The sequence below is a fragment of the Halichoeres trimaculatus genome, unplaced genomic scaffold (genome assembly GCF_033239565.1).
Source record: "Halichoeres trimaculatus isolate MK-OKI-2021-1 unplaced genomic scaffold, fHalTri1.1 fHalTri1_scaffold_16, whole genome shotgun sequence".
NCBI lineage: Eukaryota > Metazoa > Chordata > Actinopteri > Labriformes > Labridae > Halichoeres > Halichoeres trimaculatus.
Window position 1 is genome coordinate 2,697,573 of NW_027437194.1, and position 72,089 is coordinate 2,769,661.

The window sequence follows — 72,089 nt, forward strand, 5'->3', positions numbered from 1 at the left end:
ATAATAATAGAAATAATAATAATATTTACTTTTATTATTATTAACAACTAATAGTATTTAATATTTAGTATTATAATAATAATACTAATAAAATAATAATAATAATAAGACGAAGAAGAATTGCTATTATTATTATTATTATATTTTCTGTAAATGACCCTAAAAAACAAAAGGTAAACACTTTTTTTCAGGGGTACAACCTTTTTAATTACAAAACAAACAAAAAAAAACGTTTTATGTTTTATAAACACAAATACTTTCACGTAAGAAAAATGAACCAAACTGAATCAAAACATTGGAGAGCAGGGCTTTGATTTGTGTTATACTGCTGGTTGAGTCCATTTCTTTTTAATGATAATAAGGTGATTTTATCCAGACTAAGTGCTTAGATCGTAAACATTTAAAACCATTTTTAATTTCCAGTGTGATAACAGCTTAGGTACTGGGTAAACACCTGTTAATTAATCATGAGTTAACATACCGTATCCAGAGATGATGTGGTGAAAAAGGCATTAAGGAGCTGGTATTCTGATGGGTAGGAGTGTATGTGTGTGAGTGTGTGTAGCACACAGCTTTTATGCCCATCTTGTTGCACTTTTTATTTTTTATATAACACTGGGAATGTCAAAAAGGAAGTCCATCCATGTTGCCTCACAACAGAAGCCACTGGTCAATACTCCTAAATGTCTCATAATGTCGCTTATAATAAACTTATAATAAATAACCCAAGGGAAAATTTCTCCTTTTAATTCCACTTATTAAAAATAATTAACAAGCAAATAAGATTTTTTAAATCAAAGTGAACAAAATTTAGACTGAGGCCTTTAAGGTTTCAGTGGAATTATGTTTGTAACTGTTAAAGTAAAAAGAATAAAGTCTCATAAAGTCGCTGTTTTGGAAATGAAGTGAATCCCTCATTCCTTTAGACAAACTGAAGTTTGTTAGACATTTTGAGTTTAAAACAAAGTGAGCCCTCTTCAGATAATCTGTTTATTATATTACAGCATGTTAACCCAGATTATTCAGATATTTACCTTTCCTGTTGCTAAGCATTAACCACAGACCCATGAAGTGTGTGGATGTGTGTTTTCTCAGTCCGTTCCCTCGGTGCCGACCGAGGCCACAGCTGAAACGTAGTACGGTCCCTCTCTCAGATACGTTTTCAGGCGGATGTAGTGCTGGCTGCCCAGGATCTCTGCGGCGGTGGACGAGGACACGAGCGAGCCCACCAGTTCGAACTTTGCGTCTTTGGCCTCCTTCGTCTGACCCGTGGAACGGTCCAGAATGAACTCCATGAAGCTGGGAGTGCTGATCATTAACCTCTGACCCCAGGGCTGAGTGGCGATGGCCTGGGAAGTAGACGCAGAGATCAGCTGGTGAAAATATTAAAGAGGGGTATCCCCATGGTAGCTTCACATAATTTACAGCTTGAAATCAGCCAAATTTTTCACTCATTGGTGTTTTAAAAAAAAACTTTACTCCAGCCTCTGTCTGACATGTTTGGGTTTTTTTTAGCTGCTGTCTCTTTAAGGTGCCGCTCCATAAACCCCCTTCTCTCTGATTGGTCTGAAGATTTTGTGCTATTTTTGGAATGGAGCATTTTGGGTAGTTTAATATTTTTAACCTTATATTTAACCAGGAATAAGACTCAATGAGATTAAAAATCTCTTTTCCAAAAACACATTATACACAATACAACATGTAAATATGACATATACCTCCAGGATTAAAAAACATCTTACGTCAGACAAACATCTTTAGACAGATGAATCTGCCTCCTAATCATTCAGGATCTGTTTTAAAGCATCCAGAGAGCGCAGTTCATGAAGTTTCAGGTCTTTTTGTGATCGTTCTGACTAGAGGAAGCAGCAAACTTAAATGATTTTTTGCCAAGTTCAGTCCTGACCCTAGGAACAGGCGGTAAAATAAGATCCTGAGATCGAAGATCATGAGTTCCTGCGGTTCTCTGTACAGGTGATATAGGTGGAAGCAGAACTAGGATACACTTATAAATAACAGGGTTTATGCTCAAATCCTGAGGTTGATTCCAATACCTTTTCAAGACTTTTTCAAAAACCTTTCAAAAAGTTTTAAGACTTTATCGCAACTTTCAGTTGTTGTTGGCATCCACTTTTTATCAGTTGTAGTTTACATTTTTACAGACATGAAGTAAGCTGAAGAGCTCGATACTTCAGGAAAAAATTACTCCCGAAAAACAGGAAAAAAGTTACAGAAGCGTATTGCATTCACTTGATGAAAAAAAAAACTTAGGTTTTTCAAAGTAATTAATTCTTCGGTTTGTTTAATGTGGTTATTAATTTTGTTTTTCTGATGAATATTTTCTTATTGGTTTGTTTTTTGTTATAATTTTTTCTGTTTTTATGAGTCATTTTTTTTCCTGTAGTATCGAGATACTTCGAAATCTCGTGAGAACCTCCAACCTGCAGACGACTCCGGTAGATGTGTGGTGGCTCCTGTGTCCCGCACGGATCAGAGATCCTGTTCTGCACATATATGCCTTATCCTTAACTTTCTACCAGCTTTCCAGTGTAGAAGCAATGCATTTTTTAATGCCACATCTTCATCTATTCAAGTATAACATTGAACAATAGGCTTATATAAAATATAAGGATAAAGTCGAAAACATTACAAGGGTTCCATACCCTGTGTGTGGCTAACACCTTACCTTTATTGACCCGGTACGGACCGGTAGAAAATTAAGGATAAGGCATTTATGTGCCGAAAAGGATCTCTGATCCGTGCGGGACACAGGAGCCACCACACATCCACGGGAGTCGTCTGCAGGTCGGAGGTTCTCACGGGATTTCAAAGTATCTCGATACTTCAGGAAAAAAAAATTACTCCTAAAAACAGGAGGAAAAAAATTACCTCGAAAAACAGAGAAAAATATAACAAAAAACAAACCAATAAAAAAATATTAATCAGAAAAACAAAATTAATTACCACAAAAAACAAACCGAAGAATAAATTACTCTGAAAAACCTGAGTTTTTTTTTCTTCAAGTGAATGCAAAACGCTTCCGTAAAAAGTAACCCGAAAACAGAAAAAAATATAACAAAAAACAAACCTATAAAAAAAATAATCAGAAAAACAAAACTAATTACCATAAAAAATTACTCACAAAAACAGAAATAATTATAACAAAAAACAAACCAATAAAAAAATATTAATCAGAAAAACAAAATTAATTACCACAAAAAAATAAACCGAAGAATAAATTACTCTGAAAAACCTGAGGTTTTTTTTTTCTTCAAGTGAATGCAATACGCTTTTGTTCATATGTAACTGTTTTCATCAAAAATGTTAATTATTGCATGTGTTTAGAGCTGGTGTTTGTTCTACAGGTGATCAAACGTGTATCACCGGCCGTTAGTAACAGCTGAGCACTCACAGTGAATATCCTCAGAGCTCCACAGTGCAGCTCTGGAAACGGCTGAGTGCTGATGTTGCAGATCATGTCCATGGGCTGATCAGACAAAAGCTTGAACCAGGACTCTGTCAGGGCCAACAGGTCCTCTGTCTGCTGCTCTGGCTGCAATGAAACGATACAGAGTCATGAAGTGACGGTTTTTGGTGTGAGAGGGGACGCCTGAGGAGATAAAAACAGGTTTGTACCTGGAGAGTGAGGAGCTGTGCTATGGCGTCCAGGCTGCGCACTCTGAGCTCTGTGGCTCCTGAACTGGCCAGTTTGCTCATCCTCAACAAGACGGATCTGAACTTTTCTCCTAAAGAGACAGAAAATAAGTCACAACTCAAGAAATATGAGTTTTCTTTTAAAACAAGCCAGGGGTTACCTTGGTTTGGAGTCTAACCTGTCTTCTGGAGGACCTGCTTCCCCTCCACAGTCGTTCCGAGTAATCCCAAAGTGTCCAGGGCCACACCGATCATGGCAGGATCTGGATCCAGGGCCATCTCGAACACCTTGTTCTGAAAAGCCGGGTATGTCTCACAGACCTGCTGTGGGCTGTCCATGATGGCCAGATTCCCAAAGAACTTCACCAAACCTGCAGAGGAAGACTTAAAACCATTAAAAACCACACACTACATGACTTTTAGGTCTTAATGGATCTAAAATTGTGAGAAAGCAATGATTTCCCAGCATGCTTTGATGGTTTCAAACCAGTAAACTAAGATGAAGTTGAGCGAAGCAGCATGACTGGAGTTGTTGGTGTTGGTGTTTTTCTGGTTTTCTTGGACTCACCGGGGAGGTAGAGTGAGGAGAAGGGGTCGGTCTCTGCTCCTCTGATCATGTTGGAGATCTTGTCCATGATCCCCTGTTGAGCCAAATACTGGCGCCCGTGCTGACTGTGGGCGAGGGTGGTCACCATCTCGATGGCTGTGGCTCTGGAGAAAAAATACACCAGTCAGAAAAACAAACCAAGATGCTTTTTCTTGTCATGTCAGACTTTAGAAAGCGGTTCATTGTTTTACCTGATCAACACGTCGTCTCCGGTGAGCTCTCCAAGCAGCTGGGAGATTAAGCCACTGTTGGCGCAGTAACCGAGGGAAATAGGAGACACGGATGAGATTTCTACCACCAGCTGCAGAAAAAACAAGAAGCGTTGTTGTATTGTTTGAATTTCTGCTTTTATGGATCCAAGAAACAACATTTTACAAGTTGTGTAAAGAAGCTATTCAAGAAAAATGTCCCGAACACAATGGAGGAATTGTGCATTTGGCTGTGAAACGGTCCTTCCATTAAGTAATTTGGCTGTTTCCAAGGTAACAGATTAAAATTAGCTGGATGTGAGGGATGTTGAGCAGTTGCCAGTCTTATTACACAGTCAGTTTGATGACTGGGATGAAAAGAAATAAAAAAAGAAATAAAAAAAGAAAAGTTTGACAGTCATTCAGCTGCCGTCCAGCGTAAGATCTGATCTCATCAGCAGCAGAAAATTCAACAGGGTGATTTTCAAAAGCAGCTGAAATGCTTCAGGGGGAAATTTGACATTTTTGCAGATTTTTTTTCTTTACAAACTGACTTCTGACCACAGACTGTATTTAGAGTGGACAGCGTGGCTCTGTCATTCACCATTGTAGGGTTTTGAAGCCAAAATACCCGGTCACAGACGCCACCAATGGCAGCCAGAGTCTGCGCAGTAGAGGCTGCGAGGGAATCTGAGAGGAGCAGGGTGACAAAAATTGTTTTTTTTTCTTTGGAGAGTCTAATCTCTTCTTGTCTCTCCCTCCTGACATATTTTATAATCCCGAGATTGTCAGCTGTCAGGTCGCTGAACTTGACGTAAAGCTTTGTTTTTAACCTCTTATAACTAAAGAAAACAAAACTCTACAGGGAAAAAAGTCTTTCCACCAATCAACGGTCTGCGGTGTCGTAGCTCCACCTTCTGGGATCGGATCGGTTTAGTCTAGCACCCCGAGACAAACCAAACTGAACCGCCTGGTGGAAACAGGGCTTATGTGCTTTGTGGTCTGAGGGCGTATTAAGACCTGGACTGTTTTGTCCACTTTGAACGGACCAGGGTTCGTTTCCCACGCTGGTGCGGACTTTCCATGCAGGTGTGAATAGACACAAACGAACCCTGGTGCAGACCAAACAACCGGACCGAGACCCACTTTTTGAAGTGGTCTCGGTCCGCTTCCAAACGAACTCTGGTGCGGTTCGTGGTTCTCCGGTGCAGGTCTGAATACAAACCAAGGTCCATCCGAACTAACTACAGGATACATGCTCCTTTTGGGCCTATAAAGCCACCGTAACCTAACCGTCTTTGGTTCATACCTGATCCTCCGTCTTCTGTTTAGCCACGCTGTTGCTAGCATGTTGTGGGTCAGGACACGCAGAGCATAGCGCCTCCTTGCTGCGATCATTCGTCTTCCTGTTCCTAAATTGTAAACGGTGTTGTTAAGCTGCTTTGAAGGAGCTGCTCTTGAAACTGAAAATGATTTAGCAGCTCTAATAAGAGCACAAACACATGTTTACCTCCATTTCCAGGTCTGTACTCTGTGTGCCGCCCTTTGTCAGTGCTGTCCAATGAGAGCACTGATCCTCACACACCTGGATGTGTTTACAGAATATAGTCCATTTGCAAAAAGTACAATCTGAATATGAACCGCACCAAACGAAAAAAATAATAAAGTCTGCTTTTGGTCCGGACCAAACAAGTGGACCAAAGGACTTTTCTGCTCTGAGTACAGCCTGAGAAGACCTTGGGTTCCCCACAGGGAGCTAGAAAACATTACTGCGTAGTGACGTCTTGGTCGACTTAATTTTAGATAAGCAGATAAAATAGAAGGAAGAATGGACACTGAAAGTGGTCCGTTTATTGGTCTAGAAATTTGGCTCATTTCTTGTCTTTCTTCAGCTGTCCTATCTAAAAAGTACAAAAAAAAGCCTGACGATTAGAATGAAATAGATACAAAAAAAAAAGTTTTGTTCTTCAGTCGTGAACACAGATGGACGTCATCTTGCTTGGCTTGAAGTGAGGTCTCCACAAAAACTGCTCCCCCCGGTGGCTGGCTGCAGTATAGGTCAAAAAATCCATCTCCCCAGTCATTCCAGATGGGCTGTGGTCAAACTTTAAAAAATTATTACACCTGGTAGAAATGTTTCTCACATCCGATTGTTGTGGTGATTTGAAGATATCATTTGGCTGTCTTGTATTCAAGTCCTCTTTTTTCTGAAAAGTTTTGTTTTCATTAGTTTTACGAGGTTAAAAACGAGGCTTTACGTAAACTTTAACGATGCCTGACAGCTGCCGTTCTCATGTATTTTTTCGGGGATTGTAAAATATGTCGGGAGGTAGAGTCAAGAAGTGTTTAGACTCTCAAAAGAAAAAGAATCTCTCATAGTCTCTACTGTGCAGACTCGGCGGCGCCTATGACAGGGAAATTTTGGCTTCAAAACCGTAGAATGGTAAATGGCGGAGCCACACTGTCCACTCTATACGCAGACTATGGTCATGAAGCACAAAAGTAGAATAAGTCAAATTGATCTCTCATACCTCATATATTCTGTATCTGATGATGTCGTTCTTGGCCATCACATCCTTCATAACTTTCAGCAGGTCGCTCTGGAACAGTTTGTCCAACCCCGGCTTTGAGTGGCTCAGTTTGGACAACGACCGGATTGCCTAAGAGCAAAAAGAACAGTTACTTACTGCACCTGTTGATGAATTCTTAATGTATGCAAGATATACCACACTTCAGTCTTCACCTGCTTCGCCACGGCCATCTTCTCCTCTCCGATGCAGTTTATCACACCTCGAAGAATGTCGTGGTTGTTTAAGACTTCAGTAGCAGCTTCCGGATGCTCCACTATTCTGCCAATCTGACAGAAGAAGACATGGCGTGTTATTATCAGAGGGCGAAAGTACGATGGCGTATTAGGGCCACTGAAGAAAAACAAAACAAAACAAAAATTTCAAGAAAAAAAATCACAATTTTCGAGTTTCTAAAAGAGTTTTTCAAACTTACGACTATAGAAACTCAAAAATTTGCAAGTTCATTAAGTGGAAAATTCACGACTTGATAAACTAGTAAATTTACGAGTTAATAAAGTCAGGAGAAACTACTGGTTTTAGCCCAGAGTCGTTGCATTCTTACAGGCTCTGAAAAGACGTTGTCGTGTCATGGGGCTGTTAAGAAGAAAGCAGCACACTGGACTTGAGGAGGTGTTTGCTTTTATCCTACAAGAAGTTTAACGCAGCAGGCAGATACGAGAATATAGAATAGAACTTAATTAGTCATTACAACAAGTACAATGAAATTGCAAACTATTGCAAACATATAGATGGTTCTCCGAGCTATCCAGATGGGGTGTGTGGTTCAACAGGACACGAACGAAAGAGCGAGTCGTTGAACTTTCCTCCTCGGGAGCATTTTATTAAAGGAATGAAAAAAAGTAAACAGCCGATCTCGCGCTTCTGCAGCGGAGACCAGAGCAATCGATTACAGTTTACAGTCTACTCTGACTTCTCTGACATCTCCCATATCTGTCACAAAACAACCTTCAATTTTAAAATTTTTCAGCTTAGCTTTTTTCAGCTTATCTGCATCTCTCAAGCGCAGCATCCCCTGTGCCTGTGCATCAACTAACACCCGGGACTTGTCATAAACCAGTAAATTTATGACTTTACAAGGTCGTAAATTTGTGACTTCATTAACTCGCATATTTACCAGTTTATTAAGTGGTAAATTTTCCACTTAATGAATACACAAATTTTTGAGTTTCTAAAGTTGTAAATTTACGACTTTAGACACTCAATTATTTTGATTTTTTTTCTCGAGAATGTATTTATTTATTTTATTTTTTTAGTGGCCCTAATATGCTGTCGTATGAAAGAGAGTCATATGTTTGTGTGTGTGTTTACATGTGTACTGTGAGCAAACCTGTGTCAGGGCGAGTATCTTGACGGTTTCATTAGGGTGGTTCAAACCTCCCTGCAGCTCAGCTCTGTAGTTCTGGGACACAGTCAAAGGGCTGAGTGCCACAAGGATGCGTTCAAGGATGTCGACACACAGCTCAATCTGCTCCCTGTGACAGAAATGAACTGTTTCTGTTAGTTAGCCAAGTTAATGATTTAATAATGACAAGAAATGGAGTAATTTGTTAAAAAAAACAACTATCCAGAAACAGATACTTGATGAATTTGGACATTAATTTCGTTTAAATGCTGACTTTAGCCTCACACTTACTGGGTTATAAATCCATATAAAGTGAGTTCACAGTCAGTTTTTGTTTAGAAAACAAAGATTTCAGGTCTTTAAACTCTTAAAAAATATCTTAAATACTCTGAGTATTAAAGCCAATGTTGTAACTTTAATTTAAAGCCATTTTGACCATTAAAAAATGCGTCACAATCCTTCTCTGCACTGTACAATACAATGTAGCCTGTTAGCATCCAGCTAGCAGCCTGTTAGCAAACAGCTAAAGATGCACGAGCGCGCCGTTTCTCGAACCTTCCTTTCGAAAAACCCTAATTCTCGTTTTAAGGAACATTTAGTGACATAAACAGCAGCTTTGACTTCAGACTGACTCAGCAGTTTGCTCCACAGTGGGAACAAGCAACAAGCTGTGAGACAAACCCACCTGTCATTGGAGTTTAAGAGGGAGAAAATCACATTAAAGCGCTGCCCGCTCACAGAGTCTCTCAAAGCGCTGATAGGAATCGATATTAACGCTGTTTTTAAACACTTTAGCTCCTCTGTGGGATCTTCAACACCGGAGATTTCCTCCAGGAGACTCTCTATGGTCGCAGCCATGACTTGTGTTTAGGGAAACACAAGCAGCAACAAAAAGTCCGCCTCCTTCTTCTTCTACTCCTTTGGTTTGACGGTCGTCGTCGACATTGTGGCGCATCACCGCCATCTGCTGGGCAAAAAATGACATTTTCTTCAGTACAGTTATTCATGTAGGTAATTTTTCCTCATAATATTTTGTCTCAAGCCACAAAAATCAACTATGAGAGTAAAATCAGACATTTTTATACCAAGGAGATGATCCAGGAAAACCTCGGTGCATTTTCTAAAATGTTTTTCCCATAAGAGATTTCAATTTTGAATCATATAATGTTCTTCCCGTTGTCTTTTTGAACCTTTTTTCCATTTTATTTAGTGAAGAACCTGTTTTGACTGAAGTGTACCAAACAATAAATAAATAGATAATAAAATAAAACAAAATAAATTACATAAAAAAATTAAATAAAAAAGATTTTAAAAAAATTATAATTAAAATAAATAAATAAAATAAAATAAAATAAAATAAATAGAATAGAATAGAATAGAGTAAAATTAAAATAAAAAAATAATAATAAAAAAATAAATAAATAAATAAATAAATAAATAAATAAATAAATAAAAATTTCATCACAGTCCTTTTCCTGTATTTCTTTAAGGGTTGATTCAATAAGTAAATTTAGGTATTAATATTAACTTTACTTACATAGCATCTATAAAAACAAATGTTTAAAAATAGCTTTAAAGGATAAAAACAGGGTGGGAATAAAGAAATAAGCTGTCATGGCATGGGTTGTATATTTAAATTTAAAACAAAAGCAAAGGGGGGAAAAATAAAAACATTTAAAAAGAATAAAGAGAGGGTTTTGGAGGAAAGGGAAGAGGATGAAACATCATGAGTTAAAGGGATGTGGAATAAATTAAAATCAATAAAAAGAAACAACATAAATCAACGGAACAGATAATAAAGCGCACAAAGATTTTAAAAAAATGTAATAAATAACTAAAATTATTTAAAGATAAATACAAACAAATAGATTAACGTCAAATTAATGACACTAAAATCAAAATACAATTCAAAAAGGTGAAATTACAAAAAGATAGATAAATAATGAAAAAAAATAAAGTTTTAAGAAGCGATTAAAAAGACGTTACTGACTTTGCCTTGTCTGATAACAACATTAAGCCCCTGCATCAGGACAGGGTCTCCAAATCTGGGTTAACAAGCTTCTTGAATTTATCGTGCTTCACAAACCTCTCTGGCTGTTTTCCATCTTGTCTAACTTTGTCAGGCCACAGCTCAGATAATAAAACCTGTATACATTTTTCTTAGCCGGCATACTGTAAACGCCAACAGCTTACCAAGCAAACCTCTGTGTCACTTTGAGATTGAGTAAAGTCCATAAGCAGGTTTTATCTCATGTCTTTACTGCTTGACGTTATATGTTTAGGTTCAAAAGGTTATGTTAGATTGGGACTGACATGAGCCCAAACACTCAGGAGTACATTTTTTTTTATCAGTGTAGCTGCAAGGTAAAAAGTTCAACACTGGAGGTCGCCGGAAACAAAATTTTCAGATGGTGTTGAGTGGCTCTTACAGTAATAAGGGCCTTTTTCAATGATCTATACTTTAGGGGACCATAGTAGAGATTTATTTCAACATATACACATTAAAATATTTTTGTAATTTTACATTAGATGTACTACTAACTTGGGATACATGGTGGAAGTTTCTTGTCTGAAATCAGCTAAAAATAAAACAAAGTAAGCTGACTGAACAATCTGATAGAAGATTGAGAAGGACACTTCTTGCATTTAGTACTCGATGGTTAAAAGTTGGGTTAAAAGAAATCTCTCGCAGTCACTTTTTCAGTTGCAAACCAAGTCAATCAAATTGAATGATATATAAAAAAATGAAAAAATTATTATACAAGGTTGAAGAACAGGGGTGTGTCCAGGGGTGGCCAGTCCAGGTGCCACCCCAAAATCCCAAACTACAGTCATCGACTGGTGAAAGGTCAAAGTCCTAATTGTTTGGTTAATAGTTCCCAGTCAACCAATCCAAAACCTCACAAAAAATGGTCTCACCCCTGGTTTTGAAATGGCACAACCACAGACAAGGGAAGTGCCATTAGAGAACTTTTCTAACCTCGCACAAAAGACCCATTAGGATCATTTTGATGGCGAAAGACTAGAGGTAATATCAAAAATTTCTTTACATTGCACAATCATGTTGTATTTCTATTCAAGGCTGATTAATTTATTGTCAGTGGTACAAACAAATATTCCTTCCCTGCGTCATTAATGTTGTATGCCTGCTGCTGGTCTCTCGTCTCTTGATGGAGCATGTGACTTGTGCTCTGGGTGCAGGGTTACATCCTGCTTGAGTTTCATGAAAAAGGAAACCGTGTCTGTCAGCACTTACTGTTGTAGAACAGTCAACATCGGGACCACAAACAGCGAACAAATGTACCGAGACAATCAGGCGGTTCAGACAGGTGTCATGCAGGTAGGGTGTCCGTTTTTGCTAGTTTGCACCTTTTCATGAAAGTTTGAGTTGTTGCCATGTTTCTGCTTCGTCTTCCAGTGCTCTCTGTGCAAGCTGCGGACCCATCAGTGGTGTTTCCTCCTCTTCAATGTGCTCCTCTTCCATGCCTTGTTGTTCGGGGCCGACTTTGTGGAGGAGTACCTCCTGCAGCCCACACCTGGCGTCTACACCGACGGCATGGTTGTTGACGTGCGAGAGAGAGCACGGAAACTAGACCTGAGTAACGCCAGAGAGAACATCTCCCAGAACTACCCCATCGCTAATCCTGACGCCTGCAGGAACTCGGACCTCTTCCTGCTCACTTTAGTCTTCAGTTCAACGGCTAACAGCTCCCAGAGAGATGCAGTCCGGAGGACCTGGGCCAACCAAACGACCGTTCAAGGCTTTCCTGTACAGGTTCTTTTCTTCTTGGGGTCAACTCAGACTTTTACTGCACAGGACGCTCTTATGTCAGAGTCTGACCGCTACGGCGACATCGTGCAGGGTCATGCAGTTGCTGACTCCTCTGCGCGTGGTCCAACAGAAAGGACGGTTCTGGCTCTTCGTTGGGTGATCACCTTCTGTCCTGTGGCACGATTTGTCCTCCTCACCAAGGACTCTGCTTTCATCAACCTCCCTGCCATCGGAGGATACCTTCTTGGGCTACACCGGCACCCTGAAGATCTCTATCTGGGTCGGGTGATCCAAAGAGACTCTCCTGACAGGGATCCTAACAGTCCTGGATACCTCCCCCCTGCTCTCTACCCTGAGAAGTACCTGCCTGAATACTGCGACAGCACTGCGTACATCCTCTCCCAAGATGTGGTACGAAAAGTCTACGTGGCGTCTTCAGCAGTCCGAGCACCCGTCCCAGCCGATGTTTTTGTGGGTCTTTGTGCCCAGAAAGCTGGAGTGGCACCAACGCACAGCGCCAGATTCTCTGGAGAGAAGCATATTCGCTACAACGCCTGCTGCTATCAGTACCTGTTCAGCTCAGCAGGGATGGGAAGCAAAGAATTAGTGAGGGTGTGGGTTGACCTTGGACAGAAGGGGAGGAGATGCTCCCTGCTCAGGACCTACTATGGTCTGGTTACTTGCAAGGCCCTGACGTACCTGGATAAACTGACCTTTTTCAGCTCACAGGGCCAGGCTGAGAGGCTTGGTTGATTTTGAGTCAGTTTGATTAAGAGTCAAAGACAAACACTGACAGGAAGTGGAGATGCTGTTTTAAGAATAAATAAGTTTATCCTTCATCCTGCTCTTCAGTTCTTTGAGTGACCAATCAACTTTGGGTTGCCTATATTTGAAATTGAGGTTATTATAAAGCTTAACTGTTAATTATTTAATATTCTTATGAAGTATAATGTTTGTTGCCTTTTTATTTAACAGTAAATGTTGGAAATAAAGACATAAATCGATAGTTCATTCCGATTTGTTGTTGATTTTTTGTCCTCGCAGTCTGGTACCTTTGTAATGTTCTCCCTTTGTCTGTTTCCAAAGTCTTCAGCGTTTCCTGTATTCTTTCATAGTTCTTACTTCCTGTGTGTCTCATTTAGTTCAACTTTCTGCCGTCTTGTGTTCTCCCTCCTCTTTGATTGCACCTAATTAGTTTCACCTGTTGCGTAATGTTTCAAACAAAAAGCTTTTTATTACAGGAGGAGTCAGACAGAAGGTATCACAAAAAAGTCACAGCTATTTAGCTGGAAATAAAGAAAAGACCAGAAAAAAGTCACAGCTCAGCTGGCAAAAACTGGGAAAATGAAGTCAAAATCACAGTTTTTTTTTTTTTTAAGTGTAATTGAAATAAAGAATTTTTATTTTTCCTCCAGAGGGTATTGATGATTAAAGACACTGACACTAAATAAAATCCTGTGTTAACATTTAGTTGAACTAAATCTTCATCCCATCTGTCAATAAAGCCTGCCACCGCTCTACTTCACCTCCTACAACATCAACAGCCCACCAACTTTCCATGCACCTGTGGCTAACCTCAAGTTTTACAGCCCTGGGAAGATAACTACATCTACAAAAAGACTGATCTGGAAGAAAATACTGGTTTTAATTCTGTGAGGGTGGATTCATTTAACTGACAACGTGCTGGCTTAAATAACAAGTTTTATACATGGCAAGACATGAGTAAACGAAAAAAAAAAAGATAAGTTGGGTAATATTTTTATTATATGCTATCAAATTAAAGTATTATTTCAAAAATTCTGGAATTTTGTCAAATTTATTCAATTTTACTGTTTTTAATTAAGCATTTTTTTCATTTGATTTTTGTAATTTTTAATTTTTGCAATTTTTATACAGTTAATAAAAATATTTTATCAACTTTTGGAAATTTCATTTTTTTTCAGAATTTTTGCAAATTCTTCAAATTTAAAAAAAATTGAAATTTTTTGCAAATTTTTGATTTTTTTTTTTAATTTTTGCATTTTTTTCTATTTTTTTATTTTTTATGCATTTTTTAAATTAAAAAAATTGGAATATTTCTAAATGTATCAAAAATTTCAAAAACTAAGACAAAAAAATGTACAACTTTCTAAATTTCTTAAACTTGGAGTGTAGATAATTATTCACTTGATTTTAACTTTTCATAGAATTTTATACATTTTAATTATCTTTATTGTGAAGATAAAGTAGATTCTGTGGCTCCAGAATGACTCTAATCCAGGTGATCTGAGGCAGAATGGCTTCTTTAAAAGTAAAAGTTGCACACCCTGGTCTAGACTATTGTACTCAGGTTCTCAACAAGGTTGTCCCACAGATAAACTGACTCGAGATGATCTGGCGCAGGATAAGGGAAAGACACAGGCTGTAATACAGGAGGTAAAGGGACAAAGGTGAGGACAATGAGGAGCAGCGAGGACAACAACAACCACAGGGAAACACCAGGGCAGGAAATGAAGTGACCTGACCATAGAGCTAACGCTGCTACTTTTATCAACTTGTTTTTGAATCACAAATGTTATTAATGTGCTTTTTCTGTTACATCAAGACAAAAAAAAGGTCTGTTTTGAAAAAGCCCTGAAGATGTTTTGTTTTTGTTATGCATGCAGTCTATCAGGGTGAGTCAGGTACGTCTGTGAAGCACAGTAAGTACTCCGTGCCCACACAGTCCTGAGCTAAGCTCTAATCTGGTAAAATAATTGAGAGAAGCTGTGTGGGTGGCAATGTCTGAAAAAGCTTTTGAAACAAGGAGAAAAGGAAGAAAAAGGTGGCAGGTAGGAAATGAATTTTGACATCCAGGCCCTTTTGAAATGACACATTGAGTCCAACTTGTCCCTGAGGAATAAATACGTAACCATTATTAAAGTGTGTGTCATCAAAGAAAGGGACCTCAGACTGTTACATTTCTCTGTACAGCATCACTGAATTATATTTATTTAAACTCGTGGTTTCATCTCTTTTTATGCACAGAAGCGGCGTTCAAAGATAATTTTTAGTTTTAGACAGACAGTGCTAAACATAGCTATCAAATCCCAAACAGGCTATCCAACTGTTCCAATAGTTTAAAATTACGATACATCCCTCAGATTAGTCAGTGTAATTTGTTTATCTCACGAGGTAGTCTCAATTAAGTGTCTAACTGTATAATAGTAGAGTAAAACGTACTTTGTATGGTTCATTTGTCGGTCATGGACACCAAACTGGTTTTGTCTTCAGTGATATTTTTATTACTTTTGCTCCTGTGTTTGTCTGGAGATCCTACATGTAACCATGGCTGCATTGTTTACATGTGAACTCAGCTGTTAGCAGCCTGTAGCATGTCATTGCTAACTGGTGCTAGGCCGGATGTTTCCCCACAAGGTGAGGAGAAGGAGGTGGGGATGACGTGCTGGTTCTCAGGTGTGAGTTAAGAAGTGACGACATCAACCTGTCCTTCCATCCATTGTTATTGGGAATGTGAGATTGAGCTAGCCGTGCTAACCCAGCAACAGAGGGAATACCAGAAGGCAGACTAGCATCATGCTATTCACAGACATGGCTAACAGAGCTAACACCAGACACCAACGCCACATTGGAAGAGCTTCACCTGCTGTGAGCAGACAGGATCCAGGAGACAGAGACTGAACAGACTGCTGAAGAAGCTCAGTCCTGGACCCTGTGGACCCTGTAGACCCTGGACCCTTACTGTCGAAGACGAACATCTGGTATGAACCTCAGGTGTAGCAACACCCATCATATCTCCCTGAGTGTAGTTTTTGTGGAGCCAGCAGGAAAAAAAAAACACTGAACATGGCACGGTTGTTGTTTTGTTTTTTTCTCAAATTTTCTTACTTGAATTTAAATCCCTGTTTCCAATAAACAGGCAGATGCAAACCATGAAAAATACTTTTAGAAATTTTAATGCATGCCATAATTATAATTTGTCGTCCTTTAAATGTTTCCTAAATCACTGCTTCATTCTTTACATTCCACTCAGGGAAAGTTTGGCCCCTGTCCCAACACCACGAGTTGACCAAACAAAATGTTTGGGTGCTCTACAAATCTCCCTTTCTCTCTTGTTTTATTGCCAGTGTTTCACACTCCACTCCACCTTGGCCCGGTTCCACTGTGTTTGCAAAGATCTCTCCGGCTTCCTGTCCCATCACATCAGGCTGACGTTCCCAAAGAATAACATCTCAGCATGACTACAATCACTCTGGCTTCTGACCAATCACAGCAACAGTTTGACTGGCATACCATCAGTCTCAGCCCAGATCGCTCTGCAGGATTAATCTGGATTAATTACCGTCAACACCTTGCATCAGTAGACTCAGCGCCACATGATCCAAGCCTCTTACCTTCATTTTTTCAGTCTGTTCCTTAAAAACTGGCCCCATAATGCTTTAGTTTTTGACATTTAATGGACAGTACTTTCATATTTGTGCTTATTTCTTTGAGCAGGAAGCAACAAAACAACCATCCATCATTCGGATCAACTGTAACCCTAATACGTACATACATACATAGCCTGTTAAAGAAGAAGATTCACCCCCATTCAGTTAAAATCCATTATGGTTCAAAGATGCAACTGCAAAAAGACAAATTTGGAGGAAAATACAGATTTTAATTTTGTGTGGATGGATTCATTTAACTGCCAATGTGCTGGTTTAATAAACATGCTTTATATGTGGCAAGTCATGAGCAAACAACAAAAGATGATCAGTTGAGTTGAGATATAAAGTGTTATCAATGCATGTTATAAATTTTGAGTGTTGGTTCAAATAATTTTCACACAACAAAATTTATCTTTTTTTTTAATTTTTGAAATTTTTTTATATTTCAAAATGGTTTACAACTTTTGAAAATTTTCAGTCTTTTTTTTTTTTAAATGTATTTTTTTCATAAAAATGATTTTTTGAAATTTTGAATTTTTTTCAAAATTGACTGAATTTTTTAAATTAAAAAATGTTTTTTAACTTTTGATTAGAAAATATCACATCACAAAAAATGCAATATTAAGATTTATTTTTTAAAACTTTTGCATTTTTTTAATTCCAAAAAAATGACTTTTTTGAATTTTGAAATTTCAAAATTTTTCATAATTGATGGAGCTGTTTTAATTACAAATTATTTTGAAATTAACATGTAAAAAATATCACATCACAAAAAAATGCAATATTTCAAAGTTTCATTTTTTAAAAAACTTTTGCATTTTTTTTTTAAATCCAAAAAATATCTGTTTTTTTTTGTTGTTGTTGTTTTTTTTTTTTTAATTTTTCAAAAATTTTCACAATTGATGGAATTTTTTTGAATTACAAATTGTTTTGAATTTTTTGGGTAAAAAATACCATATCACAGAAAAATGCAACTTTTTGAATGACAATTTGTTTTAAAAAAAAAACAAAATAAAAATAAATTCAAAACAAATAGCACATTACAAAAAAAATGCAATGTTTTAAAATGTCAATTAAAAAATATATAAATTATTACCAACTTGAAATTTTACATTTTTTGAAACCTTGCATTTTTTCAAAATTTCTACATTTTTTATTTTTGGGAATAAAAAATAAATAAATCCTTCAAATCTAATTTTAAAAAATGAAACTTTTTATTATTCAACAATAAACAAAAACATAATATGTACAATTGCATAAATTTTTATAACTTTTTGTTGAGATCATTATTCACCAATTTTTTTTTATAGATTTCTATACACTTTACAGTCTTCATTGTGAAGATAAAGTCGATTTGTTGCTCCTGAATGACTTTAATCCAGGTGAGGAAAATGGCTTATTTGAAAGTAAAGGTTGCAGACCCCTGAACTAGCCCCACAGGAATGACAAAGACAGGTAGTTAGCTGCAGTTAGCGCTGACACCAGTGTGCAGCTGGTCTTGCTAGTTTTGAACTTTCAATTTTTATGTGATTGTTTTTTGCCAAGAGTCACTGAAGATAGTGATACAGATTTAATTTATGTTTCTTTCTTAATTATAAAATCAAGAAACAACATGCTAATTAGTTAGCTTTGAAGTTTCTACTGAAGGTGTGTCAGCTGTCACCCTTTGCTAAAGCCTGTGTCTCCTGCCTCACTCTGAAATGTCGGATATAAAAGCATATTTCTTAAGTGTTAAACTGTCTGGGTTTAGTCTCCAGCAGGATCCAGCTTGTGGTATCGTGTCCACACTTCCAGAGAGAACAAACTTCACCAAAGACCAAAAACCTCAGGCTGGTTTGTTTTCTTGCTACTGCAGAAACGAAAAAAGTAGCTAAAAGTGTCAGAGCGCGCTGTTATTCTTTATTCCAAATGATCAACAGAGGCTAACCTACTGGCTCAGAAACACGGCCGAGGGCTGGGAGGATTTTCCAGGAGAAAGTGGAAACAGGGTCTGAAGGGCGGGAAAGCCTTCAAACCAACCTGACCACATGTAGACTTTGAATGTAAGCACACACACTTTACAGTAACACAGGCTGGAGAAATGGTAAATGTGAGGTTGAGGGGTGGGTAAACTGCCTGTGGGTGGTGCAGCGATCTAATGAATGCTTCCCCTCAGAGAGAGGCGCATCCCTGCAGAGAAGGATTCATCGTTCGCCGGTTTATTTGGGCTGATGGAACAAGTCCACAGCCATGGCCCCGGATTGGAAGGGTCGTAGGGTCTCAGCTGATGAAAGAAATGACTGTGTGATTAGGATTCTGCATGTTTGTGCACATGTGTCATTCGTGAGAACATACAGGGAGTGTTTTTATGTGTGCACGCACAATCCTTTAAGATCCTGGTGAGTTCCTGAGTGGATCAGAGACTCAGTGTTCATGCGGTCCTTACAGCCCACGCTCATTTACGTAGAAGCGCTAACCTCAAGGATAAACCCTCTCTCTTTTTTTTTTTTTTTTTTTTTTTGACGACATCTGTGGTTTTTTTCTCTTTTCCCTTTTTATAAACTCCATAATCTTTCCTTTGAGGTTGTGGTAACGCTGCTAAACCAGTTTTTTTTCTCCCGTCGTGTACAGTGCAGTTTCAGTTTGACTTTTCTGTGTTTGACACAATGTGGAGGAATTTTTCCTTCTTGTACTACTTTTGGATAAATTTATGTAACACAAATATTTGGGAACAGTTTTCCATGTTACAGGAGGAGGGAGGGACACAAGGACAGCTTTAGATTTTATTATATTAAACATTTGTATCTTGTTTTAGGATGGTTATTTTTACTGCGATCACGCTGTGAACTCATTCAACTCCAGCTGTACGAGGGATTAATACTGGGGACACAGATAACTATTGCTAGGTAGAGCTGAACAACAAACAAAGTCTAATCCCCTGGTTAGAATCATACACCCAAAAACTACGGTTTGGTCCCTCAGGTCATTTTTTAAAAAATGTTTTAGACCAATTTTGGGGTGATAAAGCAGTCCCCCTGAAAAAACAATCAGGGGCAGGTGCCCAACCAGATTTTCTGATGCAAAAAATTCAACTTGTGACTTTCAGGAGTGGATGAGGGGTGTTAGTACAGAAGAGGATTAGGGCCACTAACAAAAAATGAAAAAAAAAATATATATATATAAAAAAATAAAGAAAAAAATAAATAAATAAATAATTTTTTTTCAAAATTATTATTACTATTTTTCAGAGAAAAAAAATAAATAAAAAAATAGGAATTCTGGCCTTTTTTCAGAATTCTGATTTTTTATTTTTTTTTTTGAGAAAAACAAATAGCAATTTTTTTAAAATGACTTTTGTTTCAGAAGTCCTAATCCTCTTCCGTAGTGTTGGAGGGTCTCTTTAAAATCTGGAGTAAAAATAAGGTTCAGCTCCTCAGCCACTCGTCTACATCCACGCATCAGTCCGACCAAGGTCATAGCTCAGAAGTTTGACTTTAGCCGCGTTTTCACCAAGCAGTCCGATTCAGTTCAGTACCCTTTGGCACGGTAAACTGTGCCCTCTCGTGGTAGGCGGCGTGTAAGCCGGATGCCGAAAGCCGCAGCTGTTAAACAATAACGTGAAGCCATAGCAACGCGACACAGTTTACCCCGCTAATAAATCCAACAAAGAAGAAAAACGCGACACAGTAAACAAAGACAAGGATGAAGACATGCAGCATTTCATCCTCTCTGTGATTGACATGTAGCTCTTTGATACAAAGAACAATCAAGCTTTGTTTCAGAGAAGTCTGTGTGCCGCCAGGAGAAATGCAGCCGCTGTGGCACAGGAAGTGACGAATCTTTCCACCAATCAACAGTCTACAGTGTTGTAGCTCCACTTTCTGAGAGCGGATCGGTTCAGTCTGGCACCCATACCAAAGGGTCCCAAAAAGTGGAACAGCTTGTCTTGGTTATTTGGGGATCTGTTCCGGGATAAGTCAGTGGAAACGCCACAAAATGTGCGCCGTACCGAGACGGACCGAACTGAACCATGCTGTAACAGGATGCTGGTTGACATGGCTCCGTTTCTGGGTTTGTTTTTTGTGTATTTTTTGTGTTTTGGGTTTTCTTGTGTCCCACTTGTGTTCATTTGTATTTTGAGTTACTTAGTTTTTGTTCTGTGATTCTTGTCTTGTGTTTCCCTGTGTTTAGTTTATGCCTTGCACACACATAGCCAAGCATTTTCAAAAACAAACAACCTCCCCCTCATTCGTTCTTGAAAATTCTTTTGTCCACATACAGTGGGCAAATGTGGGGAAAAGTATGGTTTGAAGCATTTCAATCCCATATTTATCAGTGTTTTCAGCAATCCAATCAGAATGAGCCCCTGTCATTCAGCTGTGATGCTTGAGAACCAAAAACTCTGTTTACGAGCATCCACACGAAACCATAGCTGTGTCCCAATTCAGGGGCTGCAGCCTACGGAGGCTGGATTTGAAGACCGATTACGTCACAGCGGTGCGCCAGAGGCTGTCCCAATACGGAGACTCCTCCAAATGCGGCCGACAAATCCGTCCTCCGTTTCGGGGGCCGCGAAGGACGGGTTCGGTGAATCCTTCATAGCCTCACATATCCCAAGATTCATTGCGTATGAATGCCGAACATGATAGACACGGCCGAACTACAAAGGAGTTCCTGTTTTATCCAGATATGAAGGATTTCTGGCAACAACTATGTGATTGTGTTTCTAAAACGTGAAAGAATATTTTGTTTTTCTGTGTGAAAATGTGTTGTTTGGGCACTTTTCAAGTAATATACTGTGGAAAAAGAGTTCTTTATGAATCTTCTCATTATTATAAAAAAATATGTCCATAAATGTAAATTCTCTAGGGAAAATACTTACTTGGAGTTTTTTTTATTTATTTATGTATTTTTTACAGGGAATTCAAAAAAGACATTAAATCATTTCAGCAGCTTTTATTTTATACTTATTTATTTATCATCCCCCCAGCACTTGATCAAATGTTGAAAATGTACGTTGTTGCCTTACTCTCATGTAAATGGTAGATCTATTCTATAGGGATAATGATTATACAAATGATGATAATAATAAAAATGATGATAATGATAATAATAATAACGCAAAGTAATAAAAAGATAGTAAAAATCATCCTGTTTAAATGTGAGGTTTTGGTTTACGTGTGTTTAAAAGTAATGTGAGCCTGACAGGTGAGGGCGGTGCTGTGTGACGTCGAGGGTGACAAACCGGAAATGCTTCGTAGACCAGACCGTCTCAATTCAGTTCGGCCTTTGCGGTCTACGCAGGCTATAAAAGCCGGGTCCTCCAAAGGCTACAGCCTCCGTAGGCTGCAGCCCCTGAATTGGGACACAGCTACTGAAACCAGACTTTTCCAAAATCTTCACTTTGGACGACAGGCTTTGTGTTTCCTGTTGATTGCCCCTCATGTGTTTCACCTGTGTCTCATTTCTCACCTGTGCTGATTGTCCCTGTGCCTCTATAGCTACTGGCTGTTTTCCAAACCGCCCACTACACTAGCAGTGCCTACTATTTTGGCTGAAACTCAGTCTGTAGCAGGTAGTGTGCGAAAACTTGTAAAATCTGGAGTAGTCTATAAATCCCCGGATGTCCTACTGATCCAGGAAAATTTCTCAGTATGCAACGGACCGGTCTACCTGGAATACTGTTTCCCACAGTCAAGTGATGCTAAAGAAATACAGGTAAATCTTGTCACTTGAGGAGGAGTCCTTCAAATTCATTAACGCTGATATAAGCCATGAATTCACTTTTTTTACACCCTACGTGGATTATATGAAAGTGTAACTTTTGGTGTAAGATAAGAAATCAAATATGATGATTCTGCTGTGTTTAACAAAACAACTAAAATTTATATTAAAGGCGAAATAAACTCCATCACCTGTAGCTCTGCTTTCTGAAACTGAAAACCAGAGAAGTTTGGAAAACAGCCTTTGTGCTTCATGACTTTTTTGTCAGTTCGAGTTTAGTTTAAATGATTTGAACACTGATTTTCCTAACACTAGTATCTTTCTTTACATTTAAATGTCACAGAATTTCTTTTGTTTGTGCCTCAAAATGTTAAATACTCTGAGGTAGAAATGCTAAATTACTCGTTTTCACTTGTGTGTGAACGTAAATACTTTGAGCCCCCTCAGCCAAAAACGACCAAACACACGATGTGTCACTAACTGCAGAATAAGAACTCATTTTTATGATTTCACACTCTTACCAAAATGTCAGGAATAAAATTACATAACCTTAATTTTCCCTCTATGCTTATTTTCTCCAACAACTCGGCCAGGTTTACAAGTGAAAGCGGTCGGATCCTATTTTAAACCGTTCCAGTGTTTAGATATTTGTGGTCCGCCCGTTCAAAACGATGGAGCCGATTTAGTGATTACATATGGTAAAACTAGTTTTCCCCAAATGAGCTGGGCCTGAGGCGCTGCCCGGTCTATTTTAAGGACTCCTCAGTCACTGTCAGGGAGCAGGGATCAGAGCTGGGTGGAGACTCGGTCTGAAATGGAGCAAATAAGGTCACGTATACGTTATGATCACAGGGTGGTAAATGTTGATGAGCCCTGGTGGATTGTGCGGTAACTACCCCTCCATTTTTTTCCTGTATGTTCAGATGCAGATGTTTAACATATAGAAGCAAGCCAAACCTGAACTCCACGGACTGAATGTGCTTCTATTCATTTTTCACATTCAATCTTCCATAAGGGTTGAAAATTTGTGATTGTACGTACAATCAGCATATCAAGCCAAAGCCAGTCTGTGTTTACAGTCTAGAGATCCGCTCACCACAGAAATTTTCATCCTATTTTTACACGACTACAGGAAGTGCATGCCCTCTTTAACCTCTATTCTTCTGTAACATCATTCTTGTAATTTGCCTCTGTTTGTGTGGACGCAGCCACCTCAATAAGTTCAATCATGACCAGACACAGAGCGGTTAAACCCTCACATAAAAGACGCCTCAAGAGAAGAGCAACAGTCTCACCCTGCTCTTATATCATTCCCAGCTCCAGAGGGGAATCTGTATTTTGTCTGTGTTAAACAAAGGGTGCAGTAATGAAAAGCTGAGGTAGAAAAGACCACAGATGAACAGCTCGTTAAAAATACTTTATTTTTCTTCCTGAGGGTTCGATGGAGAATTGTTAGCATTCTCTTTACGAAGCTAAACTGAAGCTATAGCTAGTCAGGAAGCTTAATCAAGCTTAGTATGAAAACTAATGCTTTGTTTTCACCATGAGTATTCACTGACTGTAAAGCTACGAGATGTAGCGCTCCCTCTGTTGACGTTTTGGCTAGCCAAGAGGATGCTACATCAGTACAATGACGTCACATGCCAGTATGTCGCAGTATGTCCCCAAAAATGTCCCCAATGTTTATTTCTGTTGTTGCGGTGCATGAAGTTACAAGGTATAGCATGTTGGTGCATCAACGTCAGAGTTAGCAGAATTGGCATGCTAGCTTTTATTCTGGGTTAGCTAGAGTAACCATGCAATTTTTCACTCTGGGTAAAGAAGTGTTGCTGTGTTAACTTTTATTCTCTGGTAGCAAGAGCTGCCATGCTAGCTTTTAGTTTTGGTTACCTAGGGTTACCATACAATCTATTACTCTTAGTTAGCAAAAAGTTTAATTCTAGGTTTTATTTTGGGTTTGCCAAATTTGGTTTGCAATTTATTATTCAAAGTCATCAAGAGTGTTTGTGCTAGCTTATTCTCTGGTAGAAAAAGTTCCCATGCTAGCTTTTATTCTGAGTTAGCAAAAGTTTTTGTGCTAGTTTTCACTTTTGGGTTTGCTGGTTTTCATGCTAGCTTAAAATTTGGGTTAGCAAGAGTACTGTGCTAGTTTTTGGGTTAAAAATTTTTTGGGTGCAATATATTATTTTTGGATTAGCAAGAGTTTTGTATTAGCTTGTTCTCCGGTAGTCAGCGTTTCCATGCTAGCTTCGAATTTGGGTCAGCAAGAGTTCTTCGTTAGCTTTTGTTTTAAGTTATCGAAAGTTGCTGTGCGATCTGTTATTCTTGGTTAGCAAAAGTTTTTGTGCTAGCTTACTCTCTGGTTGCAAGACTTTTCATGCTAGCTTTTATTCTGGGTTACGAAAAGTTTCTGTGCTTGCTTTGAATTTGGCTTTGAAAGAGTTGTCTTGCAATCTTTTTTTCTTGGTTAGCAAAATTTTTTGTAGTAGCTTGCTGTCTAGTTGCAAGAGTTTCCATGCTAGCTTTTTTTCCGAGTTAGCAAGGGTTTTGATGCTAGTTTTCATTTTTGGTTAGCAAATGTTATAGCCCTTGTGTATGGGTCAGCAATTTTCATGCTTAACTCAGCTAGCTGTGGTGTTTTATAGAACATTTGCAGCCTGTTAGAGAGAGCAAAGGTCAACATGTATGTGCACAATGCGGTTCAGTCACTTTTCTTTAAACTCAGGTTTAAACAGAGGCCTAATACATGTACCATGGACCTCATACAACCCCACTTAAAAAAAACCCAGAACTTTCCCTTTAAATTCTAAATGTAAGTCAAAAAGTGTTTCAGAGTCACTTTAGCTGATAAGATCAGTGGAATTGGATCTATAAGACTGTAAAACTGAACTGAAAAAGCCTGAGGATTGAAGATTTACCTCAAGTGTCTTTGGTTTCTTTCTAGAAACATCAGTCGTCTGGAGAAAAAAAAAAGTGCATCTCAAGTTAGGGTCAGTGAAGCAATCTACTCTATTTCTGCTGGCCCCAGATCAGTGGTCCCATTGTCCTCCCTCAGAATGTGATCTTAATCTGTCCTGAATAGAGTTTTGTTTCAGCGAGGACTTTCAACCAGCCAGACGTAAGACACAGAGCAGTAAGCTGCTTTCCACTGCGAGGGAAGCAGGCAGAGGTTTCAGGGCGCTGAGATGTCCAGGTCACTAGGTTTTACCCAAGTCTTTTATCTGTGTATCATATCATAAGGCATCCCATAATACTTTTTATTGCTCTCCCTGTCAGGACTTTATGTAGTGTTAGTAATTTTCTTTTACTGAAATTCCTTTTCAGCGTTTAGTGGATGCTAACAGTGTGAGGGAAACAGTCTATTGTCTCATATTGTAAAAGACAGAAAGCTGTGGCGTAATGATAGCTCTGACTTGGTGTGCTCAGCTATGCGAGCTCTATTTATGCACCAAATTATTCAGTCTGTTGGATAAGGTGCCAGCAAACTGGTTTTGGCATTACTGTATCTTGCTTACCCTCTTATTTTGTCTCCTTTTCCCTCTGCTTTCAATTCAGAAAGATTCATTTTCACTTTCATTTGTCTTTCCCACAGTCTTTTGCATGTCCACATCCATGCACCCAGGCATGCAAGTGAGACAGAGACTGAAAAATGATTGGATAGAGCTGTTTACAAGCGCTAATGTGATGCTGTAGAGTGTTTCCCGTGGCTCCAGAGGGTTTTTAGGGTGAGGTTTGACGCTGGAGACTGGTACACTTCTTGCCAGTCAGCTGCTATGTGAAGAATGTTGTGTTTGTATCTCTGTTGTCAGTTTGAAGGGTCTGAACTCTTCATCCCTGACAACCTGGCCATGGATGGGGGTAAAGTCAATTTCTTAAAGGGGCACACATCGATTAAACTCATTATTATCAGTGAAGTTGTTCTAATGAATATGATTGGGCCAGTGAGAAGTGTTGTCTGAGAGAAAATGACACCAAAGTTGCCACACATTATTATGTGTTCGTACGCACTGAAATCATCTGGCTTATGGAGTGCACTAAGGGAGAGGAGTCTTTTGTATTTTGTCAGTTTCTTTCTTATTGATTTGTCTGCTCTCTAGCACCACCTAGGCACACAAAAATGGCTCTCAATGGCAGTAGGAATGTTTTATAGAGATCAAACCAACATCAAATTTTTTGTCCCACTGAGACACACAAATTGAATCCAGGAAGTGTAACAGGGAGCCAGCAGTTTGCCTTTCAAAATAAAATTTCGGAAAATTTTGGGGGCCTTAAACCAAAGATATCTACTCCTACCCCATACATGATATCAGCTTGAAATTTGCTCAGATGACAGAGTGGACCCTTCTTTACAAAAGCTATTCAGGAATTTGTTGTTTCTCAAACGGTATTTGAATGGCAACCCCAAAGAAGCCCTCTCAGGTCCTCCTATTTGAATGAATGGGAGAGGATGATCCACCTCCACACAAGCTGCAGGAGTTAGGCCTCTCCACAAAAAGTAAAAGTTTTACAGCTTTAATAACTACATGAATGGATTTCTGACTAAATTAACGACTAAAATATCTTTTGTTTTTAGAGAAAGAGAGATTTGGTCAAAATTGTAGCATCTATGAGGAGACATTTCAAACATCTTCTAATTTAACATTTTAAAATCAAATGGCAGTAGGAATGTCATATAGAGATCAAACCAACATCAAAATGTTTGTCTCATTGAGACACAAAAATTGCATCAAGGAATTGTTACAGGAAGCCAGCAGTTTACCTTTCAAAATAAAATGTCGGAAATTTTGGGGCCTTAAACCAAAGATATCTACTCCTACGCCATACAAGATATCAGCTTGAAATTCACTCAGATGACAGAGTGGCCCATGCTTTACAAAAGCTATTCAGGAATTTGTTGTTTCTCAAATGGTTTTTGAATGACAAGCCCTCAAAGTTGGCGAACCCCAAAGAAGCCCTCTCAGGTCCCCCTATTAGAATGAATGGGAGAGGAGGATCCAGCTCGAAACAAGTTGCAGGAGTTAGGCCTCTCTACACAAAAAAGTGAAAGATTTACAGCTGTAAAATCTATATGAATGGATTTCTGACAAAATTTACTACATAAATATCTTGGTTTTGGAGAGATTTGGTCAAAATTGTGGCATCTATGAGGAGATATTTCAAACATCTTCTAAATTTACATTTTAAAATCAAATGTGGCTAGAGAACCATCAAAACTCAGACTTTGTTTATCGTAAACATCTACATTATTCTTAAGGAAGACCAGTTTTTATTGCGACAATGTGTAAACATTAGTGAAATGAGTAGCCAAACATTAATATCGTAAAATCTCTGCATAAATAAGACACGTGTAAAACAGGAATAACAGCTTCAGAGATATTTGTGAATGATATGAAAGCCAGGCTGTGATCTGTGTGGTGCCATGTTTTCCGGCTTCTTTTGATGCATGTTTGCAGTTTATGTTGTACATACAGTGCAGACGCACCAGACTCACCCGCAGGCATTCCTTCAAACCGTGCTGCAGCCTGAATTTAGTCTTTTAATGGCAGGAAGAGCTCCACCCTTTCAAGTACAAAGTCCCAGATTGTTATGAATATGTTGGATGGTGTATGTACTCGTTTTGGTGAAAGAGGTTCAGTTTTTGACACAGGTTTTGACATTTTGACACACTGGATCCTGTGACTGTGTGTTGCATGTACGCCCCTTAAATAGCATCTTTTCTCCCCTGAGGGTTGTGATCCTGCTGCGTCCAAATATTCCCACATGGTGACTTGTAAGCTGAACATTTAGAGAGGACAAAAAAGAAATTGGAGTAGCTCCAACCCTTGGAAAGCTAGTTTGGTATAATTTCCCAACGGCTGTTGAGCTTTAAATCTAAAAATCAGGCTTAAATTGGATTAAGCAAAGACTCTGGATTAGCCCAACCTCATATATCCATAATTTATGGCCACTGCATGACCCCAAATTATCATAAAGTATATTATTGTGAGCCCTGAAATAACCATACCTTAACTCCTGATGATGATGGTGGATAAGGATGTCGCCTAGTAGTTATATACACTGTGAGCTCATTGGTCGACAGTGGATGCATTTTATTTCTGGCACTGAAAAGTAAAATGATAAAGGGTTACGAGGAAAAATGACAACTTGATTAAGAAGAAAAATTCTGTGTAAATCTTATGTTTTGTAAATTATTTATTTGTTTATTATTTTTTTTATTTATTTTTTTCCTTATTTGTGTTATATTTGGGTTATTTTATGGGTTGTACAGGATAGGCAAAAATAAGCCCTGGCTTTAGCCTACTCCTTTTTTGGTTACAGGGTTTGGTAATTTTTTATTTTTTTAATCTTGGAAAAAAAAAAAAAGATTTGTGCAAGCAAGTATAAATATTTTTCATTTTGTGTTTATTTATTAATTTAATTTTATTGCGATGGCACATAATCAAACAAGAGATCCGAGAGACCAAAAATATATATACTCATACTTTCTGATCCAGATAAACAGTCTGTTTTTTTGTTTTATTTTTATTTATTGATTAATTTATCATTATATTGATTTATTATTTTGTTTATTTATAATCTAATTTATTTTTAAAATGTATTTATTTATTTTCACATTTTCATTTATTAATTTATCATTTTAATTTATTTCAAAAATGTATTTATTTATTTTCATATTTTTATTTATTTTTATTTTTAATTTTTTTTAATGATTTATTTATTTGTTTTTATATTTTCATTTTACATATTTATTTTTTTAATTTACTTTTAAAATTTATCTTTTTTATAATCTTATTTTTATATCTTTATATTTTAAATTTATTTTTAAACTTTAATTCACTTATCTTTATATTTAAATTATTTTTCATAAAACAACAGACAGTGACACAACACAAATAATACACAAGGACACACATAGGAGGGAAAAAAGGGGGGGCAGAAGCCATCATTATTACAGTTTGTAATCATAATTCAATTACATAGAATCTTATATGATTCATCATATCATTTAAAGTTATTCCTAATAAGATTCCTTGGGTCATCCTGTTTGTTATAGTAGCTGTGGGTTGAAGCTGCACTCTCCATTGAAATCAGATCCTAAAAATCTGCATGTGATTTTGAATCAGGTAAAGAGTCTGTTAACTCTTCTGAGTGCTCCTGCAGAACAGAGCTTGCATTTGGTCCCACCTTTTTTTTTTTCATCCTGCAGACTATCACTAATCATGTGAAGGAGGGAGCCTCATATACAGAAGGTGCTTTCGCTGTTTATGCGTCGAAGCGTAAACAGATGAGAGAGTCAACAGGCCCGGGCTTAGGGTAGAGGAAGGAGTTAAAAAAGCTCATCTTTCATCTCTGGTTAAATGAAGCCTTTTGATGGATGCTTTCTGTGAAACGAGGCTCAGTGATGCCTTAGTGAGCGCCCTTCATAAGGCCGAGCCCCGGCTCGACACAGGCCTGCTGTTCGAGCGGGAGGCAAACACGAGGAATTCTCAAAAGTCTATCTGTCTCTTTCTGACCTGTTTGGATTTCAGCAGGAAGTTCAGCTAGCGAATATAGGTGTGACTGTACTATGATATTAATGAGTTTTGTAGAAAGGCTCCATTCAAAATAGGGGCCTGAAAAAAAGAGAAGAGGAAAAAAACAGGGCCCCACAGGGGTTTCAGCTCAGCTCGCATCCTGCCTGCCTCAGAGAGAGGGCAGGAGTGAAATCAAATTTTATAAACTGCACACTTATCTTCTATTTCAGTCGCTGGACCCAGAAACAGCTCAGGACAAACGTCCCACTGCCAGATTTTTTTTTTCTTTTTTTTAACGGCTGAAATAACATTTTCGCCCATAACCGGAAGCGAAAACCAGGAATATGGAGGAAAAGCGCACGTAAACTGGGAGCAGAAGATTTAGGAAATAGACATAGACAAACAGAAGTACCCAGAGGCATTTTTACTGACTCCAGCTTTAGACAAGCCTGTCATTACGGTTTGGTTTACTGGGACAAGTGTGGTGGTTCAGGCCAGGAGGCTTCATGTGAGACAAGGCTGCAAAAGACTTGAGTCCGCGTTGGGAAATGACAGTGGCCTCCGCCTGCTCGCTGGCTCCAAAATACACAGCTGGGGATGGCTAAGCATTGGGTTCTGGGACGTATATATAAAGTTAATTATTGTATATGCTCAAAGGAAAATATAGCAGGCTGTTGCTAGCTACTAATTTTCTCTGTGTGTCTTGTCTATTAGACTTTCAGTAACAAGCTCTTTCTATGTTATAGAAGATTAGGAGATGTATTCATTCTGTAACGTCATGTTGTGGAAATATTACACCATATGTTTACGGCATTATGCATTGCTCAGAGTTGTACAAAACTGTTTTTTCTTGAAGTTATCTGGCGGTGAATGAATGGGCTGATTGATTCTGCAGCGTGCATTGTGCACATCCAACCACCAGAGGTAGCATTGTTCCTCTTTGGGGCCCATCATGCTCCATTATCACATGAACAAGGCTCTGCAACATGTGTCTCTTTGACTCCTTTACTTCCTTGTAGCTTTAAAAATATTATTGAAATAAAGAGTTGTTATTTTTCTTAAAGAGGGTATTAATGATTAAAGATACTAACACTAAATAAAATCCTGTGTTAACATTTAGTTGAACTAAATCTTCATCCCATCTGTCAATAAAGCCTGCCACCGCTCTACTTCACCTCCTACAACATCAACAGCCCACCAACTTTCCATGCACCTGTGGCTAACCTCAAGTTTTACAGCCCTGGGAAGATAACTACATCTACAAAAAGACTAATCTGGAAGAAAATACAGATTTTGATATGTGGCAAGACTTCAGCAAACAAAACTAAATGATAAGTTGGGCAGTATTATCAATATATGTTATCACATTCAAGTATCCCTTAAAAAAATTAAAGTTATGAAAATTTATTGTCATTATTATTTTTAATTTAAGCAAATTTTTTGGGAAATTTTCATCTTTAAAAAAATAATTTTTGCAATATTTTTTCATAATTTTGTGACTTAAAGACATTTTTGCAATTTTTTATTTTTTTATTAAAAATTATAAAAAATTAAAATTTTCTGAATTTTTGTAATTTTTTTCAAATTTCAAATTTTTTCTAACATTTTTGCAAATTAATTGAATTTTTTTAATTTTTGCAATTTTATTTAAAAAATTTTTTTTAATTTTTGCAAATTTTTGAAATGTCAAAAAAAAAATTCAACTTTTTCAAATTTTTGCAAATTGAATAAATTTTGAATGTTTTTTAATTTTATTGAATTTAATTTTTTTCATTTTTGCAACTTTTTTGAAATTACGAAAATTTGATTTTTTTGCAACTTTTACAAATTTCCAAATTTTCTGAAATTTTTGCATATTTCTTTTTTCTAATTTTAAATGTTTTGCAATTTTATTGAATTTATTTATTTTTTCAATTTTTGCAAGTTTTTAAAAATCCAACATCAATAATAAAAACAAATAAATTTATTAAGAATAAAAAAAAACTAAGACATATTTACTTTTTTATAAATTCAAAAAACTTTGAGTTTAGATAATAATTCATTACATTTTAACTTTGAATAGAATTTTATATACTGGTGGGCTGAGTCAAAATAGCTCCTACGAAAGTAAAGGTTGCAGACCCCTTATCAATAAAACACACAAAAAGCAAGTTTTTCTCTCTAAGATGTTTTTTTTATTGCAACATTTTCCAGACTTTGAAAATGAAAGTGTTCAGACGTGCACTGAGAAGGTTTCTGCAGAAATACTGCTGGGTTTGTTGGTCAACAAAAGACTCTCATCTTCCCCTCCTACACTTCCACCTCTGCACTGGGCTTTGTGTGCTTCATGATGCAGACTCTGCAGCAGCTTGCAGCATCCACCAAACTCTGTCTGCGTCCAAGAGAAATAAGAGACAGAAAGAAATGTTGTGTCAGAGGAAGAACAATGGAGTGGGAGTGAAACTGTGTTGATGAATTCAGTCTGAAGGAAATGAAAGGACGCTGGTTTAATTAGAAAGGAAGGGAGTGGGAGATTAGAGGGACGACAATAACCATAAATGCAGAAGATGGTGGTAGAGAAGTGACAACGAGCACATGAGAGGCAGCTCTGTGTCCTGTCCTCTCCTCTCCTCTTGGAGACCTTAGAGCAGCTAACCATGAATCCAGCTTTTGTGATGTAACAGTGTATTGACCCTTGGAGGGGCCCGCACTGAAAGAGGGTGTTTACTCGAACACGCAAGGAGCTCGGAGCGTTTCACAGCCTCCTGTTCTGTGAGAGGGAGCCGGCCTGCGTCCGCTGCCACTGGAAATGGCTCGAGAACGGCCCCGTCTCTCCGGCTCCCTCCCTCCCTCAGAGAAAACAGAGCCACATAGAGACCGTATTCAGCGGGACTCTGGGTCGCATGTGGCAGAGCTGAACATGGCTCAGCGTAGAGTGGTGGCCAACACAAAGCAAGTCATGGTCACTGAGGGGTTGTTTGTTTGTAGGAGAGGCGTGCAAGGCAGGTTCACCCTGTAACGACTGGTCGTGTATTATTTCATAAAGAGAGTCACAGTGGAGCTGACGTCATGTCTTAAAAATAGCTCAAAGGTTGGACCATCCAGCCAGAGTATGAAGAAAACATCCACATTCATATTTATATATCAGTTAACGCTGAAACAGACTCTGAGATTTGGTGCCAGTTTCTTTGAGCATCTGCCAACTGATGCTGGGCCTTGGTGCCAAGACCTCCTCATCCATGGTCACCATTTGTAGCCACACGAACTACAGGAAAATAGCTGCAAACACTTGATCCACAAAACATTTCAGAGAGGAAACATCACACAAAAGACCTCTGAAAGTGAGTGTTCGTGTAGATGAAATGAAGCTGAAGTGTGAGGATCCATTCATCCATCACTCCGTCATTCATATGTTTATAATTCTCACCTTTTTCTCACCTCTGTATATCAGCTCTCTGCTGCCCCAGTCCTTTGAGCTTCATTCAGTGGTCAATTGTTGTACTGTTAAAGTTAATGCACTTGAGTGCAAAACACCCCGCATACACAAAAACTATGTGTATTCTAACTTAGTGTGTAGTCAGTATGTTTTTTTTTTTTTTCATGACCTGAGCTGCTGACCTCTGGGCCAGGTCACCCTTTGTTGGTATCAATAGGTTTTATCTGGTTAGATAAATATTTTTTTTCAAAGATGACTGCCAGACAGTCTCATTTGTAGACCCCTGCTGGGAAATCCTGCCAGTCTTTCAATAAAAAAAATAAATAAATACAAATAAAAAAAGAGTGAAAATAAAAAGATAAATAATAGTAATAATAATAATAATAATAATAATAATAATAATAATAATAATAATAATAATAATAATAATAATAATAATAATAAATAACAATTAAAAATAATAAATAACAATTAAAAATAATAAATAACAATTAAAAAATAAATTTAAAAAATCTAGAGGGTTAAAAAAATAAAATAAAAAATGTAGAGGCTAAGAAACAAAACATAAAATAAATCAATGAGGCTATACAGAAATAATTTGAGTAATAGTATCATTCCATTACTTTTGAAAATATTTTAAATAAGTAGTAAATAAGGGTTTACCACGTGTTCACAAAAGCAGTCTGAAGTATTTAAATTACAAAGAAAAAAAAACATTAAAGAAATAAGCAAAAAACAAAATATTTCATTTTTACACACATCTTAAAAGTTTTGTGTTGCCCTGGTGCATGTTGTTCACTGGAGTTGACATGTCTGTAAATCTATAAAATGATAATAACCAGATATAATAATAATAATAATAATAATAATAATAATAATAATAATAATAATAATAATAATAATAATAAATAAATACATAAAAAATAAAGAAAAAAATGTCATGCCCTAAAAGAAAAAAAAAAAAAAACCTTAAAAAACCTTAAAAAATTAACACTGGGTTTTGTATTTCATAAACCACAGGGTTAAAGTCATGATTCTATTTGATAACATAGATACATGCCGAGAGATTTTGTGGAAAAAAGTCACATTTCATGGTTTGAAGCCAGAATTTTAACTGAAAGTGAAAGTCAAAAATTGAGCTTCATCTGATCTCAGAAAACTGACTCAGGGTCAAGGCCGGAAATAAAATGTGTATATTTCTTTTTAATATTTCGTTCTGTACTTTTATGATTGTATTATTGGTATTTTACTTGTAAATGTTATCATTAATGCTCTTATCCTCTTCTGTGAAAGAATCAGTCTAAAAAGTCTGTCACTTTGTCCCCCTGAACATCTGAGGGTTCAGCAATAATATAATTTAATACTAAGTACTCCTCTGGCTGAACAGCTATACCGACCCCCAGTCGGGCTAAACTGGCATTTTCTCCAAACTTTTATTGCATTAATCAGGCTCAGAGTTCTTAAAGAGAACAACAAAGCATCATAGACCGGACTCGCATGCAGGACCAGTTATGAGGTTTCTGGGACCTGGGAATGGGTCCACGTCCAACAGAAGTTAGAAAACCTCTGCATTACCCTGCTTCCTCAGACCAACAGAGAGAAAATAAAACACTAAGTAAACTCATAAATACAAAAAGTATGATGAGAAGCGTGATTGAGTTATACCTCGATGCATACGACTGAAGTTCAACATCGTATATAAACCCGGTCTGATTCATTCATCCTGGATCTTAAAGCGCCGTCATAAATCTGTTCACGTGTCAGTCACTGGATGAGAAAGTGGAAACCGGCTTTAAACTCACAATGAAGACAATGTGAGGCAGGACGCTGGAAACGGGCAATAAAAGCAGTTATGGTTTGAGTGATGTGATGGAGCAAGCTCCTTTTTTCTGCCAGAGAGAGGTTATTAATCATACTGCGTCGTAATTATTTCCTAAATATTTTGATGATGTACTTCTCGCCTCAGAGCTTGCATCTGTTTGAATGCTGTTAAAAAATGATAGTTTCCAGATTCCAACACTTACAGAGTTGTAAAAGAACTCCACATTTTTTAATAAGCAGGGAATAATACAGATTTAATTTCATGACTGCAGGCGCAGACAAACAGTCTTTGTGTTTGGAGAAGTCGCAGTAATTTCAGCTGGAAAAAGAGTCCGACTGCTGCCGTCGCCTGTTTCAATACCAGGAATCAGGGTATGAAATATGTTAAATTACAAACAACTTTCTCCTAATGAGTCGGTTATGGTGCTTTCAATCAACTTAAGTATTCATAACCAATCCAATTCAGATATTCAAGGTTTTTTTTGGATGTCTTTGTGGGTGCATCAACTCTCTACATCCAGCTCTTCCCACCTCGTTCTCACAGTCAAACCATCTTAAATTTTAAAGGTAGAGTCTGCAGGAATTTTGTTACTTGTTTGTAAACACAACATTCAAACTAGGCTCCTCCTCCTTGGCTCAGTGCCAGCAGCAGCACACACCCCCAGCTTCCAACACTGGCCCAGCAACCACCTGTAGCATTGTGTTTCTACATGGGAAAGACTCGAGAGCCGTGCACCTGACTTAGCATGTTAGAACAAGCCAACCACAGGTATTTGACCTGGTTAGCAGAAAGCTAACTCATGTGCTCTTCGTCCCGCTATCCACTATCCTAGCTACTCAGGTTAGCTTCTCCATTCACTAATCAACATGCAAAGTCACTTGCACACTGCGCACTCTGTAATTAGCTTAGGTAGCCATGCCGACTCTTGACCTAGAAATGTCCAGATACTACAAAAACAACATCCAGGCTGAGGAGAGGGTTCGAGGCAGACACAGACACTGACACACATGTATAAAGGCCCAGTAGTGATGATTTAGCAGGATTATTCCTAGAAAAAAGTTGATCTTTTATTGTTAAGGAAAATTCTGTAGACTCTACCTTTATGGTTCCTTTTGTCTACAAGTTTCAGAAGCCACTCTTTTAAAGTTTTTGCATACCAACGGCAACACGAATAAATGAAATTGGAAAAAATTTGGAGGTGTCAGATTCAATCCCGGCAACTATTCTCCTCCAAACAATGTCTTTTTGGTCTTTGTTTTTGTATTCTTTAAAAATCTTTTGTTGTAAAGAACCAGGTGCTGGGACACAAACACAATCACAACTAGCGTTTTGATTGGTCGGATGTGTACTTATTGCTAGCGAAATTTTCTAAAACAATTAAGGCAGCAGTTTCTCTCAGTGAAATAACGTTGCTGGTGTGAAAGATGCATTGAAAAACAGTAGGTTAAAAAAAAAAAATTCAAAAAATTTGTGCAATAAAAAAATATATATATATTTTTTCTATATATGATTTTTTATATTTATTTCTTAAATATTAATATTTTTTGAGGACGCAGTCAGTTTATAAATAAATATATATATATATATATAAACTTGCTGCGTCCTCAAAAAAATAAAATTATATAATATTTTTTATATTTTTTTAAATACATGTGTATATATATTTATTGATTTATTGATTAATTAATTTATTTATAAACTGACTGTCCTCAAAAAATATATTAATATTTAAGAAATAAATAAAAAATTTATATATATATATATATATATATATATATATATATATATATATATATATATATATATATATATATACACACACATACATATATACATACATACATATACCTGCACTACCCCACCTGACCAGTAGTGGGCAGTAAGAAAAAGACTAAGCCCATACAAGACAGCGCAGTTAGCATGGGGGGATATTCATCTTGTTCATGTGACAAAGCAGATACAAAAAGCCCAAAAAGTTCGACTTAAAGTGAGAACAGAAACCAGCTGAGAGCAAAGAGCAGCTCTCAGATTAGAAACTGTCAGAAATGAGGGGTCAGAGACGACACAGGTGCCCATTTATCCTGAAGAAATAAGCATCCAGTCTGATGAAACCATTATATTCCCCTTATCCTCCAGCTGCCCCACATACCGTTTGATGGTCCAGATCCTCCAAACCTAAATACACTCCAGGTAAGTATTGTCATTACGTCTATTTGTTTTGGCAAAGGATCACTGCAGATGTGTGTTGGGTGAAACAGTCTGTTGGAATAATAGTCGGTCTGGCTCCAGGAGGAGAAGAGTGAAGGGTCCCTGTTAGTCTGGCCGAAGAGGAGGCAATTTATATAAACGCCACGACAAATATCTGCTGTATGACTGTGTTTATTCACTGAATGATTCCAACTTTAGCTCAGACATGGCTTCTTAAAACTGTTAAGTGTCATATTCAGTTTTCATCTCACCTTGAGCTGCCACATTCACTTAAAACTCCCACGCTGACGCCTGTCATCCATCACCCCAGCCCCACACCGCGCGGCCTCCTCAGGCGTGGAAATGTGAAATGAGAAGCAAGGGTTGCAAAATTAAGGTTAAAAAAAGTCAAGACGAGCCGGCACGCATCTCCTTTTTTCCCATGTCGTCGCTGCTCCTGATTCAATCATCGCCGTTCACATCGTTTTTTAAGCCTCACAGTTACAATTTGGGTGATTTGGTTTAACTCGAGGTATGTTTTTGGGATGGGGTTAGGCTTCCTTTAATTTTTTTTTTCTTTTAAATCCATGTAGGGAAAATCTTGGTGTTAGGATGATTGAGGACAAATGGGGGAAAAAAAACAGGTTTTTCTCATCCAGAGCTCCAGAGTCCCCCTTCTGAAAGGGGGTGATTAAAACCACTCAATGTGGTCTTAATTCCCACCACTATGGGACGGGTGGCTTGGCTTGGCTCCGGGCACAAGTGCAGATTCAAAAACTTACTGTGTCCTCAAAAAGCCAACCACGCTCTGTAATAATATTTAATAACAGCTGAAATGTTATTAAAAGGTCTTTGAAACTGTTCTTTGAACATATAGTTCGGAAAATCACATAAAAGCAGAGAATTAGGTTAAATAAAGATGCTTCCAGAAATAAAATAAAGGTACCACTGGGTCAAAATGACCTGCAGATTTCTGATGTAATGTTTGATTTCATAACTTCCTTAAACCAATGACGTCAGTGCCTTTCCAGTTTTAAAAGTGAAATTTTGTTCATTTTGTCTCCTTTTTCACATTTTTTTTGTGTCATGATGTGACTCTTATCTACGACCAGTGGGATGGGGTCAGCAAACTAGTTTAGCACGTGGACTCTTCTCCTACTGAGCTATGCTGTTGTAATATGCACAAAATGTTATTTAGCTTTAGGTGATTCCTGCACTGCTAACACACTACCTGTGAGTTTTTATTCAACAGAAATGTGCTGGACGGTATTTATTGTGCTCCCGGGGCTGTTTTTCTGTCTCTAATGCTGGAATGGAAATTAGGAAATGGGCTTTGGGGTATTCTGTTTCATTGCCATAAAACTTAAAACTCACCAATTAACATGCAAAGTCACTTGCACACCGGGTGCTCTGTGATTGGCTAAGGTAACCACGTTTAGTCCCTTCACAGAAACATCCTGATACAACCAAAACATCAACATCCAGGCTGAGGAGGGGGTTCAAGGCAGACACAGACACTGACACGCATGTAAAGAGGCCCAGAAGTGATGATTGAGCAAGATTGTTCCTACAAAAAGTTGGTATCTCATTATTAAGGAAAATTCTGCAAACTCTACCTTTATGGTTCCTTTTCACTACAAATTTTAGGAACTTGTAGCACCAGGAACCACTCTTTTGAAGGCCTTTGCACACTACTGGTGAGGCCAGTAAACAGCGCAAAATTGCGAAAAATTTGGACTTAGTCTCTGATTCTGATAAAACCAGAAGCCCAGGCCCAGGAGTGACAATTGAGCAAGATTACTCCCAGAAAAAAGTTAAAATTTTATTGTTAAGGGAAAATCCTGCAAATTCTACTTTTAAAGTTCCTTTTGTCCCAGTCGTTCACACCAACAGTGCCGCGAGTAAACAGCACAAAACTGAGAAAAAATTTGGAGGCGTCACATTCAATCTCCGCAGCTGTTCTCCTTCAAACGATGTCTTTGTAAACGTTGTTTTGTAGGTTTTATGTCTTTTGATGTACAGAAAGTGGTGGGACACAAACACAATCAATGTTTAATTATTTGGTACGTGACTTGTCGTCAACGAGCGTTTTGATCGGTCGGATGTGTTCTCGTCACAAGCGAAACTTTCTAAAAAAATAAAGGCAGCAGTTTCTGGGCGCTCTGTAATAAGCTAAGGTAACCATGCTTACTCTCAGCCTAGAAACATCAAGAACTAAAAAAAAAATCAGCATCCAGGCTGAGGAGGGGGTTTGAGGCAGACACAGACACTGACACTGACACACATGTATAGAGGACCAGAGGAGGCGATTGAGCAGGATTATTCCGGTAAAAATTGACATTTCATTATTAAGGAAAGGAAGTCCCTTTTGTCTGCAAGTTATAGGAACGACTCTTCTAAAGACCTTTGGGCACCATCGGCGACGCAAGTTAACGGCTTGAAATTGTGAAAAATTTGGAGGCGTCATATTCAATCTTGTTAGCTATTCTTTGTAATCATTATAATCACATGCCACCGACCACAAGGGGGCACAGTTGTATGTGGAAAATGCAAACAGGTTCAGGGTTGACCGATCCAACCCAAACTAAACCGTTCTGATCTAAACTGGACCGCTTGGTGGAAACCTTGAACCTCTCCCTGTCTAATTGACCTTTTGCTAATTAAAGCCATTAGTTGGGAGATGTTATAAACATTTAACATACATTTTTCAGTTTCAACACTAAATATGTTTTCTTTATACCAACCAATCAATTAATCGGTCTTTATTTGTAAAGCACCAAATCATAAAAAACGTTATCTAAAGACACTTTCCAAAAACATTAACAAGTCTAGACCATAGACTGTAAAAAAAAAAAAGGACATTATCTTGCTCGGCTTGAAGTGAGGTCGCCTCGGAAACTGCTCCCCCTGGTGGCTGGTTGCAGTATGGGTAAAAAAAAACATCCCTCCAGTCTGATTGTTGTGGTGATCTGAAGATATCATTTTGGCTGTCTTGTATTCAGGTCCTCTTATTTCTGAAAGTTTCGTTTTCATTAGTTATAGGAGGTTAAAAACGAGGTTTTACGTCACGTTTAACGATGATTGACAGCTGCTGTTCTTGTGTATTTTTTGCGGGGATTGTAAAATATGTCGGGAAGTAAAGTCAAGAAGTGATAAGACTTACGAAAAATTATTATTTTGGTCACCCGGTTCCACTCAGGATCTACCAGAATCCCTCTCAGTCTTTACTTAACCCACCATGAGTACAGGATTTTGCATCATTTAGCAAGTTACCACAGGAAAAACTTCCCTTTAAGAGGCAGAAACCTCGGAGAGAACCAGACTCATGTTAGACAGACATCTGCAAATTTATTAAAAAAAATCAAGGCCTTTAATGATCTGCAAAACCTTTCAAACAATTTATAAACAGGCATCTTAACTTATTTGAAACAAGTATTTTTACGATAACAGTCTGTGACAGTGACTTACAAATGTCACTTTGACTTTAACTGCACACAATAAAGAAGTTTCATCCTTCTCCAATGAGATAACAAATGTCTCTGAGCATGAAAAGCCTCTTCATGCACTGATCCAGCTCCAGGAATGAACCTGGCCCGAGAAACACAGAATGACAAGCATTTTTCACTGGCTATTTCTGCTCTTTTACATCATATAAGCCTTCCCATTGCTTGCCAGAGGAAATGAAATGTTTATTATATCACCCCGGGGGCTTTTGCAGAGAGAGTTTCTGTGGACTTAAAGAAAGGATAAGCTTTTCCTCTCTTCCCCTCCAAACTTGGCTTCCTCTCGTGGCACATGAGAGGCAAAGAGGTGGAGGCAGGGTCAGAGAAGAAGCAGGCGAGGAATGAAGAGCAGAAAAGATGGAGGCTGAAGAAGTTGATAAAATCTGCTAATGCCAGTTACCAGTTTTTACCATCTCCTGGAGCTGGCGTAAGCTGCGACTCAGCATTTTCAGGTGATGTCATGAATTTAATGAAAGTTATTATGAGGGTTTATCAGGGTACACGCTGCTCCACACACTCATTATTTATTTTTCAGAAGCAGATTCAAAAACACTGATTATCTGTGAGACACCGTAGAGATGTTATCGTTGGGATCCCTTTAGCTTCAGGGTAACAGAAGTCCACTGAGCCTCGTTTCTGCTGCACAAGCACTCTGAGCTCCAAGTGAGCGTTCCTCTTAATATGAAGAAACAGCTCAGCCATACTAAAGGCCATGGACTCCTCCACCAGAAGAGGAGGTTACCTCGCTGGTACGGACAGAGCGAAGGGTCATATGGCCTCACAATTCAGGTCCAGCAGGAAAAAAAAAGTTCTTCAATTTCCTGAGGTCACAGTGAGTTGCATAATGTCCCCGTATCAGAACCATGTGAAGGGATTCCCAGGGACAGAAACTGGCCTGGGACTGTTTTGCCTTGCAGGACAAATTAATGGCAGCATTTCAGTCCAACGAATACATAAAGATATCTACAAACAGATACAGTTAAAATATGTATTACATTTGGATTTAAAGAAGCTGTGAGGAGCTTCTAAGAGATCTTGCTTCTAGATATCCACCTGATCGTAATCCACACTTTAATATGAGATTATTAGCTCCTTTGCAGTGGCTCCTTGTAGCTTTGAAAAAAATAAAAATAATAATAAAATAAATTATATATTTTTTTGTTTTTCTTACAGGGAGTATTTATAAAAACAAAACAGGATAAGGCATTGACACTAAAAAAAAATCATGCATTAATAATTTGTTAAACCAAATGTGCATCATCTCTTGCAAAACAGCTTTCAATTTCTTTAAGGTTTCTGCATTTTTTAAAAAACGTTTTGCAAGGTTTTCTATTTATTTATTTTTTACTTAAAAAATGTTTTAAAAAATGGGAAAATAAAGTAAATTTTATTTTATTTTTTTAAGATTTTTTTTTTTAATCCAGCAATTTCTGAAATAACAAACTGTGTGATTTTTTTTTCGAATTGAACAAAATTTGGCAAAATTCAATTTTTTTTTTTTTTAGAATTCTTGGCACATTTTTTTAATTCCACTTTTTTAAGAAATAAGCTATTTTCTTTAACTCAAAAACTTTCAATAAAATGCAAAAATTTTAACTTCAATATTTTTTTTAAAAAAAAGGCTAAATTTTTGCAACATAATTTTTTAAATTTAAGAAGTATATGGATTTCCAATTTTTTCATTCTTTTTAATATTTGCAAATTTGTTCAAAAAACAAAAAAATCCAAGCCATCACATCTACAAAATTATTAACACAAAACCCTATCTTTTAGATAATCATTTTCTAGATTTTACTTCTTAAAGAATTTCATAATTCTCTTTTCTTTATTGTGAAGATAAAGTTGATTTTGTCTTGATTTTGACTTTAATCCAGGTGAACTGAGGTGAAAGTTATGAAAGTACAGGTTGCAGACCCCTGGGTTTAAGGTTATATATGTATGTTATTGCTAAATGCTACTTTGTTGCTTCTTAATCGGGTTGAGCAGGACCAGACTGATTTATGGTGCGTCTAAGTCTCTTTGACAACACCATGCCGGCTGATGTGAGGTTTAGTAGAAAGAAGAAAGATCTGTGTTTTTCTCTGCTGAAAACGATTTCTGTGATTAATTTTGTAGTGATGGTGGACACTGGAGCCTAACTGTCAGACAGAAAAAGGACAGAAGAGCAGAAGAAAGAGAAACAGGAGAGAGATAGAGCACGAGCTAAAGGCTAAAAGGGCTAATCTGTTTGTGCTAATGTTGATTCCAACCCACAGTCAGCAGTTATTCTGCAGTGGTCTGTTCAAACTTGAGAGTCTATCAATAAAATGAAGAGTGAGGTCACGTTAGCTCTGATTGGTAGATTACAGACACGTCTTAGAGCACCGGGCTGCTGATAGCATTACATATAGCTGACTACTGACACACAGGGCTTCCATAGCAAACATTTACAGCTGGCTCTGGCTGGTTGTGTGTGTGGAGAGTTACTGGGAGCTGTAGGGACATTTCAGTGAAAGACCATCTGTTTGGAGGGGTCAGAGGGAGAGACACTTTCTAATGATTTCTGAGTTATATCACAGGAGAAGAAGCAGAAGAACATAAAGAAGTATCCTCATTGTACCTTTGCTGTGTCTTTCCTGCTGATGGGGGGTAGGGGGAGCCATCTCCAGGATGCAGAAACACTGGGCCTGGTGTAGTACCTGGTTCTTGGAGGGGGGTGGATCCAGCATCATAATGACCAAGCCAAATATTTGTCTAGTCCATATTCTGGGAGCATAATGAAGTCCTTTTACCGAGGGCATCACTGGAATCTGGACACTGATTTCATGCCAGAGAGAGCAGGTTTCACTCAGCCCTGCTGTTTCCACTTAGGCTACCCAGGTCTCTGGTGGCCTAATCCAAATTCAATACAGGGCCTTGTGTCCAGAATAAGAATGAATTAGGGCTCAGTTTGACAGATGATACGTGGTGAATCGGAAATTGAATTTTGATGGTATCAGGGGATGAACTACACATTCAGGTGAATGGAATAAAACCGGCCTGGAGTTTAAAGGAAGGGTTTCTCCTGCCGTACATGCTCTAAGTGTCCACAGAGTAAAGACGGAGAGGCTTCAAAGGTGGAATTTCACAGCACTCAATCCTCCAATTTCTCCCTCTCTCACACACACACACACACACACACACACACACACACACACACACACACACACACACACACACACACACACACACACACACACACACACACACACACACACACACACACAGATCTCACACCCTGCATACCTGTGAACTCACTACCAGTATGTATGTATAGTTCATCTTCTGTGCTCATACACACACAGGTGTGGACTAGCTTCCTGGTGTGTTGAGCCTTTCTGATGGTGCCAAGTTGGTCCTGAGTCAATATTCGTGCTGAATGCCAAAAATGTGTTGGGAATGCAGCTATACTGCCCAGGTCCTCCTGCTCCACTTTTACATATTGTGAGATTTCTCTGAAGCTGGCTCCTGGGCTGTACTCACCTCCTGTTTGCGTCACAAAGTGTTTATTAGACAGAAACTGCACTAAAACTGCAAAAAAAGAGAGAAATGTTATTTATTGTCTCATGAGAATTTCAGGCCTTATATGTTGACTTTTAATCTTACAACAGAGGTCTTCAGTAGGGGGTCAGCAGCCCCTGGGAGGTCCGTAGAGGTACTGCAGAGGGTTCTGTGACATTTTTGATGTTTTCATATAGTTATTCCCAATCAATCAATTTTTCCTCCTGTTATTATCTTTGAACAGACATCAGTGGATAAACCGCTATGCTACTTTGTAGCTTCCCAAACTGGTCAAGAAGGACCTAATAAATTGAGTCAAGCAAAGGCCCACATTACAAAACAACAACAACAACAACAACAACAACAACAACAACAACAACAACAACAACAACAACAACAACAACAACAACAACAACGAAATAGCCAAATCAACAAAATATATTTGATCAAATTCTTTCAAATATTTTTTTTAATTTATATTTTTTTCACTTTCATTATTTTTCAATCTTTAACAAGCTTTTGGCAATTTTTCAAAAGCATTTGAAATTTTTGCAATATTTTTCAATAATTTTTTTTTGCAAAACTTTTTAATATTATTTATCATTATTTTATTAAAATTTTGATAATATTTAAGATAACTTTTTTATTTCAATTCTTTTCAGATCTTGCAAACAGATGAATTCTGATTTTTTTTGTTCTTAATTTTTTGTACATTTTCTAAATGTGAATTTTTGCAAAATTTGCAAAAATTTGAAATTTCAAAACAGTTAGAACTTTTTGCAACTTTGTTTTCATTTTCAATTTTTTTTTGCAAATTTTTGAAGTTAAATTGATTTAAACTTTTTAATTTTTTGAGACATTTTTTTTTATTTGAACTTTGTTTTTTTAGATTTTTTAAAATGTTAAGATATGCATTTTTTCCTGAAATTTTTGCATGATTTTAAAATATCAATTTTTGAAAAACTTTCAAATCAAAAAAAAAATGTTTGAAATCGCAGCAAAATTCTGAAAATGTATATATATTTTTTTGTGCTTTTTTTTTTTTTTTTTTTTTTTTTACAAATTTTTGCCAATTTTGTAGAAATGGAAAAAACAAGAACATCTCATGTACAATTTCATTAATTTAATTTTAGATTCTTATTCACTCGATTTTTTGTTATTTATAGTTTCTTTATACACTATATAGTCTTTATTGTGAAGATAAAGTAGATTTTGTGGCTCTGGTATGTGTTTAATCCAGGTGAGCTGAGGAAAAATGGCTCCTGTGAAAGTAAAGGTTGCAGACCCCTGGTTTAATGCATGAGCTAAGATCTAAAAATGATCCAGTGTATGACCAGCCTTAGAAAACTATCACTTTCCCATCCCTTCATCAGACGTTTTGGACAGTTGCTAAAATAAGAACAAGGTCTGAAAGGTACTTTTAATTTGATTACAGTAAACAAGCATAATTTTAGCATCCTACAACAAGAGCTCAGGCCCTAACACCAAAACTACAGTAAGACAACTGCTTACGCTGCATAAATCAGGCTAAAGTCAGCACAAAGCGGGAACTCAACTCCATATTTTACACTTCAACAAACAGAGGTCTGTGTGTTGTTGACACTCTGGATCCAGCGTTGCCAGGTCGCAGAGGCCTGCCCCCTGAAGAGCTCGTCTCCCTCAGCAGGTTATTCTGGTGTTATTATGAGAACTCAACATGCTCATTATGGTCGTGGCACCGCTTTCTTTCGGGGTGGCTGTCGACTCTGGTGTGCCAGCGCTGGAAATGCTTGTGGTGAGGGAATGACAGGGAAAGGCAGCGCGGGGGGATCTGGGAGGCCGGAGGAAACGGCGAAAGATGGAGGAGGATTTAGGAGACAATGGTGAAGAAGAGTGAGGAGGCGGCGTAGAGCAGGGTGTGACAGATAAAAGAGGAAAAAGACAAAGGCGGGGAGAAACAGAAGACCTGGACAAAAGAAAGGAGAAGAAGAGGAGAGTGTGTTTGACTGGTCTCCCCGCGCAGGAAGGAGACAGAGCCACCTGTGAGGGGAAAACACCAACCACAGACACACACCTCACGCCTATGAAGAGTCTTTTTGTGTGCAGTGAAGCTGAGAGACAGCACTGTCTGCTGCACCGCCACCACCTCCATCACCTCTGCCACTGCCCGGCGTGAAAACACACCTACACAGAGCTTTCTGTCTGCTCCGGCTGTTTGTTTGTTTGTGACATGAGGTGGTTTTAACTCCACAGGTGTTCCAAAACACCTCTGTTTACCTGCATCTTTCTTAGGAGGGTTTAAAATGGTTAAAACTGGCACTAGTGAATTTATTTCTACCACTTTAATTTAAACTGAAGCGTTTTTAGCTGTTTAAACAACACATGTGCTAATTTCAAAGAGAGCATGTCATCCACAGCACAGTTTCTACGTCTATCTGCTGCTTTTGTTTTTACATTCTTGACCATTCTTGACATGCAGACGCAAAAAGCTTCTTCTTCAGCGTTGAACTGACACCAGTTGACCTCAGGGCTGTAGCTGAGTCACCAATCCTGGAGTACGAGTCAAGGCTTGAGCGCAGGTCTGAGTCGAGTCCGAATCACCAAAGAAGAATCTGAGTCAGCGTTACCTGGATCAGTCTGAGAGGAATCATGAGAGTTGTGATTTATTGTGGGGAAACCAGCGCCAACAAAACCTGGACTCACTCCCTGACCTTAAAAAAGACTTTTGTGAAAAAAAAAGTGTTATTCTCAAAACTTTTGGCCATGACTGTAGACAGCAGAAAATCAACAACACAGGCTCATCAGATCATCCCTGATCCTGGTTTTGAAAATAGTCCAAGCTTACATGTTCGTCCAGTTTCAGATGAAGGAGCAAAAACACCAAAAGCTCTTTGACCAAAGACACAATCTGACCGTTCGACTGACGCTTACAGCCAGCGACGACCTTAGGAGCAGAGGTGTCAAAAGTTTTCACATTCATTACTGGAGTAGAAGTTTAGATACTAGACTTTAAAAAGACTTTTGAAGAAGTTAAAGTATCAACTCAAGCTTTTTACTGAAGTAGAAGTGTAAAAGTATTGGTTTCAAAACTACTTACAGTTCAAAAGTGAAAGTAACTTTAAGGGAGGAAAAATGGCGTTAAGGTCAAAAGCTTCAGCTGTGTCACAGATGCCTCAGTCTCTGCCAAGGACATCTTCATGCTACATGTGACTGTTATGTTTTCGCTGAAGAGTGGTGTGATTAGTGATCCAGACACGTTGCCCCGGTAACTGATGCTGAACACCAAACCTGGTCTGGAGCAGGTTAAGTTTCAGGATAAGAGCTCACGGGGTGTGACAGACCGCCCGCTGACCAATCGGTTCTCTCGGCGGGCATGAAAGACCGCACAGTCACCAATTTGCTCAGCCGGAGTGAAGTCCTCTGGCGCGGGCCCGCCCCCTGTCTTTTTGGACCAACATTTTTTCTTATGGGCTGTGAACAAACAATATCTTACTGATCATTATAACTGAGACATTTTCAGGGAAAAGTAGAAACGTGAGCAAATGGAATCTTTCATACTGACCACTTTGAAGATGTTTTTATTTTTTATTTGCTCCCACCTCCTTTTTTCCCCACTGCTATAACATCTGCAACACAAACTGCCTGTAATGAGCGTTTTTCTTGGGATTTGTAGGAAAGTGGACACCTTCTAATTATGAGGTGGGATATGATGCTGATCACACACACACTGACTGACAATATGAATGAATGAGGACCTAACTGCCCGTGTTATCACATGATGAGATAGGTCTATTAACATCAGCATTTTGGAAATTTACACATTCACAGAGTCGGTGATTTTTTGCCAGCAATCCCTCCTGGCCTGGATAATACTGCGGTACTCCTCGTATTTTTGCAGGATTATTTGCTGCTCCTCCTACGTAAAGTAAGCTGCTCTCTTCTCCATTGTCCATTGAAAATGCTCCGGGGCCGCTAACCACACTCATTTTATGTGGGCGCGCACAGATCCCAGCCGGATTCACTTATCAAGATGATAACGAGCCTCGTAGTACAGCAGATCTGGATAACGGAGATCCAGTGAAGTTCAGTGAGTTGTCACAGTTATCGTGGATGACTTGATCCAGCTTCATAGTACAGGCCCCTGGTGTGTATACACCCTATTTGTATACAAATAGGGTGCTGGGATGGTGTTACGTTTATCAAATTCATTCTTTCCAGATTGTGCAATTTCATCGATTTTCAGATAGGTTTTTACTTTATTTGATATGCGTCTTTTTAAACGATAAGTAACTGTAAAGAAACAGGAGTAGCAAGGCTCTTTTTAGAATAGAATAGAATAGAACTTTATTGTTATTGTAACAAGTACAATAAAATTGAAGTCACAGCAGCAATCAAGAAAAACCAAAGTAAGAAAGTGTATAGAAAGTGCAAAAAGCTCCATAAGAAAATAGATGATGACAGCTTGTCCATCATTGTCCAGTCAGCCAGCCTCCACCTCCACAGGGTCCAGGACTGAGCTTCTTCAGCAGTCTGTTCAGTCTCTGTCTCCTGGATCCTGTCTGCTCACAGCAGGTGAAGCTCTTCACATGTGGCCTTGGTGTCTGCTGTTAGCTCTGTTAGCCATGTCTGTGATTAGCATGATGCTACTCTGCCCTCTGGTATTCCCTCTGTTGCTGGGTTAGCACAGCTAGCTTGTCCATCTTATTGGAGATAGATCTTGCGTTTCCAATAACGATGGATGGAAGGACAGGTCCATGTCGTCACTTCTTAGCTCACACCTGAGAACCAGCACATCATCGTCACTTCCTTCTCCTCACCTTGTGGGGAAACATCCGGCCTAGCACCAGCTAGCATTGACATGCTACAGGCTGCTTACAGCTGATTTCACATGTTAACAATGGAGCCATGGTTACATGTAGGATAGCCAGACCAACACAGAAGAAAAAGTAGTAAAAATATCACTGAGGCCACAAAAAGTTTGGTGTCCATTACCGACAAATGAGTCACACAAAGATTACCTTACGAAAAGGAGATGAAAAAATTACAAGAAATGGACAAAGAAAGAGGAAGAACGAAGTAATGGAGTGCATGCAGAGACTAATCATTGTTTCAAATCAATTGTCTTCTCATTCATTGGTTCAAGTTAAGACTTAAAATAATCAAACCAGGATTTGTTGTGCAGCCCTATTCTGATATATGATACACTGACTTTTCCAGCAGGGGTCGCCAAAACCAGCACAAAACGAAAGTTGCTGACAGTATCTTTGGAGGTCACCTGGAAACAATTCCCAGCATGCAGCTTATGTAAAACATGAGTGACATCCAGTTAAATATAAACCATGAGAAACATCTGAACACCAAGTTTGAGTCTGAGTCCTGAAAATACTGTACGGGTTTGTTTGTGTGTGCGTACAGTACACAGCCCACTGTAAACACTGATATCCAAACAGCCTGTGTTGCTGTTTCCCTCGCCGTGCATCAAAGAGCAGTCTTGTGTCCTCACCAGGCCCAGGCTGCAATTTAGGCTCAAGGCGTGGCCCGGCACCCGTTGGGCTGTGTCCGCCCTGCGTACCAGTAATGACCCCTTCCCTATGGGGAGCGTTTGATCTGGGCTGCCTGTGTGCTCCGGCAGGGCCTATTTCTGGAGCGTGGGGGGGATAAAGGGAGCTTTCAGACTTGGTGCCAATGACCATAATTAAGCAGCTTTAAGGGGTGGCAGTGAGTGCGCGAGCAGGAGCAGAGTTTGTAATTTGGATGGAGGGGGCAGAGTCGCTGTGGCTCATTGGGAGCACATGGGAGGGTCGGGTGGCACCGGGCGCCCAAACACAAGGGACAGAGTGTGTGAAGGGGATTGTAAAGAGGATGTTAATGACTTGCATCCATTAGCACCCAGCGGCCTCGGGGTGAAACACTGAGAGATCCCGAGAGCTGACACACGGTGGGACCCGCCCCTAACAAGGTGTCACTCAAGGCGACCTCTGAGTGCTTCAGGCCGCTGACCGGTCAGCTCAAAGTCCACTCCTTACAGACCCGGGTCTTATTCTGAGGCCTTCTTAACACATCCAGAGTGTTTGACTGAACTCATTCATTCATTTGACGATCATCTGATAAAATCTTCTTATTTCTTATTTTACATAAATACAACTTAAGTGAAATTATGAATAATTACTCGCAGCTATTTGGAGAATAATCTCAGAGATGGTGGACTGTGGCCCAGGCAGGTGTGTGTGAGTGTGTGTGTGTTTTCCTGAATGCCAGAGGCTGTTAGTTTAGCTGATATTGCTTATTTGTTTAACCTGCACATGAGAGGATCTGTTCTCCTAAAAATACCATAAAATAATTCATTTTCTTCACTTTTTCAAGAGATTTTAAGATTTCTCTGTCCATTTTATTCCTACATTTCAACTCCACATAATCTGGAGAAACAATCCGCCAGTTTACAGGATAATTCACAGACCTGAATGTCAGGAATTTGTCCTCATGAAAAGTGTCGACTCGCCTATATCCGATGAAGCTTTTATTTTGAAGGGACACAAATCATCTTTATCCCCGTTAAGCACGCTCATTCACTGAACCCGTCAAACAGATGTCAGGTGGTAATTACTGGTTCTCTCGTGGTCGAGCGGTGGTCTTAGGTGGGCCTTAACCTGCACCGGGCCGCGACCCCTCTTGTTGTAATGGGAGCTGATCCAGGTGCTGCTCCGTCTCCATTAACACGGCTCTGACACAATGGGAGGACTGGTGTGATCTCTGCCGTCAGAGGGGAAAGTTACAAAACTTTTACCACAGTGTTGCAAAGTTCAGACCAGCTTATAAAAAAAACCTTTTATCCTTCTGTCTTCTCATATTTCTAACCTGACAGTCATCTCAAACTAACACACACTGTTTCAAATGTGCTTTTTTGTCTTTGTTTACTGAGTTTTCCAGTGATAATCAAGCAGTAGCTCCAGCTGATGCAGTGAAGTGCAGTTCCTCAAGTGTCCACATGGGGATGGCTGCAAAAGCCAAGCAATCCCCACCAACACCAATGTTTAAATGCATATTTTCCCTGCAGAAATAAACATGTTGACAGGCGTGTGGCTCATTTATTTATTGGAACACACTGTGGGAAAGTTTGGGTATTTCATGATGTATCTTTGAAGAAAATAAGGCTAACATGGCTGAGTTGACTGACAGGTTAGCACTTTGTGTCTTCTTTGACTAATTGTAAAATGACTGAAGGTGGGTTTCAAAACATCTTTTTTTTTTGGAAAACGACTGAAATTTAATGTATATTGACTAATTTGTCGGTAATTTAAGAAAACAACATATATATATATATATATATATATATATATATATATATATATATATATATATATATATATATATATATATATATATATATATATATATATATACATTTAGGGATGGGTACCATTTACATTTGAAATGATACAGAACCAATGCTTGGTAGCTAGCAAATGGTATTGGTACTGAACGTGAGTCCTTTTTGGCACTTTGTGTGTTTATGTGGTAATAAATTTGAATTTGTTCAATAAATTTTCAAAGTTTTACAACATAAATATTAAATTTGTCATATTCTGAAATCGTTTGCCTTTTGTTTTTCTGTTTTAACATTTTATTGATTTTATTTTACAGACATTTTAGCCTTTTTTATTTAATGTAATGTCTTACATTTCTCTTATCTCTCTTTTACTTTTTCTCTTTTATTTTGTTTTTACTGTTTACTTTTTTTGTAAGGCACTTTGTTACATTGTTTTTGAAAAGTACTATATAAAGAAATTGTATTATTATCATTTATTTTTTAATAAATTATTATTATTTATTTTAAAATTTTATAATAATAGTAATTATCATTATATTATTATTATTATTATTATTATTATTATTATTATTATTATTATTATGATTATTATATAACCTTGCAACGCTGTGGTTATGTCCAGCATGGAAAATTGCCGACTTATCTACTCCCCCACAGTCACAATGATGGTTTGTTGGGTCAGTTCAGGTACCGAAACATGGTACCTTTTGATTTTTTGTGGTATATATAAAAAAAATTTTTAGTCAATTTTTGAGTTCAGAACTCAAAAATTATAAGAAAGGAGTTTTTTCACCAGATAACAATTTTTTAAAGTTGATATCCTTAGCTGATTTAAACTGTATTTAAATTTAAAAAAATAAATAAATAAATGGGAAAAAAAATGTGTGGATGCTTGTCCACTTCAGGCTACCATACATTTTTGGCGCCACCTTGTTTGTTGTGGATTTTTACCTGATAGTTTCCTGTTTTGGTGTCTTTTTGTAACAATAGACAGGTTTAATGCACTTTTTAGCCGTTTAACATAAAGCCTTGTGCTAATTTAATCAATATCTTTATTAATCGTCGAAGTTCAGCTCTGTTGGATCGTTGTTGGCAGTGTTTGGTAGTTTAAACCGAAACACCTTCAATTTTCACCATTTTCACTCCTCGAGTAAAGACAGAGCCTTTACCGCCAAGTTTCCTCTGGATGTTTAAGGTTTTGCTGTAGCTCTCAGGTGAGAGAAGTTTCTTTAATGACTTTTTTTGCTGATATTTAACCGAACACAACTCCTCACATGTGTTGGGTGGAAACAGAGACTCAGGTTAAGGGCTCTTGGATTAAGTGTCCCTGCTTCACACAGCCAGCCTTCCCGCGGAGCCTCCCCGAGCTTCATTCAGACTCTCCACCGGCGCATGGGGCTCTGGGTGGGATCCATGTGGCCACCCCCCTGGAGAAAGGCGTGTAGTTGCTCCGTACAACCGCTGGGTTTGTAACTTGACACCTGGCCGTGCGGTGCATTTGCCATCGCTTTACCCACAGAAAGCCCATTTAAAAAGGAAAGGGATGAGTCGAGCGCTCCTGACTCCGTAACCCCCCTCCAAAAAGGAACCTCAGCTTTCTGCCCGGGCTGCGCGTCCCTCGCTCTGGATCGGCATAAATGAATGAAACACAGGGGAATATCGACAGACAATCGCACAGGAAAACTCTCTGTGAAAGCAGCAGCCTGCCAGGAGGAATTTATGTCGGGCTTGACAGGCAAATCAACATGAGTTTTCCCCTCTGGAACTTCATCTCAAGCTTGTCAAATGTGTAAAACGGCGGCCGATGTCGTCTGCCCCCCTTGCGAAGGAGTCACGCTGTGATTAACGGTCAGGTTTTTGACTGCCAGGACAAATGAATACAAATGAATTTAGGCACCCGAAGGAGAGATTGCAGAACCTCTCATCTAGACACAAAGTGAGTAACTCTTCATTTCTCTCATCTGTTTGTTTCTTGGTGGAGGGAGGATGTTGGGTTGCGATCCAAGGAGCTGTGTGCGTCCATGTGCGTACCTGTCTGTGATGTACCGGCTGGCGGAGGTCCAGCTCCCCATGCAGGAGTGCTGTCCACAGGGGACTCGAGGCTCTGCATGGGGTCTGTTGGACCAAGGGGGTCATTTGACTCAATCAAAACCTTGGGGAAACAGAGTAGATTAATTTTTTTCCTGTTTTATCTGGATAAAAAGATCGAATTGGCTCAAATTGCTTTCATTCAGTCCTCACCTTCTTTTTGACTTTTGCGCAAAAACTTTTAAACTTTCTTGGCAGATGTCGAAGAATGCATGTTGAAAAGTCCATGCAGTGTTTACTGATGTGACTCATCTGTTAAAACAAACTAAACAGCCCTGTAATGAAAGCTGTAAACCTCCAGCAGCATCCACTGCATCCTTGGCCACACTTTGTGGGGATGCTTTTCATGTTTTCCCCTTTACGCGCAGCCACATTTACGCACAGTGAACCCGGTTCATTCTCATTTTCAGGTCGTGTCGTTTCCAACCTTTTCTGAAAAAGTTACTAAAAGCCACTCAGCTTAAACTATTACATAAGCTTTTGCAATATTTTCCTCGAGATCTCCCACTTTATCCATTTACTCATTCATTAAGAAGAACATCCAGCGGCTGCAGGGAGAAACTTCGTCGCTCTGTGCACACGCTGCAGATGTTTCCTGCGTGTGTTTACGGCGTGCATTTTCACAGACAGTGAAAAACACATCAGGCTCTTAAATTGACTGCATCTCTGTTCATGACTTGGCTGCAGTGTTGATTTTTTTTCCCCAAAAGCAACTGGAGCAGATTACGCGTAAAAGGCGCACATTCATTGAATTCAGTGGTTTTTATCGATGTTGGAGGAAATTTGAAGATGATTTAAAGAATGAAAATGTCAGTTTCACTGTGTTGGACACATAGTTCAGCTAATGGAGAAGTCTTGGAAGTTTGACGCACCGTCACCTGGTTTCTCATTGTGGCAAATTGGATCAGATGGAGTTTGCTGAATTTTACGCACGTGACAGAAAAGTTTGTCACAAAAAGTCACGAAAAACTCAAAGTCTTGAAGATCTAAGCTCTGGAGAAGCAAAATTCAGCACGATACTCATGAAACTTGTGCGTAAATTGGAAAGACGGATGAAAAGACCTGTACCTGTGAGGTGCAAACTGCACCATTCACCGTTTTGCCACTTGGTGGCGCCCTTTGCATCCCATTTCTGGCTTTAAATGTGGATTTTTTCTTTTGCAATTTTTCATTTTGACTTCAAAAACTAACTTTGGGTTAAATTTTCTAACTTTTTACTCTATCAGTAGCGGCTAAATCCAGCGACAACAAGCTAGCGCTGTGTTTCGTCTATCATATCTTTCTTATTTTTTATTTTACTGATATCCTGCTTGTCATTTTTGGGCATTTTATTGCTGGTAAATGCACATTTTTTGATCTAGTAAGGACAAGAGTTAGAAATTAGCACATGCTTTCAACTCTGTGCACCACTCAAATTCAAAATCTCCCCTCAGATGTAAAACCGTAGCTGGTTTCTTGAACTGGCCGGAGCAGGAATATCATTTTAACTGCAGGGAGAACAGATGATGGATGTGCAAATGTTGCACTGACCCTTGCACAAGTCAGATCCTCATCAGCCTCTCCAAGTGTCAGCCCACGGAGAGGAATTTTCCACTGTGTGTGTGGAGGTGTGGGTGTTTCTGTGGGGCTCGGGCTAACCTTTGGGAAGTCCTTCAAGGGAATCATTGAGCAGTCCCCAAACCTGTGAAAAGAAACGGAAATGGCATCTAAGAGTTTTTTCTTTCCTTTTTTTTTTTTTTTTTTTTTCCTGGTCAGCCTTTGATTGAGCTGGGCTACAGACGGGCTGTGTGTGGAGCAGCGCAGGAGGAGGAGGAGGAGGAGGAGGAGGTGGTTTGTGAGGTCGAGAGGTTAGAATCAGACTTCAGGCTTCAGGAGAAGAAACGCGAGGAAATATGAACCCAATCTGTCGGATGTCATGTGGAGATCTCTGCTCCCGATTATGAAATGTGGCAGCAGATATTTCTGAGTGCCAATCACGAGCAGAGAGAGATTTTATCATCCTTCTTTTTCTGCTTGTGCTTGAAATGTGAGTTAGTGGCTCTCAGCCCAACGTATAGGTTAGACCGTCTGGTTTTTGGTGCATGACTTCAGAGGAGGTATTGTTCATCTGGCTCGCTTTTTTTTGTCCACTCAGCTTGGCCAAAACCTCCCACAGGGAGTCGTGTCAGAGCTCGCTGTTGGAAAACCACACCAGACGGGGTCAGCGTCCAAATGTCAGCTTCACTGATTTAAACGCTCGAAGAAAAGCATTACAACGGGAATCCAAACGAGCTACTGAGTGGTTTTAACGTGAAAACGGTGATAGCTCGGTTTCCATGGGAACGGATGTAAACAGCCCAAGGGACAGAGCGCTAGGCAGTAAAACTAGTCGGCATCCATGACTCATTTTAGGAAAGCAGATCCCTCCTCAGCTGATAAGACGATGAATGAGAGTGTAACCAGCTGTTAGTCTAGGACACACACACTCACACACACTCACACACACTCACTCTAAGCATCCTGGGTAACCACAAGCAGCTGTATGTGAGCTTGATTGTGATGAGGCTTTATTAGCGACTGGGAAGACAGGCAGACACAGACACCCAAAACACACAATCACACACTCTGATATGTACACACACATCCTGATTATGATCATTCAGACCCGTGGGCGCAGCAGCTAGTGGTTAGCGTGGCATACTTTGGCAGGAGGATGAAAAAAAGTGAGACACAGACACATTTTTGCCCGTAACGCTGAAGGTAAACAAGTTCCTGCGACGTCTTTCCCACATTTATGTATTTGGAGCTGTCGGCCCACGCCCCCTCCTGTCTGCCACAGCTGCTATACACATTTCCTCCTCCAATCTGTGCGTGTGTGTGTGTGTGAGTGAGTGTGTGTGTGACCTCCAGCGGTAAACAGTGGCTGCCCCTGCCTGTCACCAGATCTCAGTCCCCTGCTGAGCTCTCAGTCCACATGCCAATCAGGCTCTTACCTCTGTGGCACACCTGGATGTGCTGCAGGAGGCAGCATGTGTGTGTGAGCGTGCTCAGTGTGTGTGTGTGTGTGTGGGCGTACGCATGTTGGTTTTGGGCAGAGAGTTGATGGATAGGTCCACTGTTGTATTTCTGTCTTACAAACCACAACTCGAAGCGGTCTGCGTGTGTGTGTGTCTGTGTGTGTTTTGGAGAGGAGTGCTGGTCTTAGCTTGCTGAGTTGTAAGTGCTTTTGCAGAATTATTCTCTCATCTGTTTCTCAGGGGGCATCAGAGGCTCAAATGCAAAGCACATGAGGTCGTTTTGCAGTCGGTGTGATGCAAAAATCAATGAGATATTGGAAATTTAGTCTCCCATGAACCTTGAAAATTTGATTAATCAGCAAAAACTTAAACAAGTGAGCGTCATTCGCTGTATATAAAGATGGATGGTATGCTCTTTTCTCTAAGTGCACAAAAATGAAGCCAAAATAATCCTCTCCCAACTTTTAATTCAATTAACAGTGAAAATGCTGCTTGAATGATGATGTTTCTCTCTCTGCAAGGCTAAGAAGAGCCTCATATGTCAACAGAGCTGTCAATCATGGTGTCAGAGTCCATGTTTAATAGCAAAAATCGCCAGTTGTAGCTAAATTTCTCGCAGAAATGAGCACGAATCAGTAAGATAGGAATAAAATGAAGTAAAGTATGTTGGAGAAAAGTTTGCTTGATTTTGATTCAAAGCTTGATCTTTGTTTAGTTAAGTTTAGTTTGTCTTTGTTTCACTCGTGTTGCCATAGAAATAAAGGTACAATATGAAAATAAAAAATCTTAAACAAAAGAAAAGGAGGGGAAAGAAGAAAAGTCTTATTATTTTTGCAGTTTAGCTTTTGGTTAATTCTTTTTTTAGGTAAAGACAAGAAGCAAAATGATCTACAATTCTTATTTTTATTATTTTATTAATTTCTGTCTGTTAGCATAGACAAAGCAGGGTTAGGGAGCTTCAGATGTTTTGGCTTCACTTTTGGGGGGGCTGTCTGGTTGCACATTGTTCCAAACATTCTGCTTTAAAAAGTAGCTAGGAGGGGATGAAATCGATGTGTTGTGATTTTTTTTTTTTGTTATAATTTTTTTTTATTTAAATCCTTCATTTTTGTCTTTATTTATAAGCTGGGCTGAAAAAAAGTTGTACATTTTTTGGACAGTATGGCTCCTAGTATAGTCTGTAGATATCATCATCATTCAAATTTTTCACTTAGTGTGGTGTTAAAAAAGCAAACCAAAAATCAGAAATATTGAAGAATTTAAATTAAATTTGCACCCCAAAAATTATAAAAATAATCAAATCCAGAAAAAAAAAGATAATTCCAGCCCTGGTATCCAGTAAGCAGCTATGTTAAAGTGCAGAAATCAAAAGAGAGAAAAAAGAAAAGCAGTACCACAAGCGTCCACTAGGGGCTGGCTCCAAAAATGCCAAATATCCTTTTGGTTCCATGTTAAAACGCCTGTTTTTACAGCAGAAACAAACATGTTTTTTAGCTCAGTTAATTGAGAATTTTTTTGTATAACTGATTTTTATCTTTTTTTTGAGTCAGAGTCAATAGAAAAAAATTAGATTTTTTTAAAAATGATTTTTCTTTTTTCAAATTTAAATCCCTCATTTTTGTCTTTGTTTGTAAGCTGGGTTGGAAAAAAGTTGAGATGTCATATCCCTGTGCATTTATTGGGAAAATATGGCTCCTGCTAAAGTTTGTAGATATCATCATCATCATTCAACCTTTTTACTTGGTCTGGTGTTAAAAAAAACAACCCAAAAATCAAAAATGTTGAAGAATTTGAATCAAGTATGCACCCCAAAAATCGCAAAAAGAATCAAATCCAGAAAAAAGCAGATTGTTTCAGCCCTTGTATCCAGTAAGCAGAAATGTTAAAGATCAGGAATCAAAAAAGAAACAAAAGAAAAGCAGTAGCACAAGTGTCCACTAGGGGCTGGCTCCAAAAATACCAAATCTCCATTTGGTTCCATATTGAAACGCCTGTTTTTACAGCAGAAATAAACATGTTTTTAGCTCAGTTTATTAAGAATTGGTTTTGGATGACTGATTTTATCTTTTTTTGGGTCAGAGTCAAAAGAAAAATTTGATTTTTTTTTTTTGTTAAAAACTGATTTTTCTTTTTTTTTTTCCCCCAAGTTTAAATTCCTCATTTTTGTCTTTGTTTATTAGCTTGGTTGGAAAATAGTTGTAATGTAATATCTTTGCACATTTATTGGGAAATAATGTCTCCTGATACTGTCTTTAGAGATCATCATCATCATTCAACTTTTTCACTTGGTGTAGTGTTAAATAACAACCCAAAAATTAGACATACGGAAGAATCTCAATTTATATCGAATTTGCACCCCAAAAATCACAAAAAGAATTAAATCGGGAAAAAAGCACATCATCCCTGCCTTGGTATCCAGCACGGAGCAATGGTAAAGTGCAGGAATCAAAAAAGGAAAAAAAGAAAAGCAGTACCACAAGTGTCCACTAGGGGCTGGCTCCAAAAATACCAAATCTCCATTTGGTTCCATGTTGAAACGCCTGTTTTTACAGCAGAAATAAACGTGTTTTTTTAGCCTAGTTTATTAAGAATTGTTTTGGATAACTGATTTTTATCTTTTTTTGAGTCAGAGTCAAAAGGTTTCCTGTGTAAGTGGCAGTTTCTCAGGCGATTGCCTTTTGTGCGGTCAGCAGTTTCAATAAGAGCTGCACTGATCTGATCCTGGTCTATAGATTCCTAAAGCGGGATTAGCAAGAAAATAGTTTCCATTAGTATCAATGAGCCGATCCATTGGGTTTATCTCTTTTGTTTAAATTACAAAAGCATGAAGTTGCCAAATATCATTCCCCGTGAATTGACCACATCCATGTTTCATACAGTATACTGGATTTCTGCTAACCTGGCAACCTCTTCTGTTATTTAAAGATTCCTTATCAAACAATGATTTAAAAGTTTTACAGATTTTTTTTCTGCGTTACCTCCATCTAACTCTTTCTCTTCTCTTTCCCCAGGAGAGCCCTATTGCTCTGTACAGTTTTATATTGTACGTGTTACCTGGGACTTACACAAGTACACTCTGAAGGTAAGACTCTTTCTCCCTGAAACTTAACACATGGAAAAATCTGTAAAGCTTGCAGCATTACTCAACGGGGGGATTTTTGAGTTATTCTTTGCCTGTTTGGTCATTGCCCAAGCACGTAAACACATTGCAATGAGAATTGGGACAGCAGTTGCCCTGACGACGAGTGTGAGAGCAGCTGAGTGAGCAGGGGAGTGATCAAATCAAAAATCCAGGGACAAAAATTAAAAAATACTGCCTTCATGCTTGAGAAAACAGTGTGTGTAGAGTCATTAGCCGTGATGACCCTCGGGGGGATTACCACCTGAAGCTGAGCCGCCTTTAAAAGTTATAGAGCTTGTTTTTTTTACCTGCCTGGCTCACGTTTTGTCAGATTTATTTCACCCTCACTGCTCCTGAAGTGTTGATTTTCACAGATGTTTTTGAGCTTAAAAGCTCTGAAAAGCAGCTGTAGGCTACCTGCTAATTAGCAAGGAGCAAAGCTAGCTGCTAGCCGGGGAACTCACTGCATAATAGCATAGATTAGCTTCAGCCAGTGGTAGAGACCAAAACGGAGTAAAAAGAAGTCACTACTGGTACCTTCTCTTCCTGAACAATACTTTTTTTAATGTCAATTTTTTAATGTCAGTTTTAAATTCTTCCAAAAAAAGCTCTTCCAATGTGGCGTTGGTGTCTGCTGTTAGCTCTGTTAGCCATGTCTGTGAACAGCATGATGCTACTCTGCCCTCTGGTATTTCCTCTGTTGCTGGGTTAGCACAGCTAGCTTGTCCATCTTATTGGAGATAGATCTTACGTTCCCAATAACGATGGATGGAAGGACAGGTCCATGTCGTCACTTCTTAGCTCACACCTGAGAACCAGCACGTCATCCTCACCTCCTTCTCCTCACTTTGTGGGAAACATCTGGCCTTGCACCAGCTAGCATTGACATGCTACAGGCTGCTAACAGCTGATTTCACATGTAAACAATGCAGCCATGGTTACATGTAGGAACTCCAGACAAACACAAAAGAAAAAGCAGTAAAAATATCACTTAAGACAAAACCAGTTTGGTGTCCATTACCAACAATGAGCCATACGAAGTAATGACCCACTCCAAATGCAAAAAGTTACGAAATTGAGAGATTTCAGTTTTTTGCAGTGCATGCTTTCACTTCAGTCTTCAAACTACTGAAAAGTTGCTAGATTTGTCAGTAGCCGCTTATTTTACACAAAAAAAGACGCCAGAAGAGTCTGAAATGTCGCTAAATACAGCACAAGAGCTGCTAAGTTAGCATCAGCCTGCATCGTTACAGCCAATCATACGATCACCAGTCACATGTTCAACCCTTTGGGTACCGAAACTAGGCAGCGATATCCAAGTCATGTTTTGATACTCGGTCATATGAAGCGTTAGCAAAGCTTAACAAAGTTTGTTGCTATTAGCAGCCGTTAGCTTACAAGCTTCACATATCATCATCTAAAGACACAGTTGTGTTCATAACTGACTGCTGCTGTCCAAAGGAGGCTGAAAGCTCACCTGGTGCAGGTTTTATTTCAAGGATACTTTTAAAGAAGTATTTAAAAAAAAACAGAATGAAAACACTGATCGTTTTCGTCTCTTGTAGCATGTTTTATTGTCCCCTAAAGCAGCCAGGTTGGACGTAATTCGACCCACTTCCTACGTAACTTGGCCCCTCTGAGCTGTTTTTGCTCGGTTTATGATTATTTAAGCTGATTTTTGTACCATCTGGTGTTTTCCTCTGTAGATACAGTCCAGCCAATCGGCCTCTTCTCTCGTTTACTTTCTGTGATGGAGACCGACAGCACGCAGAGTTCAAAAGGCCTCGGCCAGCAGTCGCTGAAAGTGATGGCAGACGGAGCCAAACATTATCTCAGTTTGTTACAACAAGGCTGACACTTTTTGTTTACCTTTTAATTAGTCAGGCAGGTCCTGAGTCAAGATAAGCCCAAAGGCAGAGGATGTTACCATGGTTTTAGACATAAACTCATCTTTATACAGGGAGTGAGTCATTTCAAGGAAGAGCATCGCTAATTATCAATAACATCAGATTATAAAAGCTAGCTGATACATACATCAAACTGACAAAGCTTTGATTTTTGGCTGCTTTGTTTTGGATTTTGCTCTTACATTGAAAAAAAGGCTATTTTTGGGCCACCTGTCAGTCAAGGAAGGAGGAAATGTTAGTGATAAAGTCAATTCTTAGTGGAAATGTGATGACAAACACGACTATGACTCTTAGAGCAATCAGTTGCTCTAAAAAGCCTCCAGTCCAGCCAGAGCTTTGAGACCTTTTGATCTCTTTTTTGAGACTGTTGTCCATTTTCACATAAAAGCAGGACCCCACAGATTTAAAGCATCAAAGTGTATTTACAGTTCTGTGGCTTTGGTGACTACAGGTCTGAAAATGAATCCAGCGGTGTGGAGTTAGACTGAGCGCTCCCCTACGTAAAATCTGCCAGGCTACTGGATTCATCACTGACCAGACGGTGGGGGGTTTAGAGGCATTGTGGGCAGTAAAGGCGCCAGGTTTTAGGAATGAAGCAGGATACAAATGTTTTTGTACTTCTCTTGCAGATTTGAAACTTAATTATGAAACACTAGAGGAACGTGGAGAGCTGGTGGTGTAGTGGCTGTGACAGAGAGCAGAGCAGAAAGACACACAGCAAGGAAGAAGGAGCACGACATTTCTCTTTCTTTATACAGAATCAGATCATGAATGAGTCTGTTTTCATAATGTGTGTGTTAGTTTTTAAGGTCGTATGGGGTAGCTAGCATCCGGTTCTACCTAAGGAGGGGACTTCCTTGTGTCTGTGTGTGTGTTGTCAGGTGTTTTTCCTGCCGTACAAGAAAGTTTTTGACTACATGGTGCTGCTGGAGTTACATGTTTGTGTTTTGTCATATAAAAGGTGGTGTATTGGATGCTTTTGAAAGTTTTTGTGAAAAGACAATTGAGCGTCACTTAGAAGCCCCCTTCTAGATTTATGCCTGATCATAATCCACACTTTAAAATAGAATAGAATAGAATACAACTTTATTGTCATTGTAACAAGTACAACGAAATTGAAGTCACAGCAGCAATGAAGAAAACAAAAGTAAGAAAGTGTATAGAAAGTGCAAAATGGTCAATAAGAAAATAGATGCTGACAGCTTGTCCATCATTATCCAGCCATGTCTGTGAATAGCATGATGCTACTCTGCCCTCTGGTATTCCCTCTGTTGCTGGGTTAGCACAGCTAGCTCGTCCATCTCATTGGAGATAGATCTTACGTCCCCAATAACGATGGATGGAAGGACAGGTCGAACCAGCGCGTCATCCCCACCTCCTTCTCCTCACCTTGTGGGGAAACATCCGGCCTAGCACCAATTAGCATTGACATGCTGAAGGCTGCTAACAGCTGATTTCACATGTAAACAATGCAGCCATGGTTACATGTAGGATCTCCAGACAAACACAGGAGAAAAAGTCGTAAAAATATCACTGAAGACACAAAAAGTTTGGTGTCCACGACCAACAAATGAGCCATACAAAGAAATGATCCACTCCAGATACAAAGATGACGAAAAAGAGATGAAAAAATTACAAGAAACCGACAAAGAAGAGACAGCCGCTGCAAAAGGCAGCCATAGCCAACAGAGCGGCACCTAACAAATATGTAAAGTAAAGTCATGAAAAGTATTTAAATGAGTTATCTGCTGGCTCCTAGTTTGAATGCTGCCCCATGCTCGTAGTTCTGTCCCCTGTCACGACCAAATAAACTGTAAGTACCCCCAAAAAATCCTTACAAGCACAAGTTTACTGGAAAGAAACCGTTTTTCCACCTTACTTGCCTCTTGTTTCAAAATAATTAATAAATCATGCTTTCAAATTGTGGGAATACAAGCAAAGCGTCGCTGTGGGGACGACTTTTCCACTCAGACTTATCATAAAAAGGCCCACGGCAGAAAAGCTTGGCCAGCAAAAGAGAAAACTTTTCAGTTTGTTCAAATACATGAAGTGACTTCATCCTCTGCGAGGGATAGCGTTACAGAGAGCCGAGACTTGGACTCTGTTTCCCTCTCTGTCCTACTTGAGTGACTTGGCACGGAGCAGAGCTCTGAACTGCAGCCATGTGTCCTGCACAAGCCTGTGTGTCTGTGTGTGTCTTCACATCCATACAGTGAGCTGCACGTCTGAAACCACATGGTTAATGTATGCAGCAGTAATAATACGAGCAGGGTTTGGAGACAGGAGTCTACGCTCTGCACAGATACATGTAAAGCAGCTCCTGTTGTCTGGTGCAGCGGAGGAGACCACACAGAGAGGAGGGTTCAGCGTGTGGACGGGTATATGAACACTATACCCCATGGCGGTCTTGTTTCCTCTGACTGTTTTATAAAGCCCTGATGTTTAGAGGGTCCTACAGCCTCGTACAGAACATGGAAACACCACAGAGACCTTCCTATAGGAGCTACGTCTAAAGTTACTGCACAAAAGGTGCAGCGTGTGTGGAAAAGTCAGCTTTCCAATTTGTTCAGATCTGCTTTGCATCAATTGAACTCAATAACTCCTGACGTTAAAGATTAGTGAAATCTATGTTTGACATGATACACGCGAAAACTTCTCTTTGAATCCTGAGCTGCTTCCTCCCTCAGGTCTAATTCCTTAAAAACCAACAGCTCAACCAGGATTAAATTCGTGCTTTAGACTATTTCTCCCAAACTTTCCATGCAATTATATATTTCTGACGTCCCAGCCCTCTGTCCGCCGGCTAATGAAGCGAGCCTTGTATTATACAAAGACAAACATCTCATTGAAATCCCTTCGTCCTGCGGGTTAGCAGAACAGCGACTGTAAGGTCGACCCGTCCGTCTTTCCCCTCGTCTTTTTTTTCCGCTTTCTGTCATGTCATCAACTTTGCTTGTCCACTTTTCTATCTTTTCACAAGCGGAGCCTCTGTACACATGTCCCCATTAGGCAAGGCCGGGTGACCACAGGTCAGAGGGAGGCCGCAGACAATGAAGATGATGAGGGGCCTGGTCACAGGTCTGAGATCACAGGTCATACTGTGAATGAAAGTCTGAACAGAGAGTCAAAGCTGGCTGAAAGGCTGGAAACTGTACCCTGTGCAGAGATGCTCGGCTCGCTTGTGGTTTCTGTGGGCATGTTGTGGGTTTTACAGACCGGCTCGACTGATGAGAAAGACAGACGGGGGAAAGAAGACGAGTGATGTTCATGCCTTGATAACAGCAACATTTCAACTCATAGATTAATAAATAAATCAGCGTAACGTTGTGAAATTTTAGTCGAGTATTCCCCAAGTATTCCCGTTCCTGGTACCACACGCTCCCTTCACAATCACCTCCGCCAGCCGTTATGTTTCCATCCAGCACAGTTTGAACTCACGAAACAAAGTCTAAAAAGGTGTCCTGCTCTGTCCTGTCCTACATGACTTGTGATTACTAGTGTTTTGCAAGCAACACCTGATCGATATACCTACGATCGTTTGCTTTAATGTATTTTCTGCAGCATTCTATGTTACTACAGAAACACAGAACAGACTAAATAGTAGATTTTTTTGTATTTAGCTAGCAGCCACCGAGTGATAAACACTAGTCTGAAATGATGAAGTCAATGCTTATGTGTTAAAAGCTGCAGTTCTCAAAGAGTCCACCTGAGGCTGCCTGTAAAAACAGTGGTACCTACATGTACACTCATTCAAAAAAGCTAAATTAAAATAGTAAAAATACATTTATTTACAGTCTGGTTAAAAATAAATTGGTCTGATTTGCTCATTTCTGCTGGGGGGGAATTTTATGTACACGACAAGTTTCACCCCAAAACACAAAAACACAGCAAAAAAAAAAAAAATCTTGTTGTAGTAAGTATGCCAGGCCTGTAGATGGAGCTACAACTGTCTTGTCCAGAAGCAGATTTTGGTAGATCTCCTCTGAAGTAGAGTTGGGCGTATCTGTGTATTGGTGAATGCTAAGAGCAAAAGTGGAGCAACAGATGCTCATTTTGTCGAAAGACAGTCAGAAAAAAAGTCTGAAAACTCCGGCTTAAGGTCAGGGATGGGTACCGAACATAGACTGTATAAAACATGAACGTAGTCTTCCAGACGTCACCTGTCTCTTTCTGAAACGGAAAATGAAGCAGATTGGCTATGGCGGCCATATTGGTAGTGGCAAGGGCTTCGCGTACAGCTATAGGGCACCTGTCGGTCACGACATGACCCTGAGCTGTGCTCTGATTGGGTGAGCTCATAATGTCAATATACTCTGAAATGCCGTACAGTGTGTGCTGATAGTAAAATTATTGACTCAGACAGGAGATGTTTTTTGAACCAGGCTGTAAATAAGTTAATTTCTGCTTTGAAAATGGCTTTTTTTGGCTTGGTATGTGACTTCCTGTACTTCCGGGGCCAGCCTCAAGCGAACACTGGAGAAACAGCAGATTTTAGCACTTCAGCATTGTCTCATATTCTGAGACCGGAGGTTGCCGCTTGGTACCAGCCGAATTCTTTTAAAAGTACCTGGTACCAATTCATGTAAACCAAAAGGTACCATGTTTAGGTACCTAATGCATCCTTGTAGAATGTATTGAAGAATAAATATGTTAAATTGAAAAAAATATGTATTGTTATCAAACAAATTGATATTTTTTTACCACATAAACAGATTAAAAGTACTGAAAATTGGTACCTTTGAGTACCAGGTAGTGGGCATGTGTACCGTATCGTTTCATATGTGAATGATACCCATCCCTACTTACTGTCGGGAAAAATCCCCTCTTGAGGCTGTTTTTAAAAGTGTGGGTTTTAGATCACCTAAAACACTGTTTCCTTGTAAACGAGAGGCCGAAACTCAACAATACTTTTGTGTTTCATCCTAAAACTGCCCCTTACTTTTAAAGTTTGTTTGGCTGACTTGACTAAAAACTGACCCCCTGTAGCTGTCTGCAAAGAGGGTAAAGACCGTCCTCTTTACCTTATGCTAACTCAAGCAAAGCTAGCTTGAGTTCAGCATTTTTCAATATGGTCCCTGTCTACTATAGGCTGCAAAACTAGAAACTGTTCAGGACCTGTCTTTAGCTTTCTTTTTTGCCATTTGCCACTTTCCAGGAAACTCAAGTCCCAGCCTAACCTCATTGAATTCAAAGACGTTCAGGCACAATGTGGCAAAGATCATGTGATGTTTTGGCTCGGCTTTCAAACCCAGTATTATTTTTACCACCCTTATAGCTGTTTGAACGTGGCCACATTGGGGATATGATATGTTAGGGTGAACTGCTCCTTTAAGATTTGTTGGCCCGTTAAGCAGTAAACATGCTATATTGAGAAGCTATTTGCTGTGGGTTTGCTTTAAAGTGTTTCATGTCTCACCGCAGACATATGTTCAGTATGATACCACATCTTGCTTTGCTGGAGAGGGTGTAAACCACTGACATTTGAGACAAAGACAACCACAGTACTTCTGAGTATAGATTGACCAACCAGGGACTCCATAATCCTCCTCATTAGATTTATGTCTGTCTGGGTTGTATTTGTTTAGTCCTAAAGTTGCAGTAGACGACTGCAAGACGCAGAAATACTATGCTATGAAGTGTAACCACTTTCCTTTTTTTACAGATGTGGACATCCTCCAAAAGTTGGGGCTCAAGGGAGAGAAGCCGTCGCGCTCGGTGCCAGCAGGGGTCATTCCATTCAGATCGGGGGTCATCCTCAATCAGCGGGCACATGTCGAGTCCCCATTGCGCTCAATCTTCCCATTGGCCATCTGGCCCAATCTGGCACTGGTCCTGAGCGTGCGTTCACACCGTGTCAATAGTGCGTTCCTCTTCACCCTGCTTTCAGGCCGCAAGAAGCTCCTTCTCGGTCTGCAGCTTGCTCCGGGCAATCTGGTCCTCCACACTGGACCTAACACTTCGGTGGCACTGCCCTACGAGCCCCATGATGGCCAGTGGCACCAGCTGGCAGTGGGAATTAATGGACAGAGAGTGACTCTATATGCCTCCTGCGGAGAGCAGAGTGTTCATGCAGACTTTGGGTGGGACAGCGAGGAGGGACTGGCCCCAGAGCTCCAGGGCTCCTTCCTGCTGGGGCGGTCAGGCCAGCAGCAAGCCTCGGCACACTTTGAAGGAGCCATCTGCCAGTTTGACCTGGTCCCTTCTGCACAGGCAGCTCACAACTACTGCAGGTACATTAAGAAACAGTGCAGGGAAGCCGACACTTACAGGCCTAACCTTCCTCCCTTGTTGCCTCTCCTTCCAAGAGAAAAAAACGTCACAGCCACCGCCGCTCCCCCTAAACGCGGTGGGCCGGTAACAGCCAGGAAACCCACAGGGCTCAGCCTCGCCAGGAGTGTTGCTGCTGCTGCCTCAGCTGTAAGAGTGGCCCCCACTCAAACGATAAAGCCCAGTTCTGGGACCAGACCTACACCTCTGCTGGCAACTGTCATGCCAGTCACAGTCCAACTTGGTCTGGCGTCCCCACCACCTAACGCAAGGACTGAAACTGTAACAGCACCCCTCAGGACAAGAGTATCCCCAACTAAACCACCAGTCCCCAAACCTTCAACTTCTAAAGCGTCAAATCAGAAACCAACAAAACCCACTCCCTCGAAGCCCACTTCCAATAACACCTCCAAAAAGATCACAGATGACAAAAAGAAATCTACCATCCCAACTTCAACCAACACCAAACCCTCCAAGATGAAACCTGATGCTGCCTTATCAGACCAAGGCGCCATCCTGAAGAAACCGCAACCCACCAAGAAAACACCCCCTAAACCTAAAGTTACGCCTTCCAAAGCCACTCCGTCCAAACCGAAAGTAAACTCTGTCAAAGTTGTTCCCTCGAAACCAACGATACCCAAAGCTAACCCTTCAAAAGCAACCATCTCCAAAACTACAACGTCTAAGAGCTTCAAGCCGGTCTCCAAACAGGTCATCAAACCAACAAAGCAACCCCCGACTACCAAGTCTCCGGTGATCCAAAGAACACCTAGACCTTCGTACAACCCGGTGACACCACCTGCAACTGATGGCTTCCAGAGCTGGGAGGTGCCACCAACGCAATTCTCCCTCTTGGAAGGCGCAATTGGACAGAAAGGAGAGATGGGACTACCGGTGAGTTAATCTGATTGTGTTATTCTGTCTGTAAGAAAGTAAAGCTTTTTTCTCATCACATTTGTTTCCAAAGATGCAATTCAAACAACATTTCTCCCAGACATTGGTATTAACTCAAATAATCCACACATGAAAAGAAATCACAACGTTCAGGTCCATAAATAATGATTATGTGGAATTTAGTACGATAACACAGGAAACTCATCTAATACTTAGTGGAGAAGCCTTTGTTTGCAATGACAGCTTCCAGAAGCTTCTTGTATGTTTGAACTAATGGCCCACACTGCTCAGGTGTGATTTTGGCCCATTCCTCTGCACAGATTGTCTTTAAATCTGGAATATTCTTTGGTGCCCTCTGGTGAACCCTTTTCTTTACTTCTTTCCACAAATGTTCAGTTGGATTGAAGTCAGGTGATTGACTAGGCCGTTCTAACAGATTGATTTTCTTTTTCTGAAACCATTTGAGAGTCAACTTTGCCGTGTGCTTTGGATGGTTGTCCTGCTGGAAGGTCCAGCCACGTCTCATCTTCATCATCCTGGTGGATGGCAGCAGATTCAGATCAAGAATTTCCCCATACATGGCTCCATTCATTGCTCCGTCAGTTATATGAAGTTTGCCAACACCATGAGATGAGAAACAACCCCATGTCATGATGCTTCCACCTCCAAACTTCACTGTTGGTGTAGTGTTTTTTGGCTGATGTGCAGAGCCATTTCTCCTCCAAACATGGTCTGTAGTATGACAGCCCAAAAGTTCAGTTTTGGTCTCATCTGACCAGACAACATTCTCCCAGTATTCTACAGGCTTGTCAAGATGCTGTTTAGCAAACTTTAAACCAGCTTCTTGAGGAATGGAGTCTTGTGGGCTGAGCGTCCATAGAGGCCATGGCGGTGGAGTGCATTGCCTATTGTTTTCTCTGTAACAATTGTACCTGCTGCCTCCAAGTCTTTCTGGAGCACTTTCAGGGTGGTCCTTGGCTGGTTGAGTCCTCTTCTGACTATCTTTCTGACTCCCTGGTCAGAAATCTTCAAGGAGCTCCTGTGCGTGGCCTGTTGATGGTAAGGTGGTGCTTCTTCCACTTGTGAATAATGGCCCCAACGGTGCTGACTGGAATATTCAGGTGCTTTGATATAAGTCTGTAACCAGTTCCATTCTGATGCTGAGCAACAATCAGGTTGTGAATGTCTTCAGAGAGCTCTTTGCCTTTACCCATCATGAGGTGTGTGCTATTTAACTGCTTGGTGAAAAAAACACCTTTTTTATAGGACCATCAATTTGCTCTAGCCCAGCTGATGTTGGTTTGCACTAATTGGAAGTTCAAGTAATAATTACTGACAGATTTCAGGTGGTATGGTGCATTTCCTGTCCAAAGTATTCAGCCTTTCCATGGTGTGTTCAATACTTTTTTCCTGTGTTATCGTACTTAATTCACCATAATCATTATTTATGGACCTGAACGTTGTGATTTCTTTTCATGTGTGGATTATTTGAGTTAATATCAATGTCTGGGAGAAATTTTGTTTGAATTGCAGCTTTTGAAATAAATGTGGTGAGAAAAAAGTTGATGCGTTCAATACTGAAAGACCAGGTCTGGATCCAGGGCTCACACAGGTTAGAAATACGTCTTCTTCTCCCTCCTCTCTGAGCACCGTGCCCTCCAGGCTGGGTGCGACGTGACAGGTCTGACGCCTTACCGTCTCTGCACAAGATTCCTTAGTCATGGAGGGCTAGTGGAGGTCTCATGGCCCTGTTTCAAAGCCGGGTCAAGGGTCAAAACAGTCAGCAAACATCACCCTGTAGGCACAAGGTAGTCTAGGCATGTAGTATACTTCCAGGACGGGAGCAGCGAGGCATGAAGGTTCAGTTTCTCGAGTTCCAGGTTGTCATATTTTCCTCATTAGCATTGGAGTGTTTTTTAATCACATCCTGATGGAGCATTGGTGATTTGATGACTTTGAGTTAAGTGAGTTTTAACTTCTTGGTAGCAAAAGTCAGGATTGTGTTTGTTTTTGATAAATAAACAGAGATCAGGAGCTTTCCAAGGTTTTAAGTTTAATTGTTGAAGCCGTTCCTCAGAGTCTCCTGAGCCTGTTCAGGGTGTGTGTACTCCTTTACTCAAAGCTTCCCCTGTGATTGACTCGCAGGCCCTGTTTGTTTGATACGTCTGGCTTGCTTACTCTTTGTAGTGGCCTGTAATTTGCTGCTGTAGATTGCAGAGTGTGGCGTGTCAAGGGTTGGCTAATTTACATCCACACTGATGTCCCCACCGGGCTTGACTGTCATTACAGAGCGCCAAATGACTGCCTTTTAGGAAGCGCTACCTGCAATCTCAATATGAAGTGCTGTAATCTCAGACAGAAAATATCCTAGAAGGATGATTTATGGAGGTGATGAGGTCATTTATTTGAAGACTGTCTGACACATTTAGGCGAAAGGCACAACGCTGAAGCTCAAAGATTAGGAGAAGATGTTTCTCTTTGTGTCACTTCTTTTGGTTTTTCCTGTTTTGCTTGCACTCACGCATTTTGACAAATATGAAAGCCAGGAGCCAACGATTGAGCCATTGATTGAGGTTTCATCCAACTGCCTTTTCATTCATCACTCTGGCTGCACAAAGCATTGAGAGTGTTTTACTGAAACACACAAAAGGACTAAGATTTGGACTTGTGTTTCCACTGCTCGGTAGCTGCCAGGAGAAACATCCTGTGCAACAGTTCCCGATCAGAAGCACCTTTGGCTTTAAAGAAGTCGTCCTCTGCTCTGTTTCACCACTTACCCTCTTGTTATTAAAATGCTCTCAGTTTTGATGTAATTACTGGAAATTGAAGTTGGAATTTTCATTTGATTAGCTTTTAATTTAGACCGTGGCAGCAGTCGTTTTAAATCAAGTTAAAATCTGAGCGGGCTTCTGTCAAAACCAGGCTTCTGTGTTCTGTTAAATTAGACCTGCAAGCTGTCAGGAGTCATAAATATTTGCAGAAAGGTAAAGTTTCAGGGCGTTTTTATTTGACATTACAAGGGAAAAAAAGATTACAGAGGATTTTGTGAATGTATAATAAGTAGTTGGGTATTTTTTCTCCTGTAGGGATTTTTTTTTGTCAAGTTAAAGGAGCTTAAAATCAAAAGATGACAAACATACAGTGTGTCTCAAATCACATACTTCCATACTGTGTACTCAAAATTTTCAAATTGAGTGTACTAAGCATACTACATACTCACTGGCTTAGTGCGCAAATTTTGAGGGTGTAGTGCTGTCTCAAATCGCATACTGCTGAGCGTCGTA

General features: G+C 39.4%; 3 protein-coding genes across 3 annotated transcripts in view; 2 read left to right on the plus strand and 1 right to left on the minus strand.

Moving 5' to 3' along the window:
* Positions 1 to 214: 214 nt before the first annotated feature.
* On the minus strand, positions 215 to 9,282 carry psmd5 (proteasome 26S subunit, non-ATPase 5). The gene is made up of 10 exons (XM_074689729.1): positions 9,068 to 9,282; positions 8,368 to 8,512; positions 7,193 to 7,306; positions 6,981 to 7,109; positions 4,453 to 4,562; positions 4,223 to 4,365; positions 3,834 to 4,025; positions 3,637 to 3,746; positions 3,413 to 3,553; positions 215 to 1,349 (listed from the first exon to the last, which is right to left on the minus strand). The coding sequence occupies exons 1-10, from the start codon at positions 9,238 to 9,240 to the stop codon at positions 1,092 to 1,094; spliced, it is 1,515 nt and encodes a 504-aa protein (XP_074545830.1). The 5' UTR covers positions 9,241 to 9,282; the 3' UTR covers positions 215 to 1,091.
* Positions 9,283 to 11,613: 2,331 nt separating this feature from the next.
* On the plus strand, positions 11,614 to 12,970 carry b3galt9 (beta-1,3-galactosyltransferase 9). Its single transcript, XM_074690998.1, has 2 exons — positions 11,614 to 11,722; positions 11,801 to 12,970. The coding sequence occupies exons 1-2, from the start codon at positions 11,681 to 11,683 to the stop codon at positions 12,905 to 12,907; spliced, it is 1,149 nt and encodes a 382-aa protein (XP_074547099.1). The 5' UTR covers positions 11,614 to 11,680; the 3' UTR covers positions 12,908 to 12,970.
* Positions 12,971 to 52,817: 39,847 nt separating this feature from the next.
* The window catches only part of col27a1a (collagen, type XXVII, alpha 1a), a 101,466-nt gene continuing 82,194 nt past the window's right edge, over positions 52,818 to 72,089 (plus strand). The window contains exons 1-3 of the mRNA XM_074690602.1: positions 52,818 to 53,468; positions 59,628 to 59,698; positions 67,307 to 68,805. Coding sequence (XP_074546703.1) covers positions 53,416 to 53,468; positions 59,628 to 59,698; positions 67,307 to 68,805 — 1,623 coding nt within the window. The 5' untranslated portion in view covers positions 52,818 to 53,415. The remainder of the gene's footprint in view (positions 53,469 to 59,627; positions 59,699 to 67,306; positions 68,806 to 72,089) is intronic.

Excerpts from the sequence above, each read along its gene's own strand:
- psmd5 (XM_074689729.1), bottom strand. The coding sequence starts at position 9,240 with ATGGCTGCGACCATAGAGAGTCTCCTGGAGGAAATCTCCGGTGTTGAA. Across the intron at positions 4,366-4,452 it reads GGAGACGACGTGTTGATCAG|AGCCACAGCCATCGAGATGG; the intron begins GTAAAACAATGA and ends TTTTTTCTCCAG. Across the intron at positions 4,026-4,222 it reads CTCCTCACTCTACCTCCCCG|GTTTGGTGAAGTTCTTTGGG; the intron begins GTGAGTCCAAGA and ends CTTCCTCTGCAG.
- b3galt9 (XM_074690998.1), top strand. The coding sequence starts at position 11,681 with ATGTACCGAGACAATCAGGCGGTTCAGACAGGTGTCATGCAG. Across the intron at positions 11,723-11,800 it reads TTCAGACAGGTGTCATGCAG|TGCTCTCTGTGCAAGCTGCG; the intron begins GTAGGGTGTCCG and ends TTCGTCTTCCAG.